Genomic DNA, 72089 nt, shown 5'->3' on the forward strand with positions numbered 1-72089 from the left:
AACTCATCGGTTTCGGCCTGCGATGTCACGTTAGCATGATTCCGCCGAAGAGGGCAAAATTACCCGCGGATTCGTCCGTCGCCATTGCCCTGGCGTGGTGCATTGCGTATAGCGTTGCATGCGTGCTCATTTCGCGAGTTTTAGTTCCTCCTGTCCCACCTGGCCACAGCAACATCCGGGAGAGCACGGTCGAGATAACACAGCGCAACAAAACACGGCTATTAATGCAAACCTGCCCACACGGCGCCTTTGCCACGGTACGAAACCTACGGAGCAGCACATGTGAGCGTACAGAATCATAACAAAGCCGCCATTGTGGCACAAAAGCATGGCCACTACAGCAAAAGAAATAAAAAAAACGCAAAAATAAACGAGAACCTACTACGTCATTTCCTCCACACTTTCTCCTAGTGCGCGGAGGGGGTAGGGCCTCTTCTCGGTTCTCCCAGTGTTGTGTGGTTTTCCTTCCTCGTGTCCAATATTAACATCTCCTCTCTCCTCCTACTATGGCTGCGCTCCTTCCCTCGGCTCCTCGCGGGCGCTGACAGTGGCGGCACTTAGGCCGGGTACAGCTAGCAGACGCTCCCAACGTTCCCCCCTTTGGCGCGCAGTGCCCTGCGCTCCTGGAGAATTTGGTTGTTGTGTTTACGACAGGAGCGGTTTATGAATGAGTTACTTCAATAACTGCTGGGATCCACGTTGCACTGCTTTATCGAAGTTGCCGTGTCAGCGGTGGAGGTGGTGTGCGCAAGCTAGCTAACGGAGTATTTTTTCTCGAACGGCGCCTTTTGGTCAGCTTCATTTGAACTTGAACGCCGCCAAGTAAAATTGGAACAACATAGGCTTTGTATGGGGAAATTTACCTATTACTTTTTTAGAGCATGGACGTGGCATGTAGGTTTTCTATTGTTGCGTAGGAAGACGCAGACAAAAAGCTATGTACAAGTATATTCACAAGAAAATACGTTGCGCTTGGCCAAGAGGCAACAGCCCGCGCTGGCTTCTAATCGTCGTCGTCGTCTTCACACTGCTCGCCTTTTGGTGATCGCACATGTTGTTCCGTAGCACTACCACCGGCTGCAAAAGCGCAGTCCCGGAGCGACTAAAGATTGCACTCGGAAGCAGTGTAGTAGGCCTTGAGCCTACTGACAGGCACGACATCACTAGATGTCAGAGGAGAGGACGAGATTGAACCCACAGGAGCAATTTCGTAAGTCACAGGCGTCACCTGGCGCAGCACGCGGTAGGGCCCTGTGTACCGCGAAAGGAGCTTCTCTGAAAGTCCGACGTGACGAGAGGGCGACCACAGGAGCACGAGCGCACCAGGCGAAAACAGTACGTCACGATGGCGGGCATTGTACTGACACTGCTGAGTGGTTTGTGAGGCCGTCAGTCGAGCACGGGCAAGCTGGCGTGCATGATCGGCGAGGGCGATTGCGTCGCGCGCATACTCGCTTGTTGAGATCGCAGCAGGAGGAAGAGCCGTGTCAAGGGGCAAGGTAGGTTCGCTACCGTAGAGCAGATAAAAGGTAGAAAATCCGGCGGTGTCGTGCCGGGAAGAATTGTACGGAAATGTTACGTAAGGAAGGGCAATGTCCCAGTCGTGGTGGTCTTTGGAAATGTACTTGGACAGCATATCCGTAAGAGTGCGGTTTAACCGCTGTCAGGCCATTGGCTTGAGGATGGTATGAGGTAGTCGGTTTGTGTTGAATGGAGCAGCAACGCGCAATGTCAGCGATAACTTTCGAGAGCAAGTTTCGACCACGGTCAGTAAGCAGCTGTCGCGGGGTGCCATGAAGCAAGATAATGTCACGCAAGAGAAAGTCCGCGACGTCAGTGGCGCAACTGGTAGGGAGAGCCCGAGTGATAGCGTATCGGGTGGCGTAATCAGTCGCTACGGCTACCCATTTGTTCCCAAAGGATGACGTGGGAAAGGGACCGAGAAGGTCTAATCCAACACGAAAGAATGGTTGGCAGCGTTGGGAACGGATTACCGGTAGGTAGCACCTGAGGTGTTTTCCGACGCTGGCAGGGATCACAGGCAACAACATCGCGTCGAACGGAGCGAGCGAGACCAGGCGAATAGAAGCAGTGGCGGACGCGGTCGTACGTGCGGGTTACCCCAAGATGTCCTGCAGTGGGTGCGTCATGCATCTCAAAGAGCACAGTCTGTCGTAGCTATTTTGGCACGACAAGAAGGAGATCAGAGCCGCCAGGGAGGAAGTTCCTTCGATACAGAATGTCGCCCTGGAGGATATATCGGCGAACGGATGCGTCGGTAGGTGTAGAGCGCAGACGCTCGATAAGCGCTCGCAGCGATAGGTCCCGGTACTGCTCATCGGCGATGTTAGCGAAAGCAGACACAGAGAAAATGCCGTTGGCGCTACTACTGTCGGCATCGTCAGGCTCGTCGACCGGGTAGCGAGACAGGCAGTCAGCGTCCTTGTGTAGTCGTCCAGATTCATAGGTGACACTATACGAATATCCTTGGTGGCGTAAGGCCCAGTGACCAAGTCTTCCTGTAAGATCTTTCAGTGAGCATAAGCAGCAAAGCGCGTGATAGTCTGTGACAACGGAAAAGGGTCGGCCATATAAGTATGGGCGGAATTTCGCAACCGCCCAAACTAGGGCCCGACACTCACGCTCAGTGATGGAATAGTTGCGTTCCGCGGGCGAGAGGAGCCTGCTGGCGTAACCGATAACACGGTCGTGGCCACGCTGGCGTTGTGCCAGTACTGCGCCAATTTCGTGACCGGTGGCATTATACGGACTTCGGTAGGCGCAGAAGGATCGAAATGGGACAGAACGGGAGGCGCTGTGAGAATGTCGACTAGATGTGAGAATGCAGATGCCTCGTTATCGCCCCACTGGAAAGGGGCGTCTTTTTTCAAAAGCTCGGTTAGTGGTCGTGCTATGGCGGTGAAATCTCTCACGAAACGGCGGATGTATGAACAAAGGCCGATGAAGCTGCGCACATCCTTGACACACTTCGGAACAGGGAAGTGCGTAAGAGCATGGATCTTGCCTGGGTGTGGTCGCACTCCATTCGTATCAACGAGATTTCGAAGGACGGTAATCCGGCGACGGCCGAATTGGCACTTCGATGCGTTGAGTTGCAGACCGGCTCGACGAAAAACGCCTAGCACAGCTGATAGGCGCTCGAGGTGGGTAGGAAACGTTGGTGAGAATACTATTACGTCATCCAAGTAGCACAGACACGTGGACCATTTGAAACCGTGAAGAAGGGAGTCCATGATGCGTTCAAAGTGGCACGGGCGTTACATAGACTGAACGGCATCACTTTGAATTCATAAAGACCATCGGGTGTTACAAAAGCAGCCTACTCGCGGTCGAGATCGGCCACGGCAATCTGCCAGTAGCCGGAGCGAAGGTGAATAGAGGAGAAATAGCGAGCACCGTGGAGGCAGTCAAGGGCGTCATCAGTCCGAAGTAGGGGATACACGTCCTTTTTGGTAACCTTGTTAAGGTGCCGATAGTTCACGCAGAAGCGCCATGAGCCATCCTTCGTTTTGACCAGTACAACAGGTGACGCCCATGGACTATATGATGGTCCAATAATGTTCTTGGCAATCATTTTGCGAACTTCTGCGTGAATAACTTGACGCTCAGCTTGTGACACTCGATACGAGCGGCGATGAATATTAGAGGCATCGCCGGTATAATGTGATGTTTGACAGCTGTAGTTTGGGCCAAAGGACGATCGTTAATGTAAAAAAAATGGCTGTGGCTTAGCTAAGGTTAAGCCCAGGATGCGAAGCATACTAGCCTTTATTTTACCGCGACAGTGTTAAGGAGCTCGTGTCGCAGAAAAGCCGGTGTCGTCGGCGTCGGCTCAGGCGTGCGGCGCTTTCTCAGGCGCACATTTCGTTGTCGCGCCGAACGCTGCGTTGCTCGACGCTCACCGCGTCCGATGCGAGGAGCGTAGTCGCTGCGCCGAAGCAAAGCCACCTAGAAACAGTCTCTGTAGCACGCCGCAACCTTCGCTTCTCATTCCAACGAGCAACTCTGTCTCCAGGAGGCATCTCACCTCGTGAGTGTCTAGCAGAGGCAAGCGCAGCTGCTTATATACCACCGCGACGCCGCGAGCGACGGCACGAGTTGGAGCCCCGTTTCTCCTCTGTCGTGACGTCACGGTGTCACGTGGTCAGCCTTGAAGGAGACGCCGCGAGCGACGGCGCGAGTTGGAGCCCCGTTTCTCCTCTGTCGTGACGTCACGGTGTCACGTGGTATTGAAGGCGACACCGCCGCGCCCGAGGAGGTGTGTTGAGCTCTCGAGCGACGGCGTGAGTTGGAGCCCCGTTTCTCCTCTGTCGTGACGTCACGGTGTCACGTGGTATTGAAGGCGACACCGCCGCGCCTGAGGAGCTGGGTTGAGCTCTAGTAATATGCTTCGCATAAAATATCGTGGTAGGAAAACAGAACGCGGTAGAGTTCACGAGCGTGCTCGGACGGCAAGTCGGGCGCAATCATTTTCTGTAAGTCAGCGATGGTACAATTTGCCGACTGCTATGGTACAGGAGTATCGGATGAAGTGTCGTCTACTGCAATGGATGCTACTGAGTGATCCTCGAAAGAGCAAAGCTGGGCCAGAGACATCCCGCGTGGCAGCATTTGTGTCGTCAAGCGCTGTGTCTGTGTATCTGATTCTTTCTTCGTGCAGCATGTACTCAAATGTGGGCCGAAGTTCGCGACTCAGCCAAAGAAGTCTGCTCCCGATCTGTTGGCAATGGTACGCCAAGTGTCAAAGCGTGTACCTGAAGCCGAGTCGGAAAGGTGTGTATCTGAGGCTGTGGATGAGCTTACGCGGTCCCGTCCCCTTAGCGAAAAGTTCTCCTTGAACAAGACTGTTAAGTTCTTGAAAGACAATGCGCTCACACTTATCCCTGCGGATAAGGAGGGTGGTTTCTTGGTGATGAACAGGACGGTGTATAATTCAAAGGCTCGTGAAGCCATTTCGTCAACTTTCAGAATCCACAAGGACATAACGCTTAAGAAAGTCCAAAATGAAGCAAAGAAGCTATGCAAAAGCTTCAAACTAGATGGCTTATCCCGGTCTATTGAAAAAAGCACAAAGGGGGACCTTGAATTGTTTTTCTCTGCAAAAACGTACAAGCCGGAATGCCCCCTCAGAGTGATAGTGTCAGAGAATGCTAGTTGGCAGAAAAAATGTAGCGGCGTGCTTACAAAAGCATTTAAAGCTCTTGCCAATCGACGACCCATTTTTGGTAACCAAGTCAGAACAAGTGGTGGAATTCTTTAAAGACTGTCAAGACTGGGATTTTGTTACTTTTTCCATTGAGTTAAAAGAACTGTACTATTCCCTCCCACAGAATGACGTGATGAAATGTGTGTCTGACTGCATTGACAAGTTTGGAGCGGTTCGTTTTCAAAACGCTGGTGGTTTGACTAGCAACAGATTTTTAGAACTTCTTAGTTTTTATGTTAATTCGGCTTACGCAATTTGGGAAGGAAATGTTGTCAAACTAAAAGATGGCATATGCATTGGATCATGTATTGCTCCCTGCTTAAGTCACTTGTTTCTAGCTAACCGCGACCAGGTTCTTGATGAACGCCTGAAAAATGACACTGATGTCGCGAAAGCGTTCAGATTCGTTGACGATTTTCTGATCATTTTAAATAACAAATCAGACAATTTTGACTCGCTGGTTTGAAAAACCGTAACCTCATTCACTAAAGAGTTGCCCCCTTTGTCTTTGACACATGAAGTCCCCATAGACAATTTCATAAGGTTTTTAGACTTGGGATTGTACTTTTATCCACAAAAGACATGCTGGAGTTATCAGCCGAGAGGCAAAAAGCCAGTCCTACCATTTCATTCCGCTCATTCAAAACTTGTAAAACGCACAGTAGTGACATCGCGTTTCAACAATTCTCTGACGAAGTCGTGTGACCACAAAATAGAAGCTAGTTTCAAAGAGCAGGCCAAGCGCCTGGCAGATTCTGGTTACCCGATGGGTATGCTAACTTCTGTCGCGGAGGGCTTAAGCAAAAAGTGCAAAAACGCGTCGAATGCAAGCAGTACCAATGCTAGAGCAAAGAAAGTTGCTGTGGTACCATACATTCATTGCATTTCACATAATCTCAGAAGAATAGCGGCGAAATCGGGAGTAGACGCGGTTTTCTCTGCCCCTGAGCGTCTACAGAAGCTATGCAAACAGTCCCTCCGAGTGGCCGCTGCTTCTTCGGTGAGATATTATCTTCCGTTTTCTTCGAAGGATCAGTGCTGTGTTGAGACTTCACTGTTGTCCAGGGAGAACAGACACCCCGTGGGATTCCTGTGTGCTAAGGATCACGCACAATATCGCGTGGTTTGGCTGCACTCCGCAGCGCATCTACGCCCACCACGGCGGTAGGCAGCAAAGAACACCGGCACGAGCCATATGCCCGACAGCGCGTTCCTAGGCGCATGAGTGCAGCAGAATCGGCGCCGCATTCGCAAGTGCCACAACAAGCGCCCAATGTCATCAAGCCGGCGACGCTAGTTTTCAACGCTGCCCTACCTTCCAGCGCACCTTCAGTGAATATGGCTGAGACAAGCGAAAGTGAAGCCGAGAAACTACGGGTTGACGACGACAAAATATCTACCTATGATCTAAGTGAAGATGAAGATATAGATTGCGATGAAACGCCGTTCTCCTTGGCAACGTATAAAAAGTAGCGGCCTGAAGAAATTCCAGTTGTTTTTCGACCCTCACAGGAAGGACGCAACTTCCGGCAAGTGAATCCAAACCGCACTGCGTCGGAAATTGTCTCTGCGGCAAAAGAAAAAGTGCAGTCTTTCCGCGTGAATAGAGATGGAAGTTTCTCTGTCAACCTTACTTCAGTCTCATCTGCAAGACATCTACTGTCGATGAGCGAAGTGGCTGGTTTGGAAGTCAAGCCATTCATTCCGGCGTCGTATACCTAGAATGTTGGCAAGATACGCCATGTGCCAATTGAGTATACGGAAGAACAACTGGTTGACTTCCTAAAGGATTTTGGAGTGACATCTGCCCGTCGTCAAGCGCGCTACAATCGCCAAGAAGATGGAGCGGTAGAATCACGCCCTCTGAGAACCGTCATCCTCCATGTCAGAGAAGACAAACCAATGCCGCAACGAGTGCATTTAGGTTTCACGAGTCACCCCGCAGAAGAATATTATGGCCCTGCTCTAAGATGCTACAACTGCCAAAGATTTGGACATCTATCGAAGAACTGCCGCAGTCAGCGTCGCTGCAAGATATGCTCAGAAGACCACAACCATTCAGAGTGAAAGTCTGTGTGTCAGCCAAAGTGTGCCAACTGTGGTGGAAACCATACAGCTTCCTACTCCGGGTGCACTCAGAGCAGAGCAGCCTCAAGGCTACGCAGACATGAGTTAAAACACGGAAGGCTGCCTCCTCGTAATGCGCCCCCACCCAACCTTGATGTTGTAAGATGTGCGCCTCCAACTCATAACAAAGAAAAAGAGCAAGGGGTCCATATGAGCTATTCTGCAGCTCTAAAGCACTCAGGTCGACAACGTTCTGACAGTGAGTGGCATGATCCACCTTCAGAGAACGCTACTCACCTTGCCCAGCCTTCCAGTGAAATTCGCCGACCTTCTCAGCAACGCCCTCAGCCATTGACACAGCAACCTCATCTAGCATCTGAGCGACTACCTCAGCATTCGCCTCAACAACACCAGTCATCTCAGCGACCATCTCAGTCAATTCTTCAGCGACCTGCTTCGAGCACGCATGGAGCTTCAGCGTCGTTTGGTGATTACGCGTTTTTACCCGTAGCCCAGATGATCCTGCCCAGGCTATTCACAGCTCTGCGTGCAATTCTAAGTGCCATTCCACAAGCAAACAACCTACCAGAGGTAAAAGCACTGCTTTCTATGGAATCGTTAGTGCTTCAACAACCACCAACAGCTCCACGGCAGGCTTACAATGAATAACCGTTACAACAATGTTTTCGTATTTCAGTGGAATGCTAATAGCCTACGAAATAAGTCAGCTGATTTTCGCAAACTACTAGCTCAACATAACTTTCCTGTTTTATGTATACGGGAGGCAGGCGTAAGAGATGACTTTCGTCTTTCAAACTATGTTATATATAAATCATCGCGCATTGCTGGAAGTAGCACAGTGATGTTATGTGTGAGAAAGGACCTGCCGTCCTATTTAATACAGTCGAGCGATTTAAATGTACCCGAGTTCGTAGCATGCAAGATATCTTTTAGAAATACAAGCGTCACAGTGATCAGTCTTTATCTACAATGTGCTAGCAAAATATCAGTAGACAGCTTGGTGAATGTGTTTGGTATCGCAAACTCACATGTGCTGGTTTGTGGGGACTTCAACGCACATAACGTCATCTGGGGCAGTGAATATAACGATTCCCGTGGAAGCATCATAGAGTCTGCCGCTGAAAAAAGTAATCTTATCGTGTTAAATGACAGCTCTCCAACGTTCTTGTGGGGGTTCCGTTACTCAAGCTGTATAGATGTTACGCTCTGCTCACAAGACCTTCTTGATGGCGTTGAATGGTCAACGGACATAGAAACGCACGGTAGTGATCATTTTCCGATCCTGGTAAAACATCGCCTCATACGGAGTGAGGGGACCCGGCGCTACTCAAAATATACTAATTGGCAAAGTTTTCGTCACCACTTAAGTAAGTCATTGGGCGAAAATCCTATCTTTCAAAGTTTTGCAAATATACTGTGTGAGTCTTACGAGGTCTGCACAAAGCAAATCATTGTTCCAAATGAATACGCTGCAGTCGACAGGGAATATGAATATCTAAGAGCAATTAGAAGATGTGCAGAACGGGCTTACCGCCGCAGTGGAAAGCTGGATGACTACAAGATGGCAGAGAAAGTTCGGTCAACCTCGCACAGACGCCTACAAAAATTAGGTACGAGAAGGTGGCGAGAATACTGCGCGTCGTTGTCTCCCTTTACTCCAGTTCCCAGAATATGGTCAGTTGTCCGATCCTTTAGTGGTCCAGTTACCCGGAGCCATCCTTTCCGAGCCCTTGCCGTAGCTCGAAGCACTCCGGAAACATCTGTTGCTCACGAATTCTGTCATCTTATATCCAGACCAGGAATTCCGTCCACTTGCCTACAATTTACAAGTTCGATAACACTAGCAGAACAGAAAGTTCGTGCGTGCTTTATGTCACAACATCCTCAACTTGACTGTGATGATGATGAAGCAACATTCACTGGGCCCGAAATAAATCGGTGGCGCACGCAGGCACCAGACGGGGTGGTTCCCTAGTTACGAGACCCATATGTTTCCAGCAGCTCCTGGCCCCTGTCCATCAGTGCGAGCTGAATGGGTAGGGCGGGGCTGGATAACAAGGTCTCCCATCGCTCAAGGGGTTGGAGATTGGGGGTGTTGGTGGGAAGGGGAGGAGGGGGGGTCTTGAGTTCTGTGCACTCTGCCAAGACGTGCGGCAGGGTGCCCTTTTCTCTTCTGCAAAAAGGACAGAGCATATCGTATTCCGCAGGGTACATGCGGTTCATCAGTACGGGATGCGCAAGGGATCCCGCCTGCGCTCGACGCAGGATCGTCTGTTGTTGCCTGTTGAGTTTGGGGTGCGGTTCTGGCAGCCTGCACCTTTCTTCTCGGTACATCCGGGTAATGTCGCGAAAGCTGGTAACCGGGTGCGGTAGCTCTTCCGGCTCGTGCTCGGCCCGGATTGACATTTCTCGGGCATGGTAGTCGGCGATGGTGTTGCCTGCTACCTGCGAGTGAGCCGGGACCCACATGAGCTCTATGGCTCTTCCCGGAGGCTTGTGCTTGGCTAGAATGGCTCGGGTCGCGGAGGAGATTACCCCCCTGTGGAAGCTTCTGTAGGCTGTCTTTGAGTCGGTGACTACGGTGTCCACGCTCGGCTGTGCGAGTGCGAGGGCTACGGCCGCTTCTTCGGCAACTGCGGGGTCTGTTGTCTTCAGGGACGCGCTGACGATAAGCCTCTCTTTTGAAGTAACCACCACGGCTGCACGGTCACTGTGTTTTCGGGGCGAGGCGTCCGCGTAGAGAACCCTGGGGTTCTCTTCCAGCTCACGGGCTAGGGCTTTGGCTCACGCGGTGCGCCTCTCATCGTCCTTGCCCGGCGTCATGTTCCGGGGAAGGGGTTTTGTCTGAATTATCATTTTCCAGTCTTCTGGAAGGGCCGTCTTGATGGGTACTGGCTCGATCTGCCATCCTATCTTGCGTAGGACGGCTCGTCCGTGTTCCGTGTGACTAAGCCGGATTCTCTGATTAGAGAGGTGGGCTTCGATGAGCTCCTCCACTGTGTTGTGGGCGCCCATGTCTAGCAGTTTTTGCGTGGATGAGTATATGGGTATGCCCAGTGCTTGTTTCGTTGCCTTACGAAGCATCGTGTTTAGGGTGTCCCTATTTGCCTTCGTCAGCTGGAGATACGGGGCGGAGTAGGTAACCCGCGACACGACGAACGCGCGTACCAGGCGCATGGCATCATCCTCTTTAAGGCCTCGGTTTCTGTTTGATACCCTCCGAATCATACCAAGTATCTGTTCGGATGTAGTCTTGATGTTTGTGATGGCGGCCTGTGCCTTTCCGTCGCTCTGAAGTAGTAAGCCGAGAATCCTAATCTGCTGTGTTGGCTTGATGGTCGTTCCGGTGATCGAGATAATCACGTTCGGCGGCAGCTCCTTCTTGGTTTTTCCCGGTTGGATCATGAGCAGCTCTGATTTCTGGGGAGTGCAGCTCAGTGCGCACGACTTTGTGTACTCGTGCACGGTCGTTGCCGCCCGCTGCAAGACTTTCTCCATCCAGGCATCGGATCCGGCTCGGGCGGTCCACACCGTAATATCGTCGGCGTAGAACGCGTGGTCCACGCCTTCGATTTGCTTGAGTAGATCGGGCAGGGGCAGCAGGGCCAGATTGAAGAGCAGGGGCGACAAGACCGATCCCTGAGGGGTGCCCCTATCGCCGAGCTCGACAGGGTCCGACTTCTCCTCCCCTATCCTGATGGCCGCCGTTCGGTTTGACAGAAAATCTTTTATGTAGCCGAATGTCTTTCTGCCACACCGGGTTTTGTTTAGATTCTGCAACACGCTCGCGTGGGACGCGTTGTCAAACGCTGCCTTCAGGTCGAGGGCGAGTATCCCGCGCGGCGCGTGCCTCGTTGCCGGCTTGACGACCAGTTCGTGGAGTTGGATCATCACGTCTTGGGTGCTGAGATGTTGCCTGAAGCCATACATCGTTTCTGGCATCTGATCCGTTTCTTCGAGGTGCTTTTGCAACCGGCGAAGGACCATGCGCTCCATCACCTTCCCCACGCAGGATGTAAGCGAGATGGGCCGCATGTTGTCTATCGTGAGGGCTTTGCCGGGCTTTGGAATGAAGCGGACCTCGGCGTCCTTCCATTCCTTCGGCAACTGCGAGCTCTCCCAGGCTTCGTTAATGTGCTCTAGGAGGCCGCGGGCCGCTGTACCGCTCATGTTACCGAGTAATTTGTAAGTTATGGCGTCGCTTCCGGGTGCACTTCTCTTGTTACTGTCATCTATAGCTGTCCACAGCTCCATCATGGTAAACGGCCGGTCCAGTTCTTCGTTGTCGGGTCCTTCGTACCTCTCGGACACCGGGTACTGGCCCTTCTCTGCCTTTAGGTACTTGGCCTTCAGGTCTTCCAGGAGTCGGCAACCGTCTGCCTTGTACGTGTTCAATACTTTGGTGAGGTTGCGATTGGTCGCAGTTTTGCTACTCAGCGGGTCGATCAGATGCCTCAAGAGACACCACGTCTTCCACGTCGAGAGCTTGCCCTGTAGGCCGTCGCAGGTCTTCAGCCAATTTTCCTTACATAGTTTGGCCGCGTACTCAGCGATCTGTTTGTTCAAGACTGCTATGCGATTGGCCAGCTTTCTGTTGTGTCTCTGACGTTTCCACCGCCGCGTCAACGAGTGTCGGGCCGCCCACATGTGGGTCAGTCTGGCGTCCACGTACGGTGTCTGCGACGTCGTTGCGATTTCTTGGGTAAATTTATCTAGAGCCTTCTTCTGGTACCTCGCCCAATCGGTGTAGGTCCTTTGTCTGTCAGCCTGTCCCGTTTCTTCCTCGGATGCCTCTTCTTGTTCTTGGGTAAACTTTCTCATCTTGTCCCAATCCGTGATCCGCGCCGTCCCCAGTACAGCCCGATATCGGGAGCCACGGATCGTGATACCGATCACGCTGTGGTCAGACCCGAGGTCCACTTCTTCGCTTCTCCAGGAGACGTCTAGCGTGCCCGATAGCCACGACAGGTCTGGTGTGGTGTCCCTAGCGGTACTGTTGCCTCATCTGGTGGATACGTCCGGCACGTTCAGGAGGGCCATCTCGTGATCCTCCATTGCTTTCGCCAATGCTTTTCCTCTCTTGGACTGAAACTTATAGCCCCACGTTGTGTGAGGGGCGTTAAAGTCGCCGAGGATCAGGAGCGGCCTGGTCCCCGCCAACCCTTTCGCCTGGCTCACGATGCGGTCAAATTCGTACTGCCGTTATGACGGACGGCAGTACGCGCTCATTAAAATAAATTGCCCGAGCTGCCAATTTCTCTAGCATGAATTCCGACCAGCGTGTGCTCGCACCCACCCTGCGCCGTGACATGTTGAGTTGCTGCCATGTTGCTGCGGACGAGCACCGCCGTCCCGTTCTCCGTGGGGTATGTGTAAGTGACGTACCCCGGGAGTCTTGGTTTCCCGTTTGTTTCTTGTAGAGCAATTACATCGGGCTTGTTTTCTTGCCCGTCAATGTGTAATAATAGTTCCGCTTCTTTGTTGCGAATCCCTCGGCAGTTCCATTGGTAAATTACTGTGGTGTCCCCCCCGGTTTTCTTCTTGTGCTTCTTACTTGGCTTCTGCGTCATCCTTTCCGGACGTCTCGAGTCGATTGCGCCTTTTCGCGATCGCGCCTTTGATTTTTTCGGACCGCTCCTTTTTCAGGGACGCGAAGCGGTTCCTCACCGAAGTTGAGGCTACTTTTGGCACTATGCGCTTGTGCTTCACCGATCGCGCGTGAGATTGACTCTCGACAGCCTCGAGTCGGGCGTCCATTTTGCCTAGCCTTTCATTAATTTGGGAAATTGCAGCCAAAATGGCCGTCAGCTCTCCTTCTCGCGGGATCTGTGTCGTTGCCGTGGTCGCGGTCTCTGCGGTCGCCGCTTCCTCTCCGCTCGCGAGGCTCATTTCGGCGTCCATCGCCTCTTGATTACTTGATGCACTGTGCGTAACCCCAGCCTCTCCCGCCGCCCGCCCTAGGCGGGGCGAGGGGGGGTCCCTCCGCGACAATATGCGCAAGCCTGCAGCGTTGTTTGCCGCCGTGTTGTTGTTTTGAGGGCTTGCATTTGCCGAGCGTCCGTTATTCGCCAGCGCTTCGATCTTATTCATAAGCGCCCGTATTTGGGCGTTCTGTTCCTGGATCTGAGCGTTTTGGCGCTCTATGATCCTCTTAAGTTCTATGACTTCGCTACTGTCCTTTTGCGGATTCGCTTGTGAGTTAAGGGGTTGGCAGGGGGTGAGCGGTGGGAACTCGGTGTTGTTGGTTCGAGCGACGGGAGACCTGTTGGTCCAGCCCACCTTTTTCTTGGCGATCCCTCGGCGTCCGGTTGACTCGCTCCGGGACCTTGAACCGGCCCCGGGTCTCGAACTGGTCCGGGAGCGCGAGCGGCGGTTGCCGCCACCATTGCCACCCCCGGATGGTGTCTTCGATCGGGAGCGACTCCGGCGGCCGTTTCCGCCGCCACTGTTGCTGCTGCTCCGGCCTGGCGTGTGTGACCGGCCCCGTTGTTTGGAGGCGCTACGGCGGGGTCCGCCTGCAGGACCTCTCTTGTCTTGGTTTCTTCTCCCGGCGTCTTCTTCGTCTGCTCGGCGCCGTTCCCAGCGTCGCCGGCGGACGACGTAGGGCATCTTGAAGCGGGCTTTGCAGGCCTTGTCCGCGGTCAGGTGTTTGCCTCCGCACAGGCCACACTTCGGGTCACATCTGTGGTCTTCGGCGGGGTTGGAGATTCCGCACCCTCGACAGATCGTGTTCGAAGGATCCGGGCACACGTCCATTCTGTGGCCCACTCTTCTGCACGCATAGCATACGTCGATTTGTTTTCTGTGCAACGTGCACTCCGTGAGCAGGTTACCGTATCTCACGTAATTAGGTACTTTGTGCCCTTCGAAAGCAATGACGACTGATCGGGTTTTACCGATTCGGTTTGCCTGTAGACCCGTTGGGTTATGCTTGTGCACAACATTCTCCTGAATCTCTTGGGCCGTATCCTCGAGCGGGATTCCCCTTATGACGCCCTTCGCCGTGCCGTGGGGGGCTGCTTCGTAGGTACTTATTTCGTGCGCCGTGCCGCGTATGTCGATCCTTCCTACTGCAGCGTATCGGTCGGCGTGCTCTCTCTTGGAGGTGCTCACCACTACGATATTTTGCTGTAGGTTGGGGCACACGACGTCTTCACTTGCTTCATTGGCGGGGATCTGTGCCGCCGCCGCAATTGCACGACTTAGTTCAACGCGAGTCACGTCGCTCAGGTGGAGCCCGCCTCGCGGTCGGAACACGATCTTTATGTCACCGCGCGGCAAGTCTGGCATGCGCGCGCCCTTCAACAATTTGCCCTTGTTTATACGTTTAGCCCTTGAGTGACGTGTATCACTGCCAGTGGCGCCATCGCCGAGGTTGTTGCTCCGGCTGTTGACATCAGCCGTGGCCTTGGCGCCATCTTGGCTCGTTTGAAGTACGGGATTTAGGCCTATCTTGCCCATACCTTTGTGCCTGACTCTCTCACCGGCAGTTTTCCAGCCTTGCGATCTTGTGCACTGGTCCGGCGAAATTTCGATGCCGTCCACCTCTACACGCATAGTGGTAATCATCGTAGGTCAATGCTCACTTGCGTAATCACCGATGGTTTGATTTTCCGCTGGCGGCTTCACCGAGGCTCGGGCTGGACCTACCGCTCCCCCAGCCAAGGCCGAAGTCGAGGTTAGGCCCAGCGGCGGACGCTCCTCTCGGCACACAACAGTCCTTCAAATTCGGAAAAAGCGGTCCCCTACCTCGGAATTCGTCATGCCGTACAAAGACAACCACAGGCCCAGATGGTGTCACGTATATGATGTTAAAGAACCTAGGTCCTGTAGGAAGAATGGCTCTTTTGGAGATATTTAATGACATCTGGATAGGAGAGACTCTGCCAGATTCATTGAAATTAGCCCGGGTAATTCCAATACTAAACCAAGGAAAGACTCCCCTTTGTCTTGACTCCTACCGACCCGTCAGTCTCACAAGCTGTTTTTCCAAACTAATGGAGAAGATGATAGACCGTCGACTGCAGTGGTGGTGTGAACTCACAAATGTGCTTTCCAATTACATGACCGGTTTTCGACAAAAGCGGTGTACAATGGATTCAGTATTAGACATTGCCACATGCGTCGAACATGAACGAAGTTGCATAAATGTGACAGTAGCAGTATTTTTGGACATTCAAAGAGCATTCGACACTGTAAGTCACATACACATCCTTGCTGGTATGTTAGAGCTTGGCCTACATGGTCGAGCACTGCGATGGGTATAAAATTTCCTGAAAGACAGAAAAATATTTATGGAAACAATCGAAGGTGCGAGTAACCATCACAGCATCACACAGGGCATTCCGCAGGGCAGTGTTCTCAGTCCGTTTTTATTCAACTGCGTCATGGCAGCCTTGCCAATAAAACTCCCGTCTGGTCTACAGTATTCGCTGTACGCAGATGACATCTGCATATGGGCCTCTGGATCTTATATTCAAGACATTCAAACAACGCTGCAAGAGGGTCTTGATAGTATCGACACCTTTTTAAAAGAAAGAGACATGAGTCTCTCATGCGCAAAGACAGCCGTACTTCCTTTTACTAGACGACAGCTGAATAATTTCCAACTTACGCTTAATGGGCAAACTTTGATGTTTGTGAAAGAGCATAAATTGCTTGGAATTATTCTTGACCGCCAGCCTTCACACATCCGCGCAATGCAGTAATAAACGTACTTCGGCGACTCGCAGGTACAACGTGGGGGGGATCAGTGTCTTCGCTACTACAAGTTCATAACGCACTCATAAAATAAAAAAATTGCTTACTCGGCACCTATTCTCCATGGTTTATCGCAAACTTCTGAGGAACGTCTTCAACGTTTACTGGCAAGAGGGATGCGAGTGTGTCTTGGGGTTCCGCAGGCTACCTCGAGTTCTTTAGTGATTGCTGAAGCTCGTCACCCCCCATTTCCACTCATTCGAATGGTTAAAACGTGCCGACATATTTATCGCACCTTAACCCAACACGAGAATCATCCATTAAACCTCGCGCTTACCGAAAGAAACAAAAGCAAAATTCACGATGTTGTTCGAGAACATAAAGCATTATTACCAAGATTTGAATTATGCAAAGTGGATGTTTGTTACCCTCCCTGGATGTTAACATGTCCTAAAATAGAATTATCGGTTGACGGGATTATATCTAAGAGAGACATGTTCATAGTAGCCGCACAACAACTGGCACTCTTCCAAATTTACTTCTTATATCCCCAGTACATCCACGTTTATACAGATGGTTCGTGTCATAAAAATTCCTCGACTTCAGCATTCGTCATTCCACATTAAGCGCTAGAGCAAATATTTAAATTATCCCGAGAGACATCTTCCACCATGGCAGAACTGTTTGCAATCCTGTGTGCTTTGCGTTTCATAGCATCAAAAGAACATTCGGAAAAATAGGTTATCTTTAGCGATTCGCAAGCCGTTCTCACATTACTACAGAGCACTAAGAAAAATTCCTTGAACACTTTGCTATTGTATGAGACACTGAAAGAACTTACAAAAGGAAGCGCAATGAACCATGTAATTGCATTCCAGTGGATACCTGGGCACTGCAATACTCCTGGTAATACTGCAGCGGACGCAGCTGTGAATCAGGCGCACAATAAAGCGGAGACAACCGATCTTTCTCTATTGCGTAGTGAAGTCCGTCTGCTCCTGATACAGATTTCTTGTCGCCTCGGCAAAACTACCTGGTTTGATCAGCAAACTAAAAACTCTGCGTTATACTTTATAGACCCAGGTATAAACTTAACAATGCCGGAAAATCTAAGAGACAACAGAAAATTTGAAACATTGGTACGCCACCTGCGTCTTGGTACTGCAATCACTAAACACTTCTTGTACAAGATAAAACGTGTCTCTAGTCCACAGTGTTCTTGTGGCCATGCAGACGAAGATGTGCATCATCTTCTCCTCGAGTGTGCAAAATACGATCCAGAAAGAAAGGTACTGCAAGCAAATTTGCTGATATTAGGCAGAAGACCATTCACTCTTAAAAAGGTACTTGGCCCATGGCCAACTGCGGGCCTTCAAAAAAGAGCGCTTCTTGCTCTGAAAAAGTTTTTAGAGGAGACCAACATTTTGGGAAAATATTAGGTATCAAATGATCCGAATGCGCTAAATGAGTAACATAAATGTTGTTCGTGATTCATAATTGGTTTATGTGGTGATCGCAACTTTTACGCAATATGTATAATTTTGTTCTGTACTTGCAGTGCATTATATGTGTTGTGTGTTATGGCTGTTCGAAATATCTGACTTCATATATGCGTACGTGGACTGAACCATTGCACAGAACTTTGCGACTCATGTACTGTTGGACTGTATATTTTTTGTTCTTCCAGTGTTCTACTGAGTGCCATATTTCGTGTCGCTATTCTCCCTTTTTACGCAAATTCGTTTCCTTTGCCAAGTGACAAGGAGTAGCCGGTGCCACCATAAAGGCGCCAACCTCTCCTAATATTCATTTCAATAAAAAAACACAGAAAATAACAAAAGGCACTCATGTTCCACCCAACATCGCAAACAATTTGTAACCTGTACTCATAACGTTGTCTATGCCATCCCACTTTCATGCGGCAGAACGTATATTGGTCAAAACCGGCAGATGCATCAACGAGAGATTAAAAGAGCATCAGTATAACGTCACTAAGGTAATCTCGGGTCATTTCGGTATTCACTGCCGAGATTGTTCCTGCAAGCCCATGTTTGAAAGCACTTCCATTCTGTATAAGGCTCATAGCAGGATAACGAGGGAGATTGTAGAGGCCTACGAGATAGCAAAATCAGAGCAAAAGTGCGTAAGGAAGCCTTCGGTGTCACTATCGGAAAAGGAGATATGATTCCTTGGTTTGTCTTTGTGACCATTGTAGTACATCGTTCTTTCCCTTACCTTGCACACGTGTTAGGTTCAACGAAATGCACCACTCAATCTTCTATTTTGCTGTTGCATTTGTTTCCGCTCGCACGGTATATATTTATCGATGGGTGCGAAAATAAAATCTATAGTATAAAGAAGCGCTGTGTCTGTGTATCTGTTTCTTTCTTCGTCCTCGTCCAGTCGCGCTTATACACATTACCATGGATTCTAACCAACTAGCCCGCCAATGTGTTTTAGTCAAGCCCAAGTTGACCTCTCGCAGGCAGACGCAATTCGCCGTAATAGATAAAACTGTATGAGGTACTGTGATCCCATCTGTAAGGAGGACGTCTTGCATAGGAGCCGCGATGTAGTTACCGTCGGGCCACGTAGTGGCTGCCCCAGGTGCTCTACATGCAAACACATTCAATCCACTACTACAGTAAAAAGTACAGCGTCGAATTACACACACAAGGTAACTTCGGCTTTCACCTGCACATCAAGCAATGTAGTCTACTGTCTAGAATGCGCCGCTTGTAGCAAACAATACATAGGTGAGACTGGGCAACAAATTAATACAAGACTCAATGGTCACCACGCGGACACAAAACACAATTTACCCAAAGCAGTAGCCAGCCACTTTAATGAACATGGTCATATATTTGACAAAGCAAGGCTCTATATACTTCAAACAAATTTCCGTTCCCCTCGCGAAAGGAAGTATAAGGAATGATACCTCATACACAAGTTTAATTGCCTACACCCGAAAGGAACTAATTTGGCACGCGGCAACTTAGAATCTTTACAAGCGGTAACTTAAATCTGAAACTCTCATATCATCAACCAAGACACAAAACACATTAGGCCACCAGCTAACTTTAACTCTTAACCTCACATACTCTTCCATTTCGAAAAAAAAATTTTTCCTGCCTACTACTCAATTTAATGTACTCTTTCAGGTTTTTACGTCTATACCAACTGTACAACCCCCTTCTTCCATGTACACTTGCCCCTGCCCGCTTCTGCGCGCGTCACCCTCCTGTTTGTTATTCCGGTTTCGGTCCCTCCCTCCCCCTCTCCCTTCCCTTCACCCCCCCCTTTTTTAAATCTATTTTTTTTGAAACCCCCTCATTAACACATTCCGAAGTCAATATGCCTTTTTCGGCGCCTCAACCCAGAGTATCGCAATTTCTGGATGCCGCCGTAACGACACCTACGATAAGTGGCTGGGGCAGTGCCCCTTGAAAGACCATGCCGCTGCCTTTCAGTCACCCCATACATTGCACCACAGACTCCTCGTCACCATCTTAACTGTTTCAAAATTACTCAACGTATTGCTGCTATGCTACTGAAGTCACTTTCAACTCATGTTTTTTTTGTGTGTGTCTGTTTTTTTTGTCTTTTGTGTTACTCGCGCACCGACAGCTCGACAGGCCGTTCTAATGCCTCGAAAACATGCCGCCAACGACTCCCCCTGAATACCTCCTAACCATTCGCATCCCCAACACGCTCCCAAGCCCCCATATTTCTTAAAAATTTCATTTTGCCCTTTCGTTTTCTTTCACTCTCCCCCCCTTTTTTTTGTCTGTCTTGGTGCCACCCTGGCTTCCGCCACCCCCCTTTCTTTTTTTTCTTTTTTCGGCTTCTATTTCTTTTCTTTACTCCCCGCGTGCCCACTCTCACGCTCTTGTCCCCTCGTCTTGGGAATGAAGCTCACAGACGTCGGACGACAGCGCTTGTTTCCTCTGGTAATCTCTCTCTTTAAAACCAGCCGCCAGCGACAACACTCACACGTGACGTCACTGCACTAACCCTTTAAAACTAACACGCCGAGGATGACGAGGCCGCCTTTGACGAAGATACGCCCTCCCATCGAAACGTTGACCAGCCTTTCTGAGGCACCTTATCCCTGTTTACAAACTTTATACCACAGTGTGCAGATGTGTTGGTGGGACTGAAGTAGAAGGCAGCCGGATAGGCGGCCTCGATCTCACGCCGGATGATCCGGGTAACATCGGCAGTATTGTTGGGACGAGGAGTGTCGGCACAGGAAGATGTCGCTGGGGTGTTGGGCAGACGGGCAAACTGCTGGTCAAAACGTCGGCTTTTAACGAGTTCCAGGCGGAGGCACTCTTTTATAACAGCATCCACCGTCGCTACGTTGTTGCAAACTAGCAAGTTGAAGGCGTCATCGGCAATGCCTTTGAGGATGTGGGCAACCTTGTCTGACTCAGTCACGTGGGTGTCAACTTTGCGGCACCGCGCTAAGACGTCCAGAATGTACGTGACATAGGGCTCTGTTGACGTCAGCACACGGCCGGAAAGCGCCTTCTGCGCGGCAAGTTGGTGACCGTAGGGGTTGCCGAACAAGTCTCGAAGCTGTGTCTGAAGTGAATCCCAACTGGTGAGCTCATCTTCGTGCGTGCGATACCAAACTCTAGGTGTGCCACCGAGGTAAAAGACTACGTTGGCGAGCATAATAGTTTGGCCCCACCGGTTATTGCGGCTGATGTGTTCATACAGGCTGACCCAGTCATCGACGCCTTCCCCATATCTGCCCGAGAATACGCCAGGCTCACGGGGAGTGGGTTGGATTATAGGAGAAAATACACACCTAAGTATTTAACATCATTATATGCGGCTGTTTGCTGGTTATGTAAAACGTAGCTACTGAGTATTTTTACCCTTTTTCTACTAAAGTTATTGTGGCAGCATTTTTAGGATTTAGAGCCATATTCCATTTGCTGCACCATGCAATAATATGGGGCGCTATAACGTGAAACTATTCCAAACTCTTCTATTCCAATTCTGCCATCAGCCCACCATGATTGGTCAAAAACTTTTTTCGACCACCCCCACTTCACCAGTCTGTCACGCGACGTCACAAAAACCGCGATACCTCCCCATCTGATATGATGTGTACACACTGATTATGCATGATTTGACAGAAAAAAGAAAAACAGTTATTTTTGATTCGACACCTTTTCGCCATTAGCCCTCCGCTATTGGAAAAAAGTTTTCGGGCTGCACCCACTTCACCTGCCTGTCACGCGACGTCACAAGACCGCAAGAACTCACCGCGTCAAAGTGACGTGTACGCGATAAAGATGCATTAATACGCCGAACAAAACTGAAATTTCTTCGGAATAGCCGCAGGCTGCCCCGTTCCGAAAGGAATAGAAGATGGCTGCCGCCGATCGCTCAGACGCTAGCTACTCGCACCTGCCGGAGAGCATGGGTGTATTTGCGTACAATAAAACTTCTTGCGTGGCCGTGTAACGTTTTCGAGCACTTTCGGCACGTTTACCCCCTCATTCTGCCAACTCTTCTTTGCAGAGGGTCCAATTTAGCGTCATTCTTGAGCTTCCGTTGCATGCCGCCGCGATTTTCGACCAGCCACCGCAAGCTAAGTAAGGGAAAGCCGACCAATCGCAGACGCCGGCACCACCCTCTTCATCCGGTTATCGACTTTCAGTGCAGTGGCTCGGCCCCATCAAATCCCTCTCCCCTTGAGCGTTCTCCTCCCCTCTTGTCAGTCAATTAGATACGACAATCCGCTCAGTGTAGGCAATGTTATTCGTTTTTCAAGCAAACAAATGTGACGTCCTATGAACGAAGAGAACGTTTGACTGGTCTGTTCAGACAACCCTGCGGGTGACCGCCCGCTGCTTGCGTTGGTGGTTACGCAAATTTGACGTCAGAGATTGGAATAGAAATATATTGGAATAGTTTTACGTTATAGGGCCCCTGATTGAGGTCCATTTGTAAGGCAGCTGTATCGTCCTCGTTTTCTATATCTCGATACAGTACGCAATCATCTGCATATAGACGAGTTTTTGATGTCACGCCTGAGCCAATATCATTTATAAAGATTAAAAACAAAAGTGGGCCGATGACGGATCCATGCGGCACGCCAGATGTTACCGTTACGGAGTGTGTGTGCCGTTGATTACGACTTTTTGAGTGCGGTCAAGAAGGTAGTCTTTTATCCAGTGCAAGTTATTTCTCGGCAAACCTAGGCAAGAAAGCTTAAGCAACAGCAATGAATGTGATACCGTGCTTTTGAAAGTCTAGTAATAGGCAATCAACCTATTTACAATTGTCAAAAGATAAGAAAATAGCATGTGAAAATTCAACAAGTTGGGTCACACATGACAAGCCAGCTCTGAAGCCATGCAGATAACTGACAAAATTGGTGATCCTGCAAATGACGAAACATACAAGAGTAGAGAACGTGCTCCAATGATTTGCAGCACACGCTGGTTAAAGATAATGGTCTGTAATTTTCAACTCGGCATCGAGGACCATTTTTATGTGCAGGCGCAACGTTCGCCGTTTTCCATTCACATGGCAAAGCACTGGAAGATATTTATACGCTGAACAGTAAAGCTAGAAATTAGGCGATAACTGTGGCGCACATTTTAAGCACGTTACATGGAATGTTGTCATGGCCAGTAGCTGTTTTAGTTTTTAGTTCCTTTAGAAACTTCAGGACACCATTGTAGGAGATAATTATGTCCAACATAGTGTCTAGGCTGTGCGGGATCGGACCAGCTATAGGACATCCGGTAGGTGAAGAAAACATGGATGGAAAGTAGCTGTTAAAGTGAGCAGCCTTTTCTGAATCGTCAGTAATTTGGCCTTGAAGAGTCAAGTTCGTAGGAATGGAGCTTTCTTCTTTGCAAGTGGCTTTGACATAGTTCCATATTTCATTAGGGTTATGTTTCAGTTTTTCACTAAGCAAAGCATTGAAATCATCTTTCCAATGTTTTATCTTTAAGTTGACCTGTTTCCCTAACTCGTCTACTTGCCTATATATTCCGTCATCCTTTGAGTAAATGTATCGGAGGAAAAAGCGACCTCTTTGATTCAGCAAACGCTCGATTTCAGTAGCGAATCATGGCTTGCTCCGTCTTTGTTTACTCGATAATATTTTTGATGGTACGTATATGTCGAACAAAGAGAGCAGTTTGTTATTAAATAGCTCCCATAGCTCATTAATGTTGGAAGTATCGGTGCAGTGTAGAAAGTATTCGTAGAATACTTCCAGGCAGTGCGTAATTGAACTATGATCACCCTTTTCAAATAAGAACACTTCGCCCGAAGGGGCTTTAATCGGATAAAATCGCAGGCATGAAATCTGTGCCAAGATGGCTTCATGGTCGCTAATCCTATAAACAGGCAGGACAGATTCCACCAACCCATCAGAGTTTGAGAAAATCAGGTCAAGTGCAGAAGCGCTCTCACCACTTCGTCTTGTAGGGAAGTCTACAAACTGATAAAGACCGTTGGCAGTGATCATGTCACTGAATTCAAGTGAGAGTGCGTAACAAGAGGACAATACTGGGGACCTGTCTACCCAACGCACGGAAGGCATGTTAAAATCACCACCAAGTACGAACTCGGTCGTCTGGCTTTCGAGGGTACGAGAGAGTGAAATAAAACTAGCTGGACTAATACAGCTAGGGCTACGGTAATACGCCCTAAATGCAATATGTGTCGAATCATGCACCCTCACTCGGCACCACACAGTTTCACAGTAAATGTTGGCACTCTCTACTGGAACACTTGGGAGGTATTTGTCAACTAAAAGGAACATACCACCACCGCGCCTGCCGTGATCTCGTCTTTAAATAGTAAAAGGAGCCGGGATAACTTCACTGTTTTTCACTGTTTCGTCAAGCCAGGATTTAGTTCCGATCACTACATGAGGCTTTGCAGAAAGATAAGGCTGGCGAGGGCGTCAATTTTGCTCACAATGCTACGACGCCGCCTTTTCGAGAGTCTCCACCCGCTTTCTCAAGCTACGACTTAGCTGCTGATTCATGGTTGACCAGCCTGCCGCTAGTCTTAAGGCCAAACTACGCGCACGCTCGCCGGTGCGCGATAGGCCTAGTATTTGCCGCGCCTGGCGAGGAATGGCGGTTTGAATCTACAAGACGCGCGCCAGTGCGCGCCCACTTGCCTTGCTATTGTCGCCTTCGTAGACATCATTTCGTATTTTTGTGAGGCAGTCAGAGCTCCGATATTTGGCTACAGAAGATGCCTGTGCTCGCGCTGTGCTTCGACGCGTACGATCTTTCTTGCACCATCTCTCCATACGTGAGGCGCGTGGGAACGAGGGAACGAGCTTTCACGCGCCGGCACGCGTACGAGTAGTTTGGCCTTTATACGTGCGGCGGTTATCAGATCAGCTATTCGCGCTCGGTGGCGAAAGCTGCTGGCGAGGCCCTGCTTGTGTGGATATATATATATATATATATATATATATATATATATATATATATATATATATATATGTGTGTGTGTGTGTGTGTGTGTGTGTGTGTGTGTGTGTGTACATATATATCTTGTGCTGGGTAATATGCATGTGGCACAGTGCGGACTGCCACCGCTGCGGCACGATACCCGAGCTCGGGCTGTTGATGCGAAGCGCTAGGACTCGTGATCTAGAGCTACCTGCGATCCCTCAAACGAGCTGCAATAAACCACATTTCATTTGGTGGAGCTGCGGGGTAACCGTGAAAACTGGAACTCCGAAGCCGGACGCTACCGAATTGCTGCGACCATGCCTGACGAAACCACCCAGGAAGATGCACCACAGCCTCCGACGGTCATCGTTTCCGGTGCATTGCGCCAGCGTGATCGTGCCATCTTTAGCGGCACCGATGATCATGACGTGGAGGATTGGTTGTCATCTTACGAACGGGTAAGCCAGCATAACAAGTGGGACGACGTCACCAAGTTGCACAACGTGCTATTTTACTTAACCGGCGTCGCGAACCTCTGGTTCCGAAACCACGAACACGATTTCACAACGTGGAGCAAATTCAAGACAAGTTTCACAGAAGTGTTCGGGCGCCCCGCTGTGCGCAAGCTTAGCGCAGAACAACGCTTACGGGGGCGCACGCAACATCACGAGGAAACGTTCACAAGTTACATCGAAGATGTCATTGACCTGTGTAAGTGCGTGAATCCATCAATGGCGGAACAGGACAAGATAAAGCACAGTATGAAAGGCATTGATGCGGATGCATTTCAAATGTTGTTAGCGAAGGATCCGCGTAGCATGGCTGAAGTTATCAATTTGTGCCAAAGTTTGACGAGCTACGGAAACAATGCACCTTAGCTCGGCGCCCACCACCTACGGGAGATTCGTTAGCAGCATTGGTTATTGGCGACAACCACGCAACTTTGCTGTAGCAAATAAAAGAATTTGTGCGCAAGGAGGTCGCGCGACAGCTCTCGATTTTGCCGACCGTGGAGAAGCCTTCTCAACATTTGGCTCCAGCAATCAGACAGGTAATTCAAGAGCAAGTGACCGAAGCTCTTCCACCTCCGTGTCAGCCGGCTCGCATGGCCGCGCCTCTGACGTATGCTGAATCCGCTGCACGGGCGCCTCGTCTGCCGGCATTCTCTCCTCCGCCTTCAGCGCCTCGCCCGCCGGTGTTCCCTCCTCCGCCTTCGCCTCCCCAGCCGGTGGCTCCCTTTTTCAGCGCACAGCAGCAGGGTACAAATCCTTGGCGCACTGCTGACAACCGCCCAATATGCTATGCCTGCGATACACCGGGACATGCAGCGCGCTTCTGCCGCAGGCGCTTGCCGGCCTTCGTGGGCACCGCGCGACCACCCAGCTCCGGCTTCCGATCATTCCGTATGCCTCAGCGACCACCACCGCAAGTCTACGCTGCTCATGACATACCAGCACCGCAGTCGCAGCTCTACAGTACTCGTCGGTCGCCTTCCCCTCGTCGGCGCTCTCTCTCACCCATGCGTCGTAGGCCCAGTGCCAGTACTACTGAGGCGGACAACTGATTTCCGCAGTTCCTGAGGCAGGAACTGCGTCATTGTCGGAACATCAAAGTCCTCGTTTTTCCCCCACTAACGTTATTGAAGTGTCCGTTGATGGCATCAAGTGTCTTGCGCTCGTCCATACAGGCGCTGCTGTATCCGTGATTAGTGAGAAACTTTGCCGTGAATTACGCAGAGTGACCATGATGCCTTGGGTACTACTGCTTAGAACAGCCAGTGCACGACAAGTTCAGCCAGTCGCTATGTACGCTGCCAGGATGCTGATTCGAGACATTTTGTATTCGATTGATTTGTTTGTGTTAACTTGTTGCTCCCGCGATGTGATTCTCGGTTGGGATTTTCTGTCGCGCCATCACGCCGTCATTGACTGTGCACGTGCTGAGGTTCAGTTCTTCGTTCTGCGCGATTTGCCATCTCACGACTTTCAAGTTCATGATGTTACCAGGATCTGTGTAGTTTCAGATACTGACCTTCCACCTCAGAGCGTGGTATTTGTCACTCTTTCATACGCATCGCTTGCCGAAGCGACGGTCATGTTTGCACCCGCTGCCGTCTTCATTCGCCGCCAGCCTATATTGTTGCCTTTCGCCCTCCTCACGGTTCACCATGGGGCTGCAGAAATACTGTGCCACACTGCCGCACTGTGCCACATATGCATGTGGCACAGTGCGTACTGCCACCGCTGCGGCGCGAGACCCGAGCTCGGGCTGTTGATGCGAAGCGCTAGGACTCGTGATCTAGAGCTACCTGCTATCCCTCGAACGAGCTGCAATAAACCCCATTTCAATGTATATATATATATATATATATATATATATATATATATATATATATATATATATATATATATATATATATATATATATATATATATATATTCTGTTTACATCCATGTGCACTGCCTGTGCATCGCGCCAATTCTGAATCTTGAAGGTGTGTACGGCACGTAGTGCAAAAGCGGTGAACTAGAGCCGATGCCCGGACTCTCTGAGGTTGTGCGATTTTCAAGGTTCAAAAAACACAAGCGCAATATAATGTGACTGCCTCCAAATTTCGCGCATAATTAGCAACCCCTCCCAAGTCTCCAATAAAAAGGTTAATTGCCGAATTTTATTAAAGTCAACTTCTGAAACTGTTGTTATTAGCGGTTGGTGTCCGCTTCGCCTAAGAATTCGTCTGCAAAATGGCGCATTTTAACGCGATAGCGTTAAGGAGCTCGTGTCGCAGAAAAGCCGGTGTCGTCGGCGTCGGGTGTCGGCGTCGGCGGCGTTGACCGTGAGCGATAAATCACGGCAGGCGCTTCATAAATAAAAAGCAACTTCCAAGATTGGCCCGGTGGGAATCGAACCCAGGTCTCCGGAGTGTGAGACGGAGACGCTATCACTCAGCCACGAGTTCGATGCTTCCAAGCGGTGCAAACGCGCCTCTAGTGAATGCGGTGTTGCCTTCGAAACGAGCCGTGGAAAGTTATACTGCGGTGTATATCGGTAATTATGAACATGTAACGTACAGAAGTCACAATTACACGAGTTGCGAAGTGCGTTTCCGCTGCATTTCTTCTGCGCTTTCCGCACACGCAGAGCCATCTTGCGGCAAACACAGAAGACCCCCTCCTCTCAATGTACGGCGCTGCCCCGACAGGAGGCGCGCCGCGCGCGCATTGGGACCGCTGCCAGGCGCGTCGCGGGACTCCCTCTCCCCTGACGACGCTTCGCCGTGCTTCCGGTTTAGATTACTATCTATCTCTCTGCCCGTGCCGATCACGACGTTTGGCTGGCGTAGATCGTTTCCCCTCCGAGACACCGAGTTCTTTGGTTCGTTTCGTTCGCTCAGGCGCACGTTTCGTTGCCGCGCCAAACGCTGCGTTGCTCGACGCTCACCGCGTGATAGGTGGGCGCTAAGTCCGATGCGGGGCGCATCGTAAGTGATTGCTGTGCCGTAGCGCATTGTCTTATACCCCTTGGCGGGTCGACGGGAACGCTGTCGCGTCCCACTCTTGAAGGCGAAGCTTAAGCGTCCTCCAATTTTTCATCCTATGGCCTTTTTATAAAAAGTCTGTATAGTCCAAGGAACAGCCTGCATTTAGAAAACAGATTTTTTTACGCGCACCAAAATTTTTGAAATTGCCTGTGGCAGATAGCGCAATTCAATTCCTTGAGCTCTATTAGTCGATAAGGCGGACATTACTTCCTCGGCCTCAGTGGCTATGGTGTTAGGCTGCTGAGAACGAGGTCGCGGGATTGAATCCCGGCCACGGCGGCCGCATTTCGATAGGGGCGAAATGCGAAAACACCCGTGTACTTAGATTTAGGTGCACGTTAAAGAACCCCAGGTGGTCGAAATTTCCGGAGTCCTACACTGCGGCGTGCCTCATAATCAGAAAGTGGTTTTGAAACGTAAAACACCATAATCTAAAAATTATTTCCTCGGCAAATTCGGAATTGAGTAATTTACAAAATTTCACCAATGCACTTTTTTACTAATTAAGTTACGGCACATATTGTAGTCTGCAGCTAGTCAGTGTGCAAGGCATATCGAGTTGGAAATTATTCTGAAGATGGCATATTAGTTTCGAGATATGCGCCATCAAACTTTATGCATTGAAGAACAATAGTGACCGGAACGCCAATGTATTTCATCGTGCACTTTGAAAATGAAAATGTCGAAACTGGTGTAGTCCTGAGAATTGTTCCAAATGGATAAGCCTTGTGTACTCACTGGCTAACTTCGTAAATTGCAATATGTGCCGTAAAGTAAATAATTAATGAGTTCATTAGTCCAAGCATGTTATTCAATTAGGCATTTTGATTTCTCGCAGAAGTAATGTCCACCTCATCGTGTAATTTAGCTCATGGGTTTGAATTGGCCTATCTGCCACCGGCAATTTTTAAAAAGATTGATGCAGCTAATAGAAAACACCTGGTAGGTACGCTGCGTGGTGGATGTGTGGGTGAACTAATCAAGAGCTTGCATTCATAGAGCTTCTCTTCAGTAAGTGTCCTCCGTTATCTGCAGTAGATGCGGCAATCTTGTCGTTATCACCACAACCTCTTTTTGGAATGGCAATCACCTGAGCGCCGCCCAATAAGGTGAAATGTGTTTTGCGAATATGCAGGGACGCCGCAACTACATTTTAGAAAGTATACTTACGCAAACATTGCAAGAGATGGTATGACACAGTGGTGGCGTTGGTTATTAGCGAAGGCGCACGACCAAAGGCAAACAGATCTTACAAATAGAAAACTTTCTGAATTCGGCCGCATGGCTCATATTCCCTAATCTTATGAGGTACAACGTATTTCTTATGACGTAAGACCTTAATTATGTGATTACAATAAAATGTATTGGTTCATAACTCTCCGGTGGCTTCAAAGATCCTAGACCAAAGTGATGACCCAAAGCAACTCACGGGGAAAGCTTTCATGCCGTACTTTATGATGTATATATGTGGGTGAGAAACGCTTGTCGCACCATGCATAATAAAATAGCTACAGCACTGACTGGTCTTTGTGTGGAGCATTTTTTTCTTGTCTCCTTAGAATCGTCTGTGGTAAGCACCTATGCACTGCAACAAAAGTTATACACAGAGTGAGCATCCAGTGCATGAGAGCATTTCAATCGGTTCAGATGGCGCACGCCGGTAGGCCTATTGCTTAGCTTTCCCTTTATTTTGTTTAATGGGCAGTTATACAGTGTTCAGGAATGCAATGCTGCTACACTGTCACATTTTTCGCAATTAAAAGCAGTCAGCTCCACTAAAGCAACAAAAAATTTAGCTCAATATTTAGAACGCCTGTGCTCAAAAAGGTCTAGTTGTTTGGCAGGCGAAACATGGCTATTATGTTTAACATGATATAGGGAAGCCTGGATATTTGCACACTCACAACAGAGCTAAAATCTCTGCGTCGTACAAAACGCTTCATATATACTCCCTGATGTCCTCAAAGATGTTTCTCTGATTAAGAGCAATTGGTTCACGTCAAGCCGTATTCTACGGCTCCCAGACATTTTCTGTTTCTTAGTCTCGGTCCTGGAAAAACCAGCCGTGAAAATCTCCGGGGACCGAGGACGGACAATCGAATTCCACCACAGCCAACTGCCGGAAGCTCTGTGCATCAAGTACGACGAGGGCCAGCTTCTTTTCCTTGTCCTCTTGAAGCAGAGAACTTAGAACGACTCCATCGTCCTCTTCGACGGAACCTGGTCGAGGAACAAAGACTGGTTCGGACGGGTACCATCTTTCTCTTTCCCAGCGCAGCCATTCGCCAGTGATGACGTCAAGCTTGGATAGAAACATCCTGTGTTCTTCACCCGGAACATTGCTAATGCAGTAGACGAACCGATATGGCTTCCCGTTATGGTTCTGGTTGATGCGCGGAAGCTCGCCTAGCAGGTTGCCGTTTGCCAGATTCTGTGGCTCTACAGCGATTCTCTCGCCCCGGCCTCGATTCAGCGGTAGAGTAAAGCGGCGGAGGTGGGCCATCTCAAAGTTTCCTGGATTCTTTTCCGTGTATACTAAGCTCCTCATGATGCCCTCGTCGTCGAAGCAACAAGCATCAACAACGACGTCATCACCTTGCTCGAAGGCATTTATGTGGTGAAATATGAAAAAAGTAGCGGCCTCGAACACGGTGGAATGCAGTTCTCCAGTCTTTTTGTTCATGATGTGAAAGTGGACGCCTTTCTCGGGGTCGAACTTCAGTGCATCAACGTAAGCCTTGTCACCAAGAAATTTGCACCGAAGCATAGTCGGCAAGTGGAGAGCGAGAGGCTGCTCCACTACGACCACCCATTTCTCCGTGAGAGCGAAGCTGTGGACGTAGGGCACCGTCGTGCGGGAGCTGAACGGTATCTTGCCCACGACTCTCACGCTGTTCACTGAGCTGGGAACGCATTCGCCGCTGGGAGGGTAGCGAATTAACACAAACCCAGGATTAAGTCCTATCTTTGTCCCGATGTTGTACGTGGTGCCATCTTCCACGTCTAAATGTGGGTGCGCCGTGGCCGTATGTACGGCTACGAAGTCCGTCAGGTTCTTCTTGTCAACAGTTTCCAGAGTAACAGGATCCACTCGGAACATGTATGGTGACTCTGTCAAGGCGTAGACTTCATCACCTATAGGCATCACATTCACGAGAGCATTGTCCGTCATGTCCATGGTGAAATACGAAGACAGGCGTTCGAACAGCGTGGCACAAGGATCGGGATGCGCCAAAGTTCCGAATTCGGAGACGACGATTCGGTTGGCCCTGCGGTTGCGGATGTACGATTGACTCCTCAGAAAGCGGTTTTTGTAGAACACATGACTGTTCTCAATGCTGAACTGCCTTACCAATGCGAGACCATCAAATACGTGGTTGTAGCGATCAGGACCGACGGCAGAAAGGCCCGGGCCGTTTCTTAGCAGCTTTCCTCGGAGCCAGTGTGGCAGCGTTCCATGCACGACACCACTAATTGGTTCCGATACTTCCGGAACGCAGGAGCGCTGGTAAAACTTTCTCATGTCCCATTTCAATGAATGTGGAGACTGGTGGTTAACATCCATGGCTCATAGGTACTCCGATGGTGGTCGTGGCTTTCGAGTGCTGAACTGCGTCCGGGGGGTAAAAGGCAGCGTCGCACAAGTGTCGAACAGTTAGCAAGTATCGTTTCGAGTAGGCTGCAATAGCGTCGCATGCACCTTTTGTATTCGCGCGAAGTTTATCGCCCGAGAGAGGATATTCCGCTCTAAAGATATCGGTGAGAGAGACGGAAACGTGCGAAATCATCATTTCCTGTCGCACGCATAGCAACAATCGGTTAATCACGGACAATTGTCGGCGGCCGTACAGGTTCGTTCAACCCCGCCCCCTCCCCACTGTGCCATGCACAGTATTCATAGCTTCACTGTCTGTAAACATGGTTTGTACATTGAAGGATAGAAAAAGAGAAGGTCTCTATTTTGTTTTGACAGAATGACCAGCCGACGTAAAGTTCTTGAAGCCTTTGGGTTCAGAGAAATCTCCGAGTTAAAAACAAACGAAGAAAAGAGGGCAGAAAAATAAACTGTACAAGAGAATTTCACAGACATTGTCGCCGAAGGCTCATTATGCAGCCACAGCCATATATTTCACAATACCGATAGCGTGCGCTGAGCAGTAGCTTCGATTAACATTTGCATTTGCATTTGCAACAACACGTTTTTTTATCTATTCATACTACTCAGGTTAATTTACCATAACACAGCGCTTATTAAACGTACAAAAAGAATTTTACATTCCTCATATCGACTAAAGCTAATCGAACAAGCAACATATTGCGGGTGGTAAATGCTGAAGCTACCACAGCTGTCTCATCAGCGGGAGCACACGATGTTTTCGCTTGCTACAAAATATGAACACAAACACTTCATTGACCTTACATGAAAAATCAGAACGCCGACAAAAAAAAATAAAGGAAAAAGCAGAGTAGAGAAAAACCAGGGTGCAACGGGCAAATTGTATCTGCTAGTATTTACTCTTTGGACACACTGTTCTAGACCCGCATAGTCAGAACAATCGCACAAGTAACACAGCGAATTGGGCGTGTTGGTAAGTTAACATTCTTGGCGTATATGTGCAGCGCGATACAGACCTGTCGTTCATTCTTTGTCCCGCGTCTGTGTCGCACTGCACATATGCGCCAAAACTTGCACAAGTGAACAACCTCTCATGCCAGGCGTACGCATTTCAGTGTGTACAGGAGTGTTACTCGAGATAAACGCTGCTTTAGTGTGAACAAGCCGAACTCACCTCGGTAAACAAGGTGAACGCACCTCGCATATGATATGCACACTTCCCTTTCGGAGCCGGCCGATCTCGTCCCTCCGCATGACACCGCGTAAGAAGCTTTGCCACCGTCCGTTCGGTTTGTGCAATTTGGTGCGCTGCGCTCCGTCATACTGCAATACAAATGTCAAAATGATGTGTTTCGTATCACTTCACCAAAGTCAGAGAAAACAGGGGGAAGGCAGGAGATGGAAATTCAAGAAGATGACCAAAACGAGAACAAGGCGAAAGCTCCCGCGAACGTTTCGACAAGTGAACTTGTCTTTTTCAAGGCCTTGAAAAAGTAATCAACTTAATATCGTCGAATACTGTACCTACAACCCGGAGCCGATTGGTGCAACACACGCTCGACGGTCCGCTGATTGCAATTTCGATGGCACTGACTGAAACGATTCGGCGCCGGCCCTTAAAGTTGGCTTCGCAGCGGCGTAGTTGAACATTGGACGTCAGTTTGCACCACGTGATAGCGCTCGGCGAATAGCGGCGCGAGCGGCGCCAAAAAAGTGATCCTCAACTGGGCTCCCTGCGGGAGCACATACCGGAACACTAAAGTCGGCTGCAGGCGCCTACGAGAGTGTCTACTCTTTACGTTTACTATATTGATCTATGAGATACATGCGCGTCATGCGCCAGACAGGCCACCGAAGCCAGCGAGGCCAGTTGCGCGTATGAAGTTCACCTGTTCGGCGACCCGTCTCTTTTGGATGTAGTGGGTTTTTTGCGCTCCCGGCGTATCCTTGAGTTCCTTCTGCACTTCGACATGGCACCACTGCACTATTGGACTACAGCAAGGTGAAAAATTTTGTTTGACAGCCTGCGACGCATTTCAAGCGAGTTTGGTTTTACGACACCGAGCCGAGATTTGTGACGCAGTTAGCGAAAATCAGCTAGGCTGTCCTGGCGTAGTTAACTAGAGTTAATGACTCGTACTGGGAGATGTTTCCAACGCTTTCTATGAGCCCCACCATTACTACAAGTTGTTTGGGTAGTTTTTGGGCACGGTCGATGCACCCGGCTTCGTGACGCAGATAGCGAAAAGCGCCTCGGCCGTGTCACGCAATTTCGCGTGTACTGATTTTTTTCAGGACAAGTTATGGCACATTCTTTGACTGGCAACGTTATTGTAACTAATTTTGTTACTTTTTGGGGTACTTTTCATGCACAGTGGCCATGCCCAGCGTTGTGACGCAGTTAGCGAAAACTTGCTCGGGCGCGTGATGCAGTTAGTTTCGCGTGCACTGAACCTTACTGGGAGAAGTTTTGCCCTTTTTTCTTACATCGACCATTATTGTAACTAATTTCGTTACTTTTTGCGCTGCTTTTGATGCAGGCTCGCCGCATCCGGCTTTGTGACACAGCGAAAAGCAGCTCGGCTGTGTGCCGCAGTTAGATTCGCGTCTACTGAATCTTACTGGGACAAGTTCGAGAATCATTCTGTGATCCCCAAAATTATTACAATTTTGTTACTTCTTGGGATACTTTTGAGGCACGCTCATCGCACCTGCGATTGTGACGCAGTAGCAAAAAAGCAAGCCGGCCATGGTGGCAGTTTCACGTGTACTGCACCTTACTGAGATAAGTGTGTGAGGCTTTCTATGGCCCCGCAACAAATACCTTCTTTGGTACTCTAGCTTGTCGAAGACGCGACGAGCGATTGCCAAGAGTGATAACACTGGAGTGTGTTGTTCGCGCCGGCAGAATGCGCAAAAGATAACGCTGAGGAACTCAAAAACCATAAACTTCTAGCTCGAAAATTGTGTCTTCTGAACGACTGAAAACAGGCTTTGCAGCACGCATTTCTCTTGAGTGCGAATAGAAGGCATTCTGCAAGCGTCTAGCATAGTCTGGCTGAGAAGCTGTGTTGTGGCCACATCTGTGTATGTAGCGTACTGTCGCGTCGGCTGAAGCCAAGTTGTTTTGGAAACGCGCAGTCGGCCGTGCATTTGTGCTCTTAAAGTGAACGAAATAATGCCCGGGATTGGGGGAATGCTTGGAAATCTGATGTTTTCTTCACAATCTATAGTAGGGCTTGAACTGAGTCGGGTATTTTCTGCGCCCTGTATGTAAACGCGAATTGCTTTTGTTTGTAATGTCGCTCATTCTCCACTTTCTCACGTTTGTCCTCTACACGCAGTAATTGTATGAGGTCTAAATACCAAAATGACACATGCTTGTAATTTACTTTTTTCAGCTGATGCCATCCGGTGGAGCTTCGTACGGGAACTAATGCTGCTTACCTGTTGCCACTACTTCGGATGAACGCGCAAAAAACGCGGGACGAGCATTTACATAGAGCGAAAGAAACATTTCCTCATTTACAAGGCATTTTCCGTCCACTTTATGAAATTTCACGTGGCACAGATTTGATGAAGGCTTCTAAAGATCGTTCGAACTCATTTTAATGAAATAGGCGATTCCGCACTAAGACCGCGCGCGATTGAGCAGCAGAAGCAGAAAAAGAAAGAGGGCGGGGCGCCGAGTAGCGCAGCCGGCGTAGCGCATGCTAGCTAACGTTCAAAATGCGCACGCCCAAAACCGAAACCGGAAGGAGTTAATCCCATGCACTGGGACCGCTACAGTCAATTCGGCCGCTCGGCTTTATGGGAGTGTCCACTGTTGTTTAATGTCTTTCTCTATTTTGGAATCAGGCCTTGTGCACACTGCAACTCTTCCTATAAGTGAAGGTTCCAGACGACTGTGATGATGGACATAATATTAGCGAAAGCGTCTGGCCAATGCCAGGGGGCAATTACGACCGAACAGCTTCGCAAAATCAGTTACTGAGACGTTATATTGCGACGGACGCCGAAACTAACATTTGGTATCGTTAAGGTTCACTGCGCTGCACCACTCCGAAGGTCGTTGCTCTCACTTAAAAAGTCTTACATAGAAAGCTCCCCTTTTGTCCCTCTCTGTAGATTTTCCACAAAAATGCAACAGTGTTGAGCAAACAATGAAAGCCCCAATGATGCCAATATTTCGCAGAAAACACAAGTAAAACGCGCGTATAAGTAAATATTCACCGCGGGAATTAGAAGTGTTTGGTAGCGAGCAGTCCTCTTAAGAAAACACTTTTCATAGGAATCGCTGGTAAACCAGTTTGCATTAATAGTTTTAAAATCTGCACTACGGCCATCAAAGTTGCCTTAGCAGAAAAAATCCATCCAAAGCACCAAGCTTGGTTGAAGAAAGTCAGTTGGTTCTTTCTCGGTCTTCGCAAGCTTGCCAGGTCTCCCGGTGTCTGTTTTTTTTGTTAGGTTCTTGCTTCAGTTTGGGACACTTGATCACGGTGGGCGGCGATTTACATTCCCACGTGATGTGGGCAAAAGTGGGCCGCTCGCCACTCCACGGAGAGCTGTCCCTGTATAGTATGGGATGCGCGTAGTTTTTTTCTATGTAGGTTTTGGTATGTGTTGGTCTGCAGTCGGCACCAGTCTCATGCTTGTGCCCCGGTAAGGTCGTGCAAGCTTGTGCAAGGGCGCATGTATTTTTGTCGCGTGCCTCTCTGAATCTCGAGGACATCTTGGGGTGTTCAAGGGGAGGGGGCGGGGGGTGCTCCTCGGGAGTCGTGATCGGTGCTCCGATGCTGTTCTCGCGATCGGCTCTCTCGGTGCCCTCCAGCCCTGTATGCGATGGGCACCATTTGATTTAGTGGTGATGGTCTTAAAATGACTCCGGATAACTTTCCGCCGAATGTGCTTTTGAGCCTTCACTGAATACAAAAACACCAAGCCTACACCATAGTGTATAAATCTTCCTTATAGATCCTAGAAGCCGGTATTTAATAAAATGTACTCGAGCAGGAACGTTTCTATAACTCGCGTTACTACGGCCTAATCTGCCGCCGCCTTTGTAAAACTATTATCACAACTATCTCTCGTTTCATCATGTTTTTGGAACATGCATACGATTTCTGGTAGCCAAGTGAATTGTATTTTCCTCGATTTCAGCAAGGCTGTTGACACTAACACATTCGCTCCTTTTACTAAAATTATCATGTCTTAATATATCCACTAGCACACCAGCATGATTTGAAGCCTATCTTCCATGCCGAAAACAATGCACCGTTCTTGATGGCGCATCATCAACACATGTATCCGACTTATCGGACGTGCCACAAGACTCGGTTCTGGGGCTGCTTCTTTTTTATTACTTATATCAGTCATCTTGTTGAATGTGTGGTCAGTCCTATCAGGTTGTACGAAGATGACTGCTGCATCATATATCACGAAATTAAGTGCCCGAAGGATTCCGAACAGCTGCAAAAAGCCCTAAACTCCATAATTGAGTGGTGTAGCAAATGGAAAATGAAGCTACTTGTCGAAGTGCAGCGTCGTTAGGTTTATATATATATATATACAAAAAAGCAGCCTCTACTTGCACGTTACTGCGTGGAACAGACACCGCTTCGTGTTACGGAATATTCTTACTTATGCGTTGTCATTACCAGCTTCCTGGAATGATCGTGTTCATAAGGTATCAGCAAAAGCCAGTCGCGTGTTAAACTTTCTAAGACGTCATTTCATGAAGGCACCTTCTGTTCTTGAAAAGTTCACTACACATCAAATGTTCGCCCAATTTCGGAATACGCCTCCACAGCCTGCGACCCAGCAGCTAAAGTAAATATCGATGAACTGTAGTGCGTACAGAAACGTGCCGCCCGGTTTGTGACGGGCAATCGCAACTACACTACACAAATTGTCAACGCCTTGGGATGGCCATTACTTTCATCAAGGCGTAAATATGTCAGATTATGTCTCTTCTATAACACATTGTACGACAAAACACGGATCGATAAGCACAACTACATACAGTCACCTAGCTAGATCTCATCACGAAGAGACCATCCTTTGAAAGTACGCGAGCATATGTGTCGAACAAACTCATTTGGAAATGCATTTCTTCCTAAAACCATACATGAGTGGAACAGGCTCCCGGCGCGGGTTGTTTCCGCCCCACACAGTGTTTCCTTCATTTTTGAAGGAGCATGTCGTGACCTAGCGCAGCTTTTTTCACGGCGGTTCTTGATGTCACGTGTGACGGTCCTGCCTATGTATTTAGTACCATTTATCGTATGCTGTTAAATTGTTCACTTCTATTGCATAATGTCTTTTATGACTTCTTGCATTATGATTTTTTTGTATGGTAAACCCCCCTACAACAATGACCCCAGAGGGCGCTGTTGGTACATGTATAAATACACAAGTATAAATATACATATCCACGAGGTCACGCATGCAGTTAAGAACGCATGCCCACTTTATCCGCGGTTGGTGATGTTTCTTTACCTCACGCACGCTGCCTAAGCAGTAAAAATCAGTGATGTGAAAATAAACCGCAGTGAAGACATCAACATTGGCTGTAAACATCCTCTTACGAAGAGCGATAGCGTAAGTGCTTTATTGTAAATATGGGCCCAGAGCGCACGTTCTCAAAACTTATCTTACTTTATTGTAGTTCGTAATTCACTGGAGTCACGGCAATCTCCTTTTCAACACGCCGATCGCTACCGCGAGTGGTGGTAACCCCAACGCTGACGAAAGGCGTGTTACACGCACCAATCGTCTCGAAGAGCTAGTTGGCGTTGGAAGGAGGTAACTATGCGTGCGATTGTGACTTGCTCTGAAGGTTTGATGGGCGTCGAGATGTTGTGCTTGGTGAGCGAGGTCCAATCACACCATCGAACGCGTAATTCTTTTTTTTTTTTGTGTGTGTGTGAGGTATTCCGAGCAGCAGAAGAAAGCAGCAGCCACGGTCAGCAAAGTACGGGGGGTTCGCTTTAAGTAAAAAACAGAGAACACTGTCCCGTTTTCTGATCGCTGTTTCAGCTACACTGCTGGAACGGCGCATGCCTCGTGCCCCCGGCACTGGCGTGAGGCGGATGCGAATGCGACAGACGCCAGCGTATCTGCATACTTTCGAGGAATGAGTGATTGCGGGAGAAACAGGAAAAATATTGCCAATACCTGGGCACAAATCTCTACTTTCGCTCTTTCCTGCACCGATCATTAGTCCCGGCCACTGAAGCTTTGTTTCTCTTTCATTTTTTTTCGCATTGTCCGATTCTCCGCATACTTCGATCAATTTTTTTTTCTCCATATTATGTTCGTTCTTTTCACCATACCCTTCCTCTTCGTAGACTCCTTTTATTACCCGGTCCCCCTCTCCCGACTGAGCGCGCACGTGTAGAAGTCTACTGCTTCGTATTTTTTTACTTCATTGCTTTGGTTTTTCTTTTTTGTATTTGTTTTATTCCTATGATATTTTTTTTGCTTCTACAACCAGCTTTCATCCTGTTTCCACCTCTGTATGTGTGATTCCTGCGGTGGTCTCCTCGGGTCTGCGCGGATACAATTCGCGAAACGATAATTATTCAACCTCCAAGTATAATGTCGGCTCATTCGAAGAAGGAAAGAGCGTGCTTGCTGCGCTCGCCGGAAAATGCCGTGTAACAGCACGGTGGCGTAAACGATAGCACCGCTAGACTTTAGGTATCGCCTTCACGAGTTCTTGGTTTCTAGTGTCAAGACCAGGAGGAAATTAAAGCAATAAAGCTATCCTTCGGCGCTGTGTAGAGAAAATACACAGAGCCTGCATAAAATTGGACTCACGCAATACGCCCGTCGGTAGCGGGAAGCTGCACCAACTAGCCGAAAATCGGGGAAGTTTGTATTTAATGCAGCCGAATTCTGGCTCTGCATGCTCAATTTTGCTAAATGGTTGTTATTTTCGGAGGCAGTGCTGGCAGTTATACCCGGAGGGCATGCTCAGTCTCTGCCATAGTGATGTGAAATTCAGCATTCTTTACATTGCCTGACGTGTACACGAAAACCTGAAAAAATCTGTTTTGCGTGTCGACAATACTCAAAAACTTGACTTGGCTGAAGGGAAATCTCCCTCGTATAGTATTTCGCTTACCAGTGTACACGGCTACCAGCATGAGTGAACTTTGTACCTATTTAATTTCAGCACCGGGAGAAGTTGCACCACTTGTGCAACTTCTGCCGGAAAGTTTTACAGATCACGCAATTTTTTCTTTCTTTTATTTTGAACAATGAAGCACTAAAAACTGCAAACGATGCGCCAAACCATCTGTGACACCTAGTAACAACGCCATTTCAATCGCTGTTGCGATGGTGTCCAATCGCTTAACAACGGCGCTTATTAAAGTGACGCCGGTCACGTTAAACATGACAACACCTCTTGTGTATTGCTATGTTTCAACTGTTCAAATGGCAGCTCGACGTGGCTTCTCAGCATACGTCAAATTTAGATGAATGGTAGTTGTGCATGGTAATATGCACAACTGCACAGCTATGGGGCTCTCGTCTGTTTTTTTTTTTTTGCGCGCGTAGTGCTGCCATGTGGTCTTAATTTCTTGTGCATATATTTGTTTCTTTAATATTAATTTGTTTACTTTGCTATTGAAGAGAGATAAACGGAGTAGCCGAGGAGCTTTCTACATATCTCTCCACTGCGACCGATATAGAAAAGAAAAGCAATGAATTCTACAGCACAAATGAAAATGAGGCCACACTAAATAACTCAGAATGACCGGAAGCCCGCCGCAGTTATATTCTAGGACTCAGAGGGCCCAGTTCTGAATTTATTATTAAAAAGACAACTCTAAAATTTTATGCTACGAAAGTAGGCTATATTCTGCGCATAGAAGCATCGTTGGGTCGATGGCTTGCTTTATATTTAAGACGCTTACCTACTGGGCTAGCTACTCTGTCTTTGTCGAGGAACACTTTGGCGGTCTTTGATGCACCTAGCACCTCGAGTATTAATTACCAAAATTTTGGCTAACTTGTTGAAGATAATTGAGCAACACAAATAAATGCTGACATGCCCAAGTGGCCATGCCGCCTATTCGGTTGCTTTCTCACACATACTGCGTTCCATCCGTTTCTCATTCGCATGAGTATTTAGAAACGAAAGTTCAGATATCTGTTCGGATGCGTCCGACTGCCTTTGGCGAACCAGTGGGATGCCGAGCTTGTGAGTGAGGAGGTGCTTAGCAGTTAGTAGCGTCGGGGAAGACGACACGCCGTAGCCGATTGACGGCATACAGGCCTCAGCCGATGACCGACGCGGAAGATTGCCGTCAGACTAGCGCTGCGTCGAGGTTTCCGCCGACAAGGTCGTCAGCGGTGGGTGAATTTACGGCGTGATATCGCAGTGCGTGAGCCGCCTTGAGGCGTGAATTTAACGTCGGCGTGAGGACACGAAAATCCTTGATCTTTTTATCCCTTTTTCTATCAGCTATTTTTATCATCACACTGTATTTGTACTTGTAAAGCAAGCGGGGACAGAGACGCCTGATTCTTAGGGAATTTGAAATGAAGACACGTCCCTGGCTCATCGTCGTGGCCTTTTGCGCTTTGCTCGTACCTACGCCGGTGTCACCGACTTACGATGATGTCGTGCTCGTGGAGCAGTCGGGCCCGAACGTCACCGTGTCTGCGGTATCGACGCAGCAGAGCCCGCCTCAAAACCTGGCTGCGAAACTACGCCGTTTCGCTGGAAACCTCGCGTTAAACGTGCCTCCGTGGATCAAACAGCGGCTGCTGCAGGCCCAGATCTCGACAGAGTGCTCCCTGGGTCTGCTCAAGACGCTTCGTGGTCTTTCCAACTTGGAACCATGGGCCCTACGCAGTAAGTTAAGCCGGTGGTAGCGGCGCCTATCCAGTGTCGTGCTGTTGAAACCCTGGTAAACCGTGAATTCGCTACTCTCTTAACTGCCAAATTACGGAGACCACTGTCGCTTGATAGAGAATTGTAGCCACATAATTTAATTGCGATATTGTTGGATTATAACAATGCCAGCCTGTGACTGACACCATTTCTTGGGAACCCGTATAATGGGGGAAACTGTACACTCGTTATCGCTACAGTTTCTAACCTTGCACTTGGTGTACGAGGGGCTTTTAACCGATCAAATTATTGCGGCGAGAATGCCGCCGCCACGGAGAAAATATAAACGGGGGATCCGCAAATTTTAACGTGTGGAACACTCGCAAATTTTATAGTACTAAGTCTTCGTCATATGTGTATACTGACTGTAAAGCGTAGGCCAATCTGTTAGTGCTATGTTGTCCCCATGTAAAGAAAAGTAAAGTCCACATAATACGAACCGACTATACGCGAAGTGTTTTAGAGCGCAGCTCTTTGGCGTCCGTTCCTGGGTTTCGCGTCGTCGTCGGCGTTGTCGTCGGCCTCGTAACCAGCTCCGCCCCCCTTTCATCCCCCCAGCGCTAGCAGCGACCGACTGATACCGCTGGATGCCGCTGACGCCGCTAGAGAGTCAAGATAACGTGACTGCATAGAACACCGTCGCCGCCATGCAGAAAGAGGAGGAAAGGGTCCCCCCCCTGTTCTTGTGTGGCGGATAGGGTGCTCTTCAGTTGCCGACGCGCCGGTTATTTCACGTAGGCCCCGGCACGTCGACGAATACGTGACCACCTTCCCACGGCTAGACCTGGTTCGTAGCGCTGCGGAAGCGAGGGTATCATATTGTTTGTGTCGGCATCGGCGGCGTTGTCCCTGAAACCAACTCCGCAGCTGGGGTTGACTCACTATCGGCGTCAGCGGCATCAGTCAGTCGCTGCTATCTCTTCCCTCCTCCCTTTATCGTGTTGTCCGCTTGCTGCGCGCGCTTCTGCCCCCATCGTTTGCCGCTGGGTGTACACGCCGCCCCCCTCCCCCCTCTTCCTGCGAGTCTCCGGTTGTCAAAGCGCCGGCTCGAACTTAATTCCTTTCTTCGCTCATCCTCCAATGCAACCCCTGTGCGGTGGCAATCAGAGAGCCAGATCGGTGGCGGCGGATCTGTATATGTGCACCGTCCGAGCCGAAATTGCCGCTGCCGTTCGCCCTGTGCGGTGGCAATCAGAGAGCCAGATCGGTGGCGGTGGATCTGTATATATGCACCGCCCGAGCCGAAATTGCCGCTGCCGTTCGCCACTGCGAAATTATCTGCCAGTTCTTTCTGAGCCATGAGCGAGACGACCGATGGAAGTCCTCCGTCTGCTGCTGCTGCTGCTGCTGCTGCTGCTGCTGCTGCTAAACGAGCTGCCAGAGCAGAGGCCCAGCGCCGTCGCCGTCAGAATCCAGAGGTGCGTGCCGCCGAAGCAGAAGCTTACCGTCGCCGCTTGGACGTAAATTCTGTGATAGCGCATACATGTGTTGCTCGATATCTTTGCCTCAATCTATCGAAAAGGTGAAACAGCTTATTTGCTGCGCTCAAATTTCGCATTAGGAAGTAACGTAATCGTCGGTAATTTTTTATCAATGCACAATGATATGCGTACATAATATGCTTCTGATGATGATGATGATAGCCTCATATTATGGCACTTGCTCACACTGGGTAATTGGCCAAGAATTGTATGCTGAGACATTTACTTAATCTTTTGAAGTCTTTCATATTCGTCAAAAAAAAGAAGAAAATAAACATACAAAAACAAAAAATAACGAAAGAACATTAAAAAAGTTATTCATTCAGTTAATTGTATATAACCGAAAACGCCGTCAAACACGTCCCTGCGGCTGGCACCTATAATTGACGCACCGAAAAATAATGTTATTTCTGATGAGAAGTTTAACCCTAATTTAGCAAGTGGAATTTCTAAAAGGCTTTTTTTAACAATTAGTATCGCCGACATAACAAAAAATATTGATCTAGGGATTCCATTTCTTGGTAGTACGGACACAGACGCGTAGTGTCATACCAGTCCTGCGTAAATACAGTTTAACGGAAGGAGACGGCAGCATAATCTCGTGCTCACTATTTCTTATTGTCTTGATGGACACCACTGGATTTTGCACAGAAATGTTAGGTGCTAAATTCTGTTTACGTTATTATTCATTGAATGACATCTTTATTAATTGGATATTTTCGATATCTAATTGCTGCTATGTGCGCCGCTACTGGAAGAACTGGCATTATAGGCCCACTCGGGGATGCTAGCGCTAATGAATCTGCCATTTAATTAAAATGTAATCCACAGTGACATGGTAACCATAATATTTTTAGAGAATTCAACTGTGGAGGAAGTAATGTTAGAAAGGTATTTACAGTTGGCGAAGTGGATGAAGCTGTAAGCGAAGTACAGACAGAAAGGGAATCCATCTTAAGAGGAAGCTTATTTTAGCTCGGGTGCTCCTCTCTAAATACATGTAAAAGGAGAATTCGTTTTTCTCGCCAACCACGGCACGCAATTTGACGAGGTTTGTTGCGTTAAAAAAAAAAACATAAGATCTACTGACTGTTGGTTGGCAATTTGCGATTTAGATCATCAATTTTGATTACAAATTGGCAAAAATCAAACAATTTCAGAAAACGAAATTCAGCAAGGAGAAATGAAATAACAATTCTGTGAATAGCATTGATAGTACATCTAATGCGGCCGAAATTTATATGTTACACATCAATTCAGCAAAAATTCAGTAATACGAAAATAGAGCTTTTGCAGAACCCTTGAGCGCGACGTAACAAATTCATGTGTGTTATAAATTGACATACTGAATTTGCCGCTTTCATTGGTCTAATGGATGCTGTTTACAGAATCACGATATCTGTTTTCTATGCAGAGATATGAATTTGTAAACCTTGTGCGTCTATTTTATTTCTTGAACTAACAAATTTTGAAAAATCCGTCTCAGAAAATTCAGGCCCTAAATCGAAATTGTGCTACCAACTGTCACTAGAGTTTAACTTTCTCTCTCAAATGCAGGAAACTTCATTAAAATCAGTTCAGTGGTTACATCAGAAAAGCGCTTTGCGTTTTACATGTATTTGAACAGACCACGTCCAAGTTAGACTCGAGCTAAAACTTCCTCATAATGACCTCACTTATTGTGTTCAAAGCGAGCTTCCGAAGCGCTAAAATTATTGCTAAAAGCGCGGCTTCAAAAACGGGAGCCAAATCTGGCAGTCTCAAGGAGAATGACCAACAAGAAAAGCGAAAGCGAGAAAATGGCTACGCCTGCCTTTTTGTTGGTCACTGAAGCGTCTGTGGCTATTATGTTATTTGTTTCTACGTGTGCAAGGTAATCTTGCAACAGATTATTTAAAAACGTGACTGATTGAAACTTAGTGAAATGTCATCAAATGCTATCCTATTATTGTGATTTGATTAAGTTGATGGAATTACCTCTCCAATGTTCCCGTTATGACTGTCTAATTGTTTCTTTACAAATACAATCTGTGGAATGTGAAAACGAGGCCAATGATCAAGAAAGAAGGAATTTGGATCATTAATAAAGGCATATCCAGATCGTCTTAGCGGCAAGCTGTAAAATTTCAGAAATGTTTGAATTGTTAACATGCGAAATCTACAGGGCAATGTTGGTAGATGCGCTTCTTGATAGATAACACTAATAGCCATAAACCTGCGCAGTCCCAGACGCAGGCGCAGGGCTTCACGCTCCAAAAGAACATAGAGGCTTTTTTCTATAAGCAGGGCCGCCTGAGAACAATACACACCCGAATTCCAATATGGGGCGCATATATATTTCATAAGTCATCAGCAGGGAGTCCCTACGCAGTCCTTATTGTCGGTTACTCGTTCTGCGCAGAATACCTAAAGCACGTTGCGCCTTACACACTACGCTTTCTATGTGTGGACTCCAGTTCAGTTTTCTATCATATATAATTCTCAAATATTTTAGTGACTCAACCTGTTGAATGGGGGTCTTGCGTATAAGATATTGAAATTGGATCTGTGAGCGAGAACACTAAGATTGCGCTTTTACTTACATTTAATGACATGCAGATTGTCTGAAGCCATACCTCAAGCATACTCATGTACCTTAGTAATTTTTGGTACAGAGCATAAATGTCACCGTCAGTGGCGAAAAATGCAATGTCATCTGCATACACATAAACTTGCACGTTCTGACGAGTGGGGATAGAGCTCAAAATTATATTAAATAAAATTGGAGACAGGACTGCTCATTGGCGAACACCGCGTGTATGTCTTTATTTAGACGAGAAACATCCGTCATTGAAGCAGTAAAATTCTCTTGATCGCAAAAAATCTTGCAGTCACGCGATTACGTAATTTGGCAAATTAAGCCTCTGCAGAATACCCAGTAAAATTGAATGTTCAACGCTTTCATGAGCTTTATCTATACCCAATGTCACTAAAGCAGAATATTGTCTCCTTATCCGAGCAAGTTGGATGCGGATCTCTATATCAGCATGGGCACACCATATTGAGCAATCAGCTCTAAAGCCTGTTTTATTTGGATTTACTATCAAGTTATCCGATATCCAGATAGTAATTCTGCAATGTAATACTCTCTCTATGAGCTTGACCATATTAGAAGTAAGAAAAATAGGTCTGATATTTTTTATGTTATAACCTGCTCCTAGTTTTTTAGGTATCGGGATTACTTTAGCTACTTTCCAATCGTAAGGTATCCAGGCTTTGCTTAATGAATAGTTTATAACGTTTAGAAGGTCGCCAGGAGATAGATCGCATAAAATTTTTATCATGTGGACAGTAATTACATCAGGACCAGGCGCTGACAAGGGCAAGTTACGAATCACACGAGCTAATTCAGGCAATGTAACTTCAGTAAACACTGATGTTGGGGCTGATTTTTGCAAATTATAGGACATCAATGACGTGAATATACTCGCCAAGCCTTTAGCAATGAGTTCGAGATATTTTCTGATTTCATTGGATGATAGATTTACATATTGAATAATAATTGGCGATGGCAGATTTTTCTGATTTCTCTTATATCTAAACAACGATTTTTGTTTTAGGTTTAGAATCGTAGTGTTTCCTATCACAATCTTCTTTAGCTTGAGCGACTTTGCGTTTAAATACAGCAGCGTGAAATTTGTAGTGAGACCAATTTTGTGGGGACTGGTTGTAAAGAAGCTGCTTCCAAGCTGCCTGTTGGCATCGGGGGTCTCGCGTGCAGTCTGTATTCCACCAGCGGCTATAAGATGCCTTCTTTGGAAATGTAACACTAAATTTAGCTTTTTTGTGTGTTCTTTTGATTGCAGCACAACGATTCATAGCTTTGGTGTCTTCACGCTCTTCAGAATAGGAAGCCAAATGTACCTTAAGATCGGATTTATATTTATAAAACATTACAAATACGTGTACCTGAGAGCATGATGACATTATCGGGCAAACAATTTCAAACATTATTGAAAAGTGGTCACGGTTGGTGTCACAGTGCAAGGCTGTCCAGGATGAACTAGTGAGAGACGAGCTTACGAATCTTGAATCCAATGCTGAGCTGGACAGATTACAAATATATGTAGGAATTCCAGAGTTGACACAAAAGAGATTATCTATTCTCCAATCCCACAAGCGTTTGCCACATTGGTCAGTTCGAAAGCCCCAACACGTATGATGGGAGTTGAAATCTCCTACAAGAATTTTCTTCTCACACCATGAAGTCAGAACGGAATCCAAACATTGAGTGTTCTGCACACCCGCAGGAAACATAACTTTACTAACGGGAAAGGTAGGCACCCTGGCATGGTTATATCTAAGCAAAAATGTTTCTTTCGGGAGACATATATTTATATGAGATCTTTGCCTTAAGACCACTTCTATTAGTAATAAAGAAAGCTAAACCTCCGCGCTTCGATGGAGGGTCCAGTTGGAAAGATCGGTAGTTATTTAGTTGAAAAGATTTATTTCCAATTTCGCTTTCTCCGCCAAATCTCGCGCGTTTCCGCGTTCGCTCGCCGTCTCCCCAGATGACGGCGCCACTTGCGCTCCGGTTTTTCTCCTTCGGTGGGCGCGGCTTGTGTCAGGCGGGAAAAGTGCGCCTACGGTGGGCGCGCACTTCGGGACCTTGCGTGATGCTTTAGGCTCCCGATGCAAACGGGAAAACAGAGTGCACTCGCACTAAAGCCATGCGTTTTTAAAAAAATCTAGATAAAATTAAAAAAAAACGTTTAAAAAGTGATTGCTTTAGTTGTGGTATAAATAAAAAAACAATCATAATTTTTTATTTACTCAAGAAAAAATGAAAATATTTTTATCATAACAGTGTTGCAAGTCAAGGCTGACCAAGATGAATGCCTAGCCAATCCAGAACAAAATAGTAGCGTGCGACAAGGCGGAATTTGATCCTGCTAGAACAGAATATCAGCGACTTCTGGCTATTTCGTTTAAAGCTGTTCAACAGCTAGAATGAACTTCCGTGTCCTTTTTCTATGCATTACATTTTGTATCGTTGACACCACTGGCGGCGAGGCTGCACACTCGATCAGCAAAGTGCGTTCCGTGAACGCACTCCGACCGGAGTGCACTCTTCTGCAAGTACACTGCGCTTGCGACGCTTAGATTTGGAAAACTGCACTTAAAACTGAGTGCACTCTCCGTAAGTGCGCTTAACTTGTCCGCTCGACAGGGGTATTACTCGCACGGCGTCTGGTTGCGGTGTATAGCGCAACCTCACTCGCGCGGCGCATCACTTCTGCTTTTGTAACGGCTGACGACCCACACACGCGGCGAATGCCACCTCCGTCGCTGTACAGGGGCAAACGCCGTGGGCGAGATGCCCCGTCCGCGGAGGGACAGTTAAGAGCTGCAGGTTGGGCTAGCTAGTTGTCCGTTAAGTGCATGATAATAATTTCCAGCGAAAAAAGAAAAACAATAGGAAAGGAAGCAAGTGGACAGAAAGACGCTGGACTAACGACTGATGGTCTGAAAGACAGTAGGAAAAAGAGAAAAAAAAGACATTTTTGGAAAAGCAAGACCACACTGCTGTGTATGCTTGTCATCGCCTGACGTAGGAAAGTTCACCTCCTTCTCTGTCATGCCGACTGAGGGTACGCTGATGCAATTACTTCCCTGTCCCCTTATGCCGAATGATTCTTATAACAGCCTACTTCTTTATTTCTGCAGCTTACCGAGGACATGTGTGCCTTCGAAAAGGGGGCGCCACTGGTCCCTACGGCAATTATCTGCTGAATGTTCTTGACCCACTGTTGCTTCAGTCTTGCAGCTGTGCTTTCTCAGCCTATCCTTTAAGCACCGGTGCTTAAACTGATCGGTCGAACTGGCAGGTGCAAGCTGTTTATGCAAGCACTTGTACCGTTGCATGCAACAAGAAATGTCGAAAACCTAAGAACCCTCGGATGTTATCTCCTCTTTTTGAGAAAACATGAAACATAATCTCTACAAAAAAGTGAAGAGGCAGCCCTTAAACATCGCCTTGACAATTCGCTATATATGCTATTGCAATATTAACTATAAAACATAGCAAGAAATGCCAATATATGACAATGATTCATAAAAAAATAAGGACCCTAAAAGCCATAGGAACTGTTCAATGAATTTTTAAACGTGCCTGCTCTGACTACGTCTGTAATGAAAGTAAGTTCCAAGAACGTCACTTATTTATCACTCTCCCAATATTGCAAATGCGTTTTTTGAGTATTTCTGTTTACCATCTTCTGGCCCCAAAGATGTTTTCTTCATCTGGTGTGGCGCGTTCACCTCACTGATTTTTCCTCTTTCCTTCTAACGAAATAGTCTCGTCCATTCGTAATCTTAAAAATACTTCTCCCGGTCTTGATAAGATCTGTGCACGCCATTTAAAGATAGTTGCTCATTAGATTTCTGATCCCTTAGGCCATATAATCAACCTTACTTTTGCTGAAGGTTCTTTTCCTGACTCATTAAAGCGTGCTAAGGTCATCGAAATCTTTAAGGAAGGTGATAAGAAAACAATTTTAAATGCATACCTATATCTGTTATCTGTTCATTAGGTAAAGTCATTAAACATTTGTTTGTTATGTGCCTTAATATTTACCTAACGAAATTTATTATTATAAAATCTTGCCAGTTTGGTTTTCGCTAAGAAGCTCCACTGACTATGCTTTACTTTCTTTGACTGACTTCACCAAACATTCATTTCATAGTGGTAACATCTCAGGTTGCGTATTTTTGGATTAACTAAAGCCTTCGACTCACTCAATCACTCTATTGAATTCATCAAGCTTGATTATTACGGCATCACCCGTCCCACCTTCAACTTCTGGAAGAGTTACCTACTTAACCGATAATGCATGGTCCTCACGGGTGGCTCTTACTGAAACACTAAGAATACCAACAATCAACGTGCTCTCAGCAGTCCATTCTTGGTCTCCCACTCTTCGTCATTTATATAAATGTCTTCCCTGACGTTTTGGTTCGGGAGATTGCGTGTTATATGCTGATGATACTACAGTATATTGTAGAGACACAACAGTTCCCGCTGTAACGTCAAAACTAAACTGGGTACTAAATGAGCTGGTTAGCTGGTGCAAAAATTAGGATCTACTTATAAACTCTTCTAAAACTAAATTAATGCTTTTCAGACGCTTCCAAAAGCCGACATTTACTCCGGTAATTCTGGCGCTGGGTGCTAATATTATCTCTGCTTTTGATTCTGCCTCATTTATTGGAGTGCGTTTTCACGTAACTCTTAATTTTGGTTTACCGATGTCAAGAAAAAAACTGCTTTTGGTGTTCACGCATTAATTGAAGCTATGCCAAATTTTTCGATTAATGAATTGTCATTCAAACGACCACTTAGCTACCTGGGGGAACACATATCAATCCTGTACATCGCCAGTGCAACACATCCAGAACTAGGCAATACGGATAGCAACATTCAGTCCTCACCTTTCTAATGCTCTCACATTACTTAGGCAACACAACATTTTATGTCTTGGAAGGTTATTTCAACTACCTTTCGAACTTATTAACAGCGATTTACTATATAACATTACCCGTACACGTTTCGCGTCGGAAGTAAGTGTATTATTGCCACAAGTTCGCACTAATTACGGAATAAAAAGCTTGTTATTTACCGCCATCTCATTCTGGAACTCTTAGCCACCCAACTTAAGGTCATTAACTCGTGTGCATTTAAAAAAGCTTTTAAATTGTTCCTTCTGTCATGTTAATCTTTCTATTATGTCCAGCCCTTATAAACTTGTATTATTATGTGGATCTTTTCGTTTGATGTATTCATTGCTCTTTATTTACAGCTATGATTTTGTTTATATGTTGTTGTAGCCACTGCTTCATAAGTTTTACTTTTGTGCTCTTGTCACTCACCCATGTTTTTTTAATCCTTGTATTTTTCTTCATGGGTCTCCCTACAGTCTTCGGACAATGGGACTCTAGCCTGTGAAACGATTTCTATATGATCTGTACCACTACTCTTCCGCTAAAAATGCATTCTGAAGAATTCTGAAACTGTGCGTTAGAATAAATGTCAGCCAATCCTGGTGCAAGACATATTAGCCAATGCGCGTGGCCAATGGCAAAGAGCCCTCACGAACGGAAGTTCTGTGAATTCGACCCCACCACGGCGGGTGCTGCTCGTGGAACCAAATCCCGCACAGTATCGGCGCTGCGGTTGTAATGCCTAATGCCGGCTAACGGTTGTCTACGAAAGGCGACGCGAGAGGAAGGTCGACACTTCGCTATCATCTCTTTAGGATATAGAAAACGTATTTGTAGGAAAAGAAAGGATGTCATCTTGGGGAACACAGTGACAACAGAGGCACGGAATATAAAGAAATACGCGATGGGACAGGTGCTGGACTTGCAACTCAAAACTTGCTAGTGCAGCGCGAGTACAGGTTCTATAATTTATCATTTGACTTTTCTTCGGCTGTCTTGCTTCCTGTTCCAAGTGCCAGTGTGATTTGATTGTGTATAAAAAACTGTGGTGCGCACAGGCATTTTAAGTCGCGATCTCGAGCTCGCGAAATCACTTTGGAGTCTGAATATCCTGCTTCATTGATTGCATTTCAGCGTAAAGGATGTTTTATTATAACTTTCTTGTTCAGACTAATGCACTCCTCTTTGATGCTCGAATACTCGCCGGCTGCTCTCTAAGCATAAACTGGTGAAGCCTGGGCGCGCAGCAGCTCGCCTAGCAAGGTGCGGCCGGAGGCGCTCCCGACGCCGTGATGTTAAACGCCAAGTCGTTAACACGATGTGGCGGCAAACGCCCGCGCTACCACCGACTCACGAAGGGAAACGTAAACTGTGACCGCCCGACACGCGAACACTTCCACGATACTGCAGACCTGCGGACGCAACGGTAGGATTCGCCGCACGTGATGCGCGGAGAGCAGCACCATCTGGTGGTGCTGCAGGGAACCGAACTTTCCTCTCCCATTGGTGGAATCGCACGCGACACCGCGTGCACTTCCAGAAAAACCTACGCTTCCCAATTGCTTGGCTTCCAATAAGCTTCTGAGTTCAAAGTCCAGCGGCTGTCCCCTCGCGTCTCCTTTTCCAGTCATTGCCTCTGTTTGCGAAGTGTTCCTTGAGAGCAAGTTGTATCAACTCACTCAAATGTCAGTTCTGGTAAGCAGATATGTGAGCCGAAACAGCGTGGTCAGCAGGCTACTTTTCTATCCAAAAGAGAAATGGGAGCTCGGGCACTTCCGAATGAGCAACGACGCCCTACTCCCAATGCAATGCAACGGCAAAGGTTCCGGATAGACCGAGTGAACGACTTCAATGGTGCGGATGCGAAGTTCCAACGAGACTTTCTGGATAAAAAATGACAACAATTCCACTCCGCGAAGATGGAATCGCAGCGAAAACACTTTGCTATTCTTTTGAAAGCTTTGACTGGCGTCAGCTATAGCTGCAACTCCATCTTCACAGAGTGTAATGGTTGTCATTTCTTTTTAATGCGAAGCTTTCTTTGCCTCTTCCTTCGACTTTCCCACTGCTGCTGTCGCTGCTGCTGTCTGGCACAGCGCGTCGGTGTTCAGAGCGTGTGTATACATTGCAGGAGCTAGGCAAAGAGGAAAGGCGACGCGAGAAACTCATTTGGATCCCACAGACTCGAATGTGCACAATGCCCTCGGGAGCTCCCTGGGTGTCGCCACAACAGCCTCTTGACACCTGTAATTATGTCCGACGGTCCGCAAAAGCATTTCAAAAACTGCAGCGTTTTCCTTTCTACTAACGTGCGAGTCCACAGATGGAACTGTAAAGAGGAGGGAGAAGAGGCAGTTCCCATAAAATGGGAGAGGGAGAAAGGTGACGCCGGAAAGCAAAAAAACCCTACTGCTATAAACATGACAGCGGTTCTGGGGAAGCTGAATAAGCTTACGTTCAAGGTACGGTACAGTACGTTTCTGCTATTTATGAAAAAAAAACACCTTGCAAATCTGTCAAGCGGACAAATTACGCAGGGCGTGCAGAAGCAGAGCGGTAATAATGAAAGTGCATCGCAGGGTCCAGGAGACAGTACTGAAGCGTTCGACCGCCAAATCAACACTTCTGTGTCCGTCGCGTTTGCTTTATGGCTGTGGCATTGCTAGCAGGCGCGGATTTGATCCCAACCGCGGCAGCCACATTTCGACGGTTGCGAAAGAAAAACGCACGTGCACTGATATTTTGGGACACGTTAAAGAACATCATGGTGTCAAAATTAATCCGCAGTCCACCACGAAGGCGTGCCTCATAATCTGGGTGTGATTTTGTCACATAGAGCCCCATAGTTCAAGTTTAATGCTTCTGCCACGATGCGATGTGCCATGTGAGGCGATGACAATGCTCAACCCTCTCAAAGTTTAAGAAATATGGCGCACAACAACTCCTCAAGCAAACACCTCTTTCTGTGTGTTCTGTGTACTACAGGAAAACAGCAGTGGTGCACGCAAGGTAACGTTTAACATCAACTCGCCACTCTCGTGTTAGACTAAACGTTGAAGAAATTAAACTTTCGCAGTCAACATCACCACTAATTGTCGTCAGCCAAAGCAACCAGCAGACTATCGCTTAAATTGATTCCTACAGTGCCGCAGGATCTGCATAATTTTCTTTTTTTCTGCTGACAGGTAGGCGCAGTGCTTACGTTCTTCACCCTTCGTTTTTAACGCGAGTCATGTCTTATGAAGATGACGATGTCATTGCCGCTGATAATAATCATATTGGTGTGCTCTTTCCTGTTGCGGCGTCGCCGCGTTCCAAAGACAAGGAGAATGGGGTACTGGATGTCAGCTCCACGTCCTTCTATTCAGCGTCCGCCTGGTACAGATTCGGATATGGATCACTGTCTCCGAAGACCTTTGCATCAGAACGTCTTGGTTTAGATTCATTATTCTAAAGAACTGCCTCAAGCCATGACAATCTAAACAAGCGCAAACGAGACAAAACTAAACAAAACTAGAGCAAGCGACAGCTGACACGAGCAGGCGATAGTACAAAACAAGCGCTCAGGCTGAAACAAGATGCGACTATGCATCGAGCACTCGGGCGAGTCTGCATGACACCAGTTTCCCGCGCTCACGTCACTGAAAGGGCCGCTCTCATTGGTCTGCGCCATTCGCAGTTGGCATCTTTTATCTCCCACTCTGCGTTCGCTCTTTCCTCCTTCGACGTTGTGCTCGTTCGCTTGGTTACGCCGACGCCGAGACCTGTGCCTACGCTCGCCCCGGAACGGGCACCAAAGAGCTGCGCTCTAAAAAAAAAAAAAAGTAGGATGAGCTGGGCAGACCATGTATTGCGCATTGGAGTTGACCGGTGGGCCATCAGAGTTGCAGAAAAGGTGCCAAGGGAAGGGAAGCTCAGTCGACGGTGGTAGAGAATTAGCTACTGTTCTGAAACTAGGAAGCTTGCAGGCGCAAGTTGCAATCAGCTAGCGCAAGATAGGGGTTATTGGAGATCGCTGGGAGAAGCGTTTGTCCTGAAGTGGACATAAAAATAGGCTGATGATGATGACTCTCTAACTGAAGGGCTGCGATAAGCGGCATCAGAAACACTGTAAAAATAAAACAGTGCACAAGCAACAAAAGGGACCATAGAAAGACGGCACCACAGCGCTGAAATTACAACCGTTGCTTGAAACCCGTGCTTGGACACAGTTGTTCTTCGGGCGCTGTTTTGCTGTTGATATCTTGGGCCAGTGAGCCCATGTTTCCGGTATTCTGGCATCAGAAAGTCTAGCGCGTCGACAGCGATATAAGCGATCAGCCTCTGTAGACAGCGAAAAAAAAATACATTATGGGGTTTTACGTGCCAAAATCACTTGCTGAATATGAGGCACGCCGTAGTGGAGGACTCCGGAAATTTCGACCACCTGGGGTTCTTTAACGCGCACCTAAATCTAAGTACACGCGTGTTTTCGTATTTCGCCTCCATCGAAATGCGGCCGCCGTGGCCGGGATTCGATACCGCGACCTTGTGCTCAGCAGCCCAACACCATAGCCACTGAGCAACCACGGCGGGTTAGACAGCGAAGAATCGTGCTGGCTGAGCTGAGTAGAAAGTTCAAGTGTCCTGAATCTTGCAAGCGTAAACAATACGCCTTTGTTGCCTAATACCGCCACAAGATAATACTTTGTCTGTGGCCGACAGACAAAGTATTATCAGACAATGGCGACCTGCAGTGGAGGTGCAGCTCGCCATTAAGGGGCCCGCATACACAGTTTCGCTGGTCATTCTGCACAGAGTGGAAGGGCACTGATAATTTTTTTTTAATTTTATCGCATTCAAGGGCCGCTATGTTGTGCACGTTCGAAAAGCCGAGGTTCAGTTTCTCTTCACGCGAGTGCCCAGGCCGAGCCGATATCGTTACCACGGCCAATCTAGTCCAATCGCCTGAGGCAAAAGCGGACGTCGGTTTTTCGAACGCGTGTGATATAGCGGCCAAGAATAAAGAAACGCATGGGGATGGCACAGCCTCAGCGGGCAGGGCGTTCAAACTGCGTGCTGTTCGGGGAAAGAATGATTTTTGGAAAGTAGTTGTGTTGCATGAGAATTCTCGAACTTTCTTGCTATGGTGCGACCGTGTTATTTGTGGGTTCATAGGTTCGATATATATATGCCTTTTTTTATCCCTAGGTTACTGGGAAAATCTGATAGAATACGTAGTTTAAGCCTTTTTACGGGCGCGCCTGACTTCTTAGGGTTTCAAGTTCGAGCTTTGTAGGAGGATTGAGGAAGATGTGTACCTGCTGTAAGCGCTTTGAATAACCTATTTGATTCTCTTTGTACCTTTTCCAGCTTGGTAATATTCGGTAATGTGTGTTGGTCTCATACAGCAGACGCGTATTCCAGTATGGGCCATACATATACTTTGCATGCCAGCAGTTTAATTTCTTTGGTAGACCTTCCACTTGTTCTGTGTGAATACCCAAGCATCTTCATTGCCTTTTTTGTGTGTACTCTATGTGTTCGTTACACTTTAAGTCGGAGGTAATAATAACACCGAAATATTTTTAACTATTAACGAGAGATATGCAGTTGTTATTGATGCAATCAGAAAAGGGAAAGCACTCTTTCTTAGGCGTAACTCTCATTAGGACTGTTTTCTTAGGATGAAAGTTCATCCGCCAAGTACAATACCATGACTGTATCTTATCCGGCGAACTATATAAAGTTACCTGGTCGCCAGACCCGATGATGACATGATATAAGATGAAGCCGTCTGAAAAAAGTATTATTTTGTCGGGTATGTCATGGACCATGTCATTTATGAGTACTAAAACAGAAGAGGACCAAGGCAGGAACGTTGAGGTACGCCGTAGTGAACTGAACTGGGGGTGGAGCTTGAACCGTCTACTGAAACGCTTTGGTACCTGTCTGTAAGATATGACTGAATCCACGTGAGTAAATAATTGTTTTTTAGGATCGGTTTTAATTTGAAGAGTAACTTCGGATGGCAAACACGATCGAATGCTTTTTCGAAGTTCAGAAATCTAATATCAATTTCACTGTGGTTATTAAGAGCGCCTGCGAGGTCGTGGATTGTCTCAAGTAGTTGCATGGGGGATGAAAATTCTTTATGAAAACCGTGCTGGCGTGGGTCAGTTATGCAGCCAGTTTGTAGGAAAATCGCGATACATTTAAATATGATATGTTCAAGTAACTTTGCGCATGTACACAACGAAATAGGCCTGTATGAAGACTTCAGTGACTTCTTTTCAGTTTTAGGTATGGGAATTATTTTTTTTTATATTTCCATTCATTCGGGACTTATCGCAATATAGTGATTTCGATAATGTAAGTGCTAGATATTTGGAGCACCATTCCGCATACAGAACGAGAAATGCGTTAGATATGACATCAGTCGCAGATGTTTTTTTTGTGTCAATGTTAAGCACCAATGACAGAATACTTTCTTCAGAAACGTTAACTTCCAGCAGAGGTGGTATTCCATCAGGCAATGGAAAACAAGGGGTGATTCCATCGTCACTTGTGAACACCGAGCTAAAGTAGATGTTTAACGCTTCTGACATTACTCCGCTGTTAGTTACGTTTGCATTTTTTATGGAAAGACTAAACGAACGTTAACATTTTAGTGCGATATGACGTCAGAACTTCGCGGGGGTTGACAGGAGAAAGTTTATTTAAGGACACTTCCTGCTAGTAATTTTTGCCTTTTGTGAGTTTGTTTTTCAGATGCACGCGCAGTCTGTACATCTTGTCTGTGCTGTTACCTGAGGGGCATCTCTTGTGCCGCTTCCTGGCTTTGGTTTAGCTTGCCACTTAACCAGATACTTTCTTTTGCTGTTCAGGGATTTGAATTTCGCAGTACGTTTTGCTTGTATGGAACGAAATTGTGTACGAATTTAAGGTTGTTAACGACCGAAAGGGTTGATAAGGGCTTATATTGGTCGGATTAAGTTTATAACTTGGATAACGACACCGGCCTGTGTGGCGATGAGCAAGTGCCACAATGCTTACGCATCCCAGAGGAGTTCCTGCGTGAACTTTTTATATTACTAGCTTAAGGATTGCCTAAAAAGGGGGCATTACATAAATGGGTATTAAGCGCAATCTCTTAAAGCTTAATGAAAAATATATTTGAATGTTACTGGTTCGCGAATGTAGCTGAAAAAGGGCGTTATACCGTCGTGTCTACATGTGTTTTATTGATCACAATTTACATGGGAAAAAAGAACACACCTGCATAAAAAAAATAACAAGTACCTTGGCTTCACAGTGCTGAAAAGAAGAAACAAAGCGTTGATAAAAAGCCACTAACGATGAGATATGTCTATTTCACGAAGGCGTCGAACGTATGAAATCACAATGTCATGTTATCGAAAATCGAGAATAACGAATTCCTGGAACTCCATTATAGTTGGAAATATCATACCAAACTAATCGTGAACAATGTCTCCGTCAATGGAACTGCACCTATGTCTATCATGCGGTTGTCGTCCGGCCATCGTTGCCACGCCATAGTTGTCATACAGGCTTCTTAATACAGTCGTCGTCACGCCATTGTGCTCATACTCTCTTCGTCATCCCATTGTCCTCAAACCGTTGTCATGTCATTGTTGTCATTTCGTCATCACCATACAGTCACCATCATGCACTCGTCATAGCGTTGACGCGACGTCCTCGCGGTCCTTCCGTTGTCGCAATTGTAACTTCGTCGTTCCACTCTAGTCATGCCGTCATCGTCACCCCATTGTAACCAAACACTCGTCTTCGTGACATTGTTCCAATACTGCACTCATCGCTATCATCGTCAATGCGTCGTCGCCATGCCGTCCTGGTCGGGACATTATCATCCCTCGAGCTCTGTCATCCAACCCTCACCATGGCGTCAACGCCAGGCCACTGCCATCATAAAGGATTCGTGATACAACTGTCACGCCAATGGCTTCATGCACTCATCGTCACCCCAATGTGCACATACCTTTCCATGCCATCGCCCTCATTTAGTCGTCATCATACAGTCGTCAAAGGTGCAGCGGTGGCGTAGAGGTAGAGCATCCGCCTCGCGTGCAAGAGGACCGTGGTTCGAATCCCGGCACCGCGCAACTTTCCACCGGATTAAAAAAGATCCGCGTGTTAGTAAAATTCCATAAACAGGCATGGAGTGCGGCCTGATCCTGGTGACCAGAACCGGTAATGCACTCCCTCACCAGAGCAGGATTGGCCACCCTGGTGCAGTACTTGGCCACAACCTCCTATGTCAATACAACAATCAAACCCCGGCCCTCAGTCCACAGCAGCTGCGAAGCAACTGACCATGACAGCGGTCAGATTTGTGACGCAGCAGAGGGTGCTAAGAATACCTGGGTTCGAGCAGTCCGCCATTGGAATCTGAAGCTGGCAGTGTTTAACGCAAGAACTTTATCTAGTGAGGCGAGTCTAACCGTGCCATTGGAGGAATTAGAGGGCAGCAAATGGGATATAATACGGCTCAGCGAAGTTAGGAGGACAAAACAAGCAAATACAGTGCTAAAAAGCAGGCACGTCCTGTGATACCGGGGCTGAGCGGAGATACGAGAACTAGGAGCCGGATTCCTGATTAATAAGGATATAGCTGGTAAGATACAGGCACTCTATAGCGTTAACGAGAGGGTGCCAGGTCTTGTTGTGAAACTTAATAAGAGGTACAAATTGAAGGTGGTACAAGTCTATGCCCCTACATGCAGTCATGATGACCAGGAAGCCGAAAGCTTTTATGAAGACGTAGAATCGGCGATGGGTAAAGTCAAAACAAAATACACTATACTGATGGGCGACTTCAATGCCAGGGTAGGCAAGAAGCAGGTGGAGACAAGCCAGTGGGGGAATATGGAATACGCTCTAGGAATAGCAGGGGAGAGTTACAAGTAGAATTTGCAATACAGAATAATATGCGGATAATGAATATTTTCTTCCGCAAGCGGGGTAGCGGAAAGTGTACGTGGGGGAGCCCGAATGACGAGACTAGAAATGAAATAGATTTTATACTCTGCGCTAATCATGCCATCATACAAGATGTGGACGTGCTCGGCAAGGTGCGCTGCAGTGACCATAGAATGGTAATAACTCGAATTAGCCTAGACTTGAGGAGGGAACGGAAGAAACTGGTACATAAGAAGCCGATCAATGAGATCGCGGTAAGAGGGAAAATAGACGAATTCCGGATCAAGCTACAGAACAATTATAGGAACAGTAAGCTATCACAAGAGACAAAAGATCTGATAAAGAAACGCGAATGTATCAAAGCCCTACAGCTAGAATAGAACGGGCAGAACATTCCATGTTTATCAACAAGCGTAACACAGCTAACATAAGGAAGTAAAATATGGATAGCATTGAACATGCTCTCAGGAACGGAGGAAACCTAAAAGCAGCGAAGAAAAAAACTAAGAATAGGCAAGAATCAGATGTTTTCGTTAAGAGACAAAGCCGGCCATATCATTACTAATATGGATGACATAGTTCAAGTGGCTGAGGAGTTGTATAGAGATTTATACAATACCAGTCACACCCACGACGACTATGGAAGATAGAATAGTCTAGAGGAATTTGAAACCCCACAAGTAACGCCAGCAGAAGTAAAGAAAGCGTTGGGAGCTATGCAAAAGGGGAAGGCAGCTGGGGAGGATCAGGTAACAGCAGATTTGTTGAAGGATGGTGGGCAGATTGTTCTAGAAAAACTGGCCACACTGTATGCGCAGTGCCTGATGACTTCGAGCGTACGGGAATGTTGGAAGAACGCTAACATGACCCTTATCTATAAGAAAGGGGATGCCAAAGACTTGAAAAATTATAGACCGATTAGTTTACTGTCCGTTGCCTAAAAAGTATTTACTAAGGTAAGCGCAAATTGAATCAAGTACACCTTAGGCTTCTGTCAACAAAAGGACCAGGCAGGATTCCGTAAAGGCTACTCAACAATAGACCTTATTCACACTATCAATCACGTGATAGAGGAATGTGCGAAATATAACCAACCTTTATATATAGCTTTCATTGATTACGAGAAAGCGTTTGATTCAGTCGAAACCTCAGCACTCAGGGATGCATTACGGAATCAGGATGTAGACGAGCCGTATGTGAAAATACTGAAAGATATCTATAGCGGCTCCACAGGCACCGTAGTCCTCCATAAAGAAAGCAACAAAATCCCCATAAAGAAGGGCGTCAGGCAGGGAGGTACGATCTCTCCAACGCTATTCACAGCGTGTTTACAGGAGGTATACAGAGACCTGGATTGGGAAGAATTGGTTATAAGAGGTAATGGAGAATACCTTAGTAACTTGCGATTCGCTGATGATATTGCATTGGTTAGTAACTGACGGGACCAATTGCAATGCATGCTCACTAACCTGGAGACGCAAAGCAGAAGGGTGGGTCTAACATTAATATGCAGGAAACTAAAGTAACGTTTACCAGTGTCGGAAGAGAACAGCAGTTTACGATAGGTAGCGAAGCACTGGAAGCTGTAAGGGAATACATTTACTTAGGGCAGGTAGTGACTGCGGATCCGGATCACGAGACTGAAATAATCAGAAGAATAAGAATGGGCTGGGGTGCGTTTGGCAGGCATTCTCAGATCATGAACAGCAGGTTGCCATTATCCCTGAAGAGAAAAGTGTATAACAGCTGTGTCTTACCAGTACTCACGTACTGGGCAGAAAGCTGGAGGTTTACGCAAGGGGTTCTACTTAAATTGAGGACAACGCAACGAGCTATGGAAAGAAGAATGATGGGTGTAACGTAAAGGGATAAGGAAAGACCAGATTGGGTGAGGGAACAAACGCGAGTTAATGATATCTTAGTTGAAATCAAGAAAAAGAAATGGGCATGGGCTGGACATATAATGAGCAGGGAAGATAACCCATGGTCATTAAGGGTTACGGACTGGATTCCAAGGGAAGGGAAGCGTAGCAAGGGGCGGCAGAAAGTAAGGTTGGCGGATGAGATTAAGCGGTTTGCAGGGACAACATGGCCACAATTAGTATATGACCGGAGTAGTTGGAGTAGTATGGGAGAGGCCTTTGCCCTGCAGTGGGCGTAACGTGGCTGATGATGATGATGAGGATACATACGTCGTCATGCATTTGTTGTCATACAGTCGTCGTGATCCCGTCGCGAGAGCTCTATCGTCATCATTCTAACTTCGTCATCCCACTCTCGTCATGCTGTCGTAAGCATTGCATCGACGTTACAGCGTGGCCATCATACTGTTGTTGCCATACCTTTGTCGCCCTACCGTTTTCATCGATCCACCAACGGCATTCTTTTTTTGTTATTATATGAGGCTTAGGAGATGTCGCCTTTAATTGGCGCTTGTTATTCCTTTTTGCATAGACACATGATGGTGGTCACAGCTACATTGAAAATCCGGCAAATTCGTGGCATGGGCCTAGGCCTGCCCCGAGAGGGTCCGGAGGCCCGTTCTCCTCGCCGCCTCACTGGCTTGCTGCATGGCCCATAGTTGATCTTAGAGGTTTGAGCCGCGCAGTGCCGCCGTCTACCGCGCCACAACTTCCTCTAGGGAGACTGCATTTTCCTTCCTTATAATATGAAAAAAAAAGGAATTAACTTAGAAGCATCGAAACTAAAAGTCAACTCCAAACCACAATAACACAATGTCCAATCACATAAGTACCCTGAAGCCACACTAAAACCTAAAGTGAACTCAGAAACACAGGAGCACGAAGTTCAGTCGCATTAATGCAATAAAATCAGGGCGCATAAGTTCGTCATTCTATCGTGATTATGCTGCCATTCTCATGCCATCGCCGTTTGCGTCATCGTGAGACAATCGCAATCATACATCCGTTGTCATGCCATCGTTATCACGCCGTGGTCGTCGCGCCTTTGTCGTCTCTCCACCTTGGTCATCCGGCATTCTTCATGTTGTCATCGTCACACAATAATTGTCGTCATAAGGCTTCGTGACGCAATCGGTCACGCCATTATCGCCGTTGATTCGTCGCCATCCCATTGCCCTCATACAGCTGTCATGCCATCGTGGTCATTGCGACGTCGTCATAAAGTCATCGTTTTGCCTTTGTTGTGATACCGCCCTCGTGATGCTGTCTCGGTTGTTTCATTATCATCGTTTTAGCTTTGTCATCTGACTCTCGTCACGAAATCTTCGTCAAACAGTGGTCCTCATTATAATTGTCATCACGCCTTCATCGTCACGCTGTCATTTACCATCGTCATGATTTCAGTAACGTCATCTCATGGCATCCTGTCGGCATCGTCGTCATACTGCCTTTATCGATCCATCGACGTCATTCTATCGTAATTATGCTGTCGACATTCAGTCGTGGTAACCTTCCACTATCAGGCCAACGTCCTCATTGCGTTACCAGAAGGTCGCTATCATGCATGCGTTGTTATATGGTCGTCGTCTTGCCGTCGTGGTCGTGCCATCGTCACTATAGCTTCCTCATGTGACTCTTGTAATAATAATAATATTTTGGGGTTTTACGTGCCAAAACCACTTTCTGATTATGAGGCACGCTGTAGTGGAGGACTCCGGAAATTTTGACCACCTGGGGTTCTTTAACGTGAGAGAGAGAGAGAGAGAAACAACTTTATTGAGCCGAGCTCGACATCTTCTTAGACGCCGTCGATGGAAGTTGTTCCCTCTTCACGGGACCCATATGCTTCCCTAGCCGCCTGGCCCCTGGAGATCAGGACGAGCTGGTCTTCCAGGGCGGTGCTGGTTAGCAAGGTCTCCCATCGCTCGGTAAGGGTGGATGAGGCATGGGGTAGGGTAGTGGGGCAGTTAAGAGGTGGGGGGATCGCCTTGATGAAATTGCATACTCCAACGACGTGTTGGAGCGTGCCTAAATGAGTTTTGCAGAAGGTACAATCCTTCTCGTACCTTTCCGGGTACATCTTGTTTTGAAGGTAAGGGTGCGGGAAGGATCCTGCCTGTATTTGCCTGTAGATCGCTTGCTGTTCTCTGCTAAGCGATTTGTGAGGATCGGGGTAACGGCGCCTCTCCGTCTTATAATGGTTCGTAATGTCTCTGTAAGTAAATATGGACTGTGGCTCATCTTCCTCAACCCGGTGTTCCATCTCTCGGGCGAACTGGTGGGCAAGTTCGTTGCCCTCCAGCCCAGAGTGAGCCGGTGTCCATATTAACTCAACTTTCCTTTCCGGTACGTCGCGTTTACTTTGGAGAATATCTAGTGCCGCAAGAGACACCCACCCCTTCCTGTAGTTGTTATACGCCTTTTGCGAGTCGGTGACAATTCTTCCCACCTTGGGCTGCGCGAGTGCTAGCGCTATAGCGGCCTCTTCTGCCACCTCTGGAAAAGACGTCTTGATGGAGGCGCAGGTTACGAGCACATCCCGCGTCGTAACTGCCAGCGTTGCTTTCGATGAAAACTTGGGTAACGAAGCGTCTGTGAAGAGAGTGACCCCCTCTTCCTCTTCTACAATTTGACCCAAAGTCTCCGTCAAGGCCGCTATACGAGCTGCTCTGCGGCCGTCGTTACGACCCGACCTCATGTTTCTAGGCAGTGGCTTACTGTGGATTTTATGCACCCACAACCTGGGTAACGGCCCCGTTTCCTTCCGCTCTGCCTCTTGCCAGCCCAACTTGGCAAGAACGCGACGTCCCGCCGACGTCTGACTGAGCCGAACTCTTTGATTAGATAGATGAGCTTCTATTAGCTCTTCGACGGCGTTGTGCTTGGCCATGCCGAGAAGCTTGTCGGTCGAAGAATGCTTCGGAATGCCCAGCGCCATCTTGGTTGCCTTTCGTATAATGACGTTCAACTGGTCCCTGTCTTTTTTCAGTAACTTGAGGTACGGCGCCGCGTAAACGATGCGCGACGTCAAGAAGGCCTGGACGAGCGTCAGTACATCGTCCTCCTTCAATCCCCTTTGTCTGTTTGTGACTCTTCTGATCATGTTCGAAATTTGTTCCGTTGAAACTTTGATTTTGTCGATCGACGCTCCCGCCTTGCCATTGTTCTGGAAGATGACACCCAGGACACGTGCTTGCGTGGTTGGTGTTATGGTCGTCCCGTCGATGGTGATGCGTACGTTCTCTTGGTCTTCTTTCTTTCTTCTTGGCTTGATGACGAGTAACTCGGACTTCTGTGGCGAGCAACTGAGGCCGCACGATTTAGCGAACTCGTGCACGGTCTTTGCCACTCTCTGAAGGGTCTCCTCCATCCAACTCTCCGACCCTGCCCTCGACGTCCACACTGTGATATCGTCTGCATAGAGAGCGTGATCTATGCCCTCTATGTCTTGAAGCAAAGTCGGGAGAGGGAGGAGTGCCAGGTTGAAGAGAAGCGGCGAAAGAACCGATCCTTGCGGAGTGCCTCTGTCTCCCAGGGCTATCGGTTCCGACTTCTCCTCTCCAATTTTGATGGTTGCCGTTCTATTGGTTAAGAAATCCTGCACATATTTGAATGTCCGCTTTCCGCATCGCGTTTGGTGCAGGTTACGAAGAATACTTTCGTGTGTGACGTTATCGAAGGCCCCCTTGTGATCGAGCGCCAGGATAGCTCTTGGCGTAGGGGTCTTCGCTTGCTTGATAACCAGCTCGTGTATTTGCACCAAGACGTCTTGCGTGCTCAGGTGCCTCCGGAATCCGTACATGGTCGGTGGCATCTGATCAGTGACATCCAAATGTCTCTGAAGTCTCTTGAACACCATACGCTCGACGACCTTCCCTACACATGACGTGAGGGAGATGGGGCGTAGATTGTCGACGTGGGGTGGTTTCCCCGGCTTGGGAATGAAATGCACCTCCGCTTCTTTCCATTCTTTTGGTAACGAACCCTTCTCCCAGGACGCGTTGACGAGGTTTAGCAGTTCAGCTCGGCTTTTGTCGCCCATATTTTTTAGCATCTTGTATGTAACGCCGTGAATTCCCGGTGCGCTGCCTTGATTACTTTCATCGATGGCCGCAACCAGCTCCAGTTCGGTGAAGGCTTCGTCCATCTCGACGTTGCTATCGCCTTCATACTCGTGAGTCGGGTTACCGCTCTTCTCGGTTTTGAGTTATTTACTTGTGAGTTCACGAATGAGCTTCTCCCCGTCACCGTCGTAACTGTTGATCGTTCTTGTGAGGTCTCGGACGCATGCGCTCTTGCTTTTTAATGGATCTATGAGGTGTCGCAACAGCTTCCAAGTCTTCTTCGTAGACAGTGTGCCTTGCAGGTCATCACACATCTTCATCCAGTTTTCCCTGCATAGTTGTTCCGCATACTCGGTCACTTGCTTGTTGAGCGCGTGTATACGTCTGCGAAGCTTCTTGTTTTGTCTTTGCCTCTTCCACCTTCGAGTAAGACCGTGCCTGGCCGCCCACATGTGACTAAGCCTGCTGTCTACGAAGGGAATTTGCGTGGTAGTAGTAATCTTCTGCGTAAATTTCTTTACAAATTCGCGTTGCTTTTTGGTCCATGCCTCATACGTCTTGGTGTCTTGGTTTTCATCCTCGCCTTCACTGTCTGCGCTTCTACGTAACCGGTCCCAGTCTGTAATGTTCGCTTGACCCAGTTTCGCCTTGATGTCAGTCCCCCCGAGGGTTACACAAATTATATCGTGATCCGAGCCAAGATTTTCCCCCGTGTTACACCAAGTTACGTCGAGGTTCCCCCGAACTAGCGTCAGATCAGGTGTGGTGTCTCTGACCGTGCTAGTGCCTGTCCTGGTTGGTACACCCAGTTCGTTAACCACCTCCATGTCGTGGTCCTCTATAGCTTTAACCAATTGGTTTCCTCTTTTGGACGAATATTTATAACCCCACATCGTGTGGGCGGCGTTAAAATCTCCTAGCACTAAAATCGGTCTTGTTTTTGCTTCTTTAATGCAGTCCAATATGGTGCCTTCAAAGTCAATGACCCTGCTGGACGGTCGGCAATAAGCATTCAGGACGAAAAAGTTCTTGTCCCCCCCCACTCTTCTGCTGTGAATTTCGATGAGCGTATGTTCGCAGCCTCGCTGAGCGGTCACGTGTTGTGTGGCCGCCACGTTGCTGCGGACCAAGATCGCAGTACCCTTTTCGCTAGGGTCCGTATACGTAATGTATCCCGCGAGCTTGGCCCGGCCGTTGGTCTCTTGTAACGCTATGATATCCGGTTTTTGGTCCAATTTATCAACGAATAGTTGTAACTCCCCTATCTTGTTTCTAATACTCCTACAGTTCCATTGAAATAACACCGCAGTCTCTTTCTGCTTTCCTTTAGTCTTCATCATTTTCTACTTTTTGAGCGGTAGATTTGCGCACGGAACCAACTTTTCGCGGCCTGACCCGTAGATTAAGCCGTGGTGACTTCATCTTGGCAACGGTGAGATGCTTATTTTTCGCATCCATCGTCATGATTCTAACGGAGAGTTGGCTGCATTTGGCCTCCACATTATCCATTCTTACTGTTAGATTGTTCACTTGCGCAGACATTTGGGAAACTTGGCTGGAGATTTGCGTAAGCATGCTCATGACCGACTCCATTGTCGGAGCAACGGCGGCCTCAGCCTTCTCTTCCTCCACGGCAACCACTGCCGTTTCTGTCTGTGGAGTTTGCGTCACTGACTGCGTCAACGCCGGTGATGTGATCTGCGCCGATGGCGTGATCAGCTTCGTCACCGCTGGAGTAGCGCTGGTGGTGTCTCTCTTGGGTACTTTTCTTTTAACTGCAATGACGTCATTATCACTGTTCTTTGTTCTACTGAGCGTCTCGATACGCTTCATCATTGCTTTTATCTGATTGTTTTGGTCCTTGATTTGATTGTTCTGCCTCTCTATCATCTCCTTGAGTTCCAAACAGTGTCTGCACTCGTTGTCTTTGGAAGGGCGGAAGGAGGGGAGGGGAGGGAAATTGCTATTGTCGAGAGCGACGGGAGACCCCGCTGCCCAGCCCACCTGTTTCTCGGCGCCGTTGCTCCGCCGGGTCTTCGACTTGGACCTCGAACGTGATTCTCGCCTGCGAGCCCCAGCTGCCGATGGTGACCTGGTATCGCTCGTGCTTCTCCCTCGCCTGGTCTGGGAGCGGCTGCGACGCCCGCTCGGTGGCTGCCACGCTGTCTGCTGCCACGCTGGCCCCCTCGGCTGCTGCCGCTGCTGCTGCACCTGTTCTCGTTGCTGACGTTCCCAACGCCGTTTACGAACGACGTATGGCGTCTTGAACCTCGCTGTACACTCCTTGTCCGCGGTGAAGTGGTTGCCCCCGCAGAGGCTGCACTTGGGGTTACTGCAAACATGGCTTTCTTCAGGATTCTTCATGCCGCAACCGCGGCATATATTGTCTTCGGGGTTAGGACAAACGTCCATCCGGTGACCGAGGCGACCACATCGGTAGCACATATCGATCTGCTTGCGATACAACGAACACTCGACCAGCAGGTTGCCGTATCTGATGTAGTTCGGGACCTTGTCGCCGTCGAATGCGATGACCACCGTTGTCGTCTTGCCGATGCGGTTGGCTTGCATAGCAGTGGGGTTATACTCTTTAACGATGTAGTCGTTGATATCTTGAATAGTGTCCGTCATCGGGACACCCCTGATGACGCCCTTAACGGTGCCGTGGGGGGCGGTCTCGTAGGCGCTGACTTCGTGTGCCGTGCCGTTGATAGTGAGGCTTCTGACTGCCGAGTAGCGGTCCGCGTTCTCTCGCTTAGGCGTACTGATAACAACTATGTTTTGCTGTTTGTTCGGGCAAACAACATCTTGCGTCACCTCCTCGCCACTCACATTCGCAGCTGCGACGATGGCTCGGCTGATCTCGAATCTAGATACTTCCCCAATGTCCAGACCTCCCCTGGGACGCATGACGATCTTGATATCTTGCCTCGGCAACACAGGCATCCTCGCTGCCTTGAGTAGCTTGCTCTTGAAATTTTTCCGCTGCGGGCGACGATGCCCGGCAGCCGCCGGCCCCCCGTTGACCGGGGTTAGACTAAGCTTGCTCTCTTGCTCTTGGGTCTTCTTCTCACCGGCGACGCGCCAGCCAAACTTCTCGGAAACTTGCTCCGGCATTATTTCTTCACCGTCCACTTCCACACGCATAGCGGACGCCATTTTCTTGAAGCACGTCGCCTCTAGGTCCGCGGCAAGGTCGATGGCCCCGCCGGACCACGCCTATGCACGGCCGCTAGGTCCTGCTTTCTTCAGGCTTAGCTCGCAGCGACACTGTGCTCGTAGAAAAAATCCTCCTAAATCGGAGAGAAATGGTTTCGCACCTCAGATTTCGGTATCCACACGGTCCTTGTAACTTCACGGATGCCGTTGTGTGAGACCTTGCATGAGCTGGGGCGAATTACCGGGCCTTTTGCCGAAAAATCGAGGAGCACATGTGAGACACGTCAGCACACGGGTGTTTTCGCATTTCGCCCCCATCGAAATGCGGCCGCCGTGGCTGGGATTCGATCCCGCGACCTCGTGCTCAGCAGCCCAACACATGTGACTCTTGTCGTGCCGCCGTCGGACGTCATTGTCATGAAACAGGCTTCGTCATACGGTTGAATTGACGCCATTGGCATCCTCCCATTGACCGCATACCATTGTCACACCATCGTCGTTATTGAGTCTAACCTTTCATTCAGTTGTTGTCATGCGCTCGTTGTCATACCATCGTCGTGACACCGTCAAGGTGATTCCATCGTCTTCATTACCGCAGCGTCATCCGGTTGTCGTCACACCATCATCGTCACCCCTTCGTCATCATACACTCCTCTACATGCCATTGACTTCATATCGTCGTTGTGATACTGTCATTGTTATACCACCGTTAACATTTAGTCATTGTCCTCTCATTGTTGCCCTGCCATCATCGGAAGAAACAGGCCTTGTGCTATCTCAGTAATGTTGGCCAGTCGCGCGCTTCGCTTTCTGTTCTTTTTTTTTTCGCGCATGTGCATGGAGTTGTGCCGGAGGAGTCTTCGGTGTACAGGCGACCGATAGTTGGACGGATCGGCTAAGGACATACAGCTTCGCTGTAAATATGTGATGAAAACATCCCACTTCCAAGCATTCTCCCATTCTCAGGCCTTATTCCCTGCTCTTTAAGAGCAAAAATACATGGGCGACTGCACTTTTTTGACACAACTTGTCTTCAGCCGACGCGATGGTACGCCACGTACTCAGAGGTGGACTACAGGCTCCCAGCCAGACCATGCTAGACGCTCGCAGAGTGCTTTCTACTCGCACTCAAGATAAATGCATAGGTGCAAAGCCTGTTTTCAGTCGTTCAGTAGACGGAACTTTTGAGTTACAAGTTCCTGGTTTTCGAGCTCCTCGGCGTTATCGTTAGCGCGTTCTGCTAGCGCAAGCAACATACTGCCGCGTTATCACTTTTGCCAATCGCTCGTCGCACCCACCGTGGGTGCTCAGTGGCTATGGTGTTGGGCTGCTGAGCACGAGGCCGCGGGATCGAATCTCGGCCACGGTGGCCGCATTTCGATGTGGTCGAAATGCGAAAACACCCTTGTACTTAGATTTAGGTGCACAATTAAAGAACCCCAGGTGGTCGAAATTTCCGGAGTCCTCCACTACGGCGTGCCTCATAAACAGAGAGTGGTTTTGGCACGTAAAACCCCATAATTTTTTTAATCGCTCGTCGCGTTTTTGGCAAACGTAAGTACCCTAATAAGGTATGTTTCTTTCCTTTTGCGGGGGATGCCTAAAAGGCGTCACAAACTTCGGCCGATAAGATTCAGTCAACGCGAAATTAACCCTCAATGAACTGCGCCAGAGCGGCCGACTGGTCTTTCGCTCCGGCGTGTATTTCACTAACTGCGTCACAACGCCCTGTGCGGCGAGTGTCCCCAAAAAGGTACCCGAAATCTTACAGTAACGTTGAGGCCCATCGTAAGCGTCACAAACATGTCCTAATACGATTCGATACACGCCCGACACACTCGCCACAATGGTCGAGCTGCTGTTCGCTAACTGCGTCACAACGCTCGGTGCTGCGTCCTAATACTCAATTGCTTGAATTGCACTGCAGACAGTCAAACATAATTTCTCGTCTCGCCGGGGTCCAATAGCGCAGGAGTGCCGTGTCGAAGAGCAGCAAGAACGGAAAAATACACGGAGAGCCTAAGAGACCAGGGGTACATGAAAAAAAGATAAGCGGGACGCCGAACAGGCGAACGCTCACATGCACGGACGGCCTCGCTCGCTTTGCTGGCGTGTCTTACACATGGCGCGCGCACCTAGCGTGTCAATGGCTTGTCGCTACGTAACTCAAGAAAAAGAAATCGCAAAGAATAAGTTAATTTCTCCGCAAAACTCTTTAGTTTTAGCGGGAAAGAATAAAATAATAAAACATTGCTAAATTCAGTTCACATTCTTTTTTTCCGATGCTCACGTAAGGTAATGGCTGATGCAAATACTAGCGTGACATATTTGCTTTTGCCAGTTTTCGCAGAGTGTCCGCTCTGCTTGAATTCATTTCTTTATACGAGCGTGTTCAAAAGCTTGGTGTGTATTGATTTGGCCTTACCGAAGCGCAGTTAGACCTTGGCTCTATTAACGTGAGTTTCAGAAGACACATTATCAAATATTCAGTAATTGTTTTTTTTTGCCTTTAGGAGCAGTCCTTTAAATAGAAAATGAGGCGGCACTCGTATATGAAAGTCCATGAGGTCGAAATTACACCTACAATTAGGTGTAATTTGCGACATATGAAAAAAATTGGCGTGCAAAGGATGTGACAGCCTCAAAATTTTTGATAAAGCAACTGTTGTGAAGACTAATAAAAGTTGATGAACTATTGTATGTTAATTAATCTTCTAAAAGTCACAATATTAGCGCCAAAGCGTGTTTTCTTTACCTAGGGACCTCTTGAAAATATTTATAGCTCTTTATTAAAAACTTGTGACTAGATCACTAGAAAATGACTAGATTAGTTATCCTCAGGTATATAGCGGTTCTGCAAACGTCCACTTCTTGTTTATTTCCCAATTGTGGGTGAGTGCGATCATTTCAGAAAATGGCAGCAGCAACAGCAGCAGAAACAACAGCAACAACAACCACAACGATAACAACTTCACCGACAACAACGGTTGTGCTCATTGTGGAAGAAAGTTGCTCTCGCAGTAAATGAGATCAGAGCCGAGACACCAAATTACACTACATTGCTCAAATCAGCTGTCGATTTCTTTTTAATGTTTTTTTTATTTGATCTACGTAGCAAGAGCTTTTAACTGCACCGCAATTGCATCAAGCTACCAAAACTTTGTGACAAACTGTTACTATCATTTTATGAGTAACTGAAGGGAGCGCCTCTTGCCTGTCGCTGCGACGAAAAGTAGCAGGGAGGAAGTGTACGAACGGAAGGTGAGAGAAACCTGGCCAAGGTCCTTGCAGTGTTCGCATTGCAGCCACTGTACGGAGGATGAACGAGGCAACTTCTCTAGTAACGCGCGTCTTTACCTAGTCATTTTTAGAGCGCAGCTCTTTGGCGTCCGTTCCTGGGTTTCGCGTCGTCGTCGGCGTTGTCGTCGGCCTCGTAACCAGCTCGCCGACGAATCTGCTCCGCCGCCGCGCATGCGCGCTGTCGGCTCTCCGGGCGAGGGAGGATGATG

At 47.9% G+C, this 72089-nt stretch overlaps 1 pseudogene; it reads right to left on the reverse strand.

The window, feature by feature from the left end:
- Positions 1-30047: 30047 nt before the first annotated feature.
- Positions 30048-31574, reverse strand: LOC135914826 (beta,beta-carotene 15,15'-dioxygenase pseudogene; annotated as a pseudogene).
- Between the last annotated feature and the right edge of the window lie 40515 nt (positions 31575-72089).

This window comes from Dermacentor albipictus, unplaced genomic scaffold, assembly GCF_038994185.2.
Source record: "Dermacentor albipictus isolate Rhodes 1998 colony unplaced genomic scaffold, USDA_Dalb.pri_finalv2 scaffold_25, whole genome shotgun sequence".
Classification (NCBI taxonomy): Eukaryota; Metazoa; Arthropoda; class Arachnida; order Ixodida; family Ixodidae; genus Dermacentor; species Dermacentor albipictus.